This window comes from Rhipicephalus microplus, chromosome 9 (genome assembly GCF_043290135.1).
Source record: "Rhipicephalus microplus isolate Deutch F79 chromosome 9, USDA_Rmic, whole genome shotgun sequence".
Taxonomy (NCBI): domain Eukaryota; kingdom Metazoa; phylum Arthropoda; class Arachnida; order Ixodida; family Ixodidae; genus Rhipicephalus; species Rhipicephalus microplus.
Genome location: NC_134708.1, coordinates 6,144,858 through 6,216,946, shown reverse-complemented (window position 1 = coordinate 6,216,946; position 72,089 = coordinate 6,144,858). Strand labels below are relative to the sequence as shown.

At 45.6% G+C, this 72,089-nt stretch overlaps 1 protein-coding gene across 1 annotated transcript; it reads left to right on the top strand.

Moving 5' to 3' along the window:
- The first annotated feature begins 18,195 nt into the window (after positions 1–18,195).
- Positions 18,196–67,513, top strand: LOC119164829 (uncharacterized). The gene is made up of 5 exons (XM_075874287.1): positions 18,196–18,247; positions 47,999–48,215; positions 55,248–55,393; positions 64,575–64,710; positions 66,871–67,513. The coding sequence occupies exons 1-5, from the start codon at positions 18,196–18,198 to the stop codon at positions 67,109–67,111; spliced, it is 792 nt and encodes a 263-aa protein (XP_075730402.1). The 3' UTR covers positions 67,112–67,513.
- The last annotated feature ends 4,576 nt before the right edge of the window (positions 67,514–72,089 follow it).

Here is a 72,089-nt window from a genome sequence, read left to right as displayed (position 1 = left end):
GTACACATACATAAATCGAATCGACGGGAAGAATGGGTGAAAAAAAATCTAAATACAAAGAAATGGACACGAAGAGAGACATTTGAAAAAAAAACAGACACAAAAATTAAAGAAAATCATACAACAAGACAGAAATAGAACAAACGACGCAAACAAAAACAAGAAAACGGGAAGAAAAAAAGACAGAGAAATAGGAGGAAAAGATAAGTAAAGATATAGAAAGAATGGTAAAGAGGAACAAATAGAGAGACAAATAGAAATAAAGAGAGACAAAATATATATAGAAAGAACAAAAAGGTAGAAAAAAAGTAAAGAGAAGAAGAAAGAAATACAAAAACAAAGAGAAAAAAAAGCAAGCTGCCCAGTTGCGAACTTTTTCAGGCGTGGAGTGGCTTAAACTTTGTAGTGCATGTTGAACTTAGGAAAAGGTGTCCTAGCAATTACACATTTCTTCGATGTACTGCCTATTATGAACTCTCCACAATACAATGCGCGGTAAGGTGCTGTATGATATCGAAGACTTAACATAGAAGTTACCTACTCATTGACGGTGAGGCCGAACGTCCACATGAGGGAATCAGACATGACACAAACGTATTGCGCTTGTACCGGACAAATCACTAGATGTATACCAAATGATGGCCACTTCGTCTTCTTAACCACAAACCTTTCGTCGCTTTTGTTTCTGTGTTTTCGTACATAACACATAGCACCCCATTTCCTTAGAGTGAATTCTATTCGATTAATAGCGCTTACTTGCACGGGTTACTGCACGCAACAAACGCAAAGTGGACTTAGAAGCAGAACAAGTTACTAACCGTGCATCAAATTCTGGCTTGAGCTCAAGGTAGGCAGTCCGTCTATAGCACGTAATAAAAAAAAAAACGGGTAAGATATGACAGGATGCACTCGCAAAGATGCGAACAACAGATTACACTTTGCTGAACAAAATCGCCATAAAAATATGCAGTAAAAAATGAGTAGGGAAGCCATTCCTGCATACTCTCTGTACGCGGAATAGAAACACAAGAAAGTGTGCTTTGGGCGATGTGTGTGGTAGCAACGTGGCAGCTGTTCGTTCAAAGTCGCTTCCTACGGAAATAGAACCGCGGCCGCGGGAAGGGAGAGAGTGGGAGGGGTGTACATCCACTTCGCCCGACGCGTGCTCAAGTGCAAGCGAAAGCCTTTATGCAAATACGAACCGTGTCAGACATGCTGATCCGTTCACTTCACGAATGCCATCCTGCGTCTTGTCAAGTGGCTTGTACAACGAGCTTCGTCGATCTGTTTTATTTCTGGCTCCCTCTCGATCCTCCAGCACGCTGCGGTTCTGCAGCTCAGCTCCGCCTTTCGAAAGGATGTAACAGAAGAAAGCGGAACAAATGGTGTGTCGCATTCCCGCAGACGTCGTGGTCTACAGAATGGCTTCATATTAGCTTGCACACACTGCCACTCATGTTTTTTGTTTTTTTGTTTTTTTATCGCCAGGCAAAGTCCGACTGCCACTTCTGAGCTGCCATCTCCGCTCTCGCCGAGCTGATGTCGTTGCTGTGTTTGCGTGCAACAGCGATACCACTAGCTGCCCAACGCTACTTCTCTTTTCAATTTAGTCAATATGCTACAGTTCACTATGTTGTATGCGGTTTTGCCCGTGTTAATATTATCATCAAGGCGTTCGAAGAACAACAGGCAGAAGACGTCTCTTTTGCGCGCACTCAATATGCTGCAGCTGGCCATGCTGTGTATGGTTCCGCCTGCGTTACACCAAGCGACGACGACAGCATATCATATGACAGCCCAGCGGGCCCCTTGAGGTGCTCCACACTCAAAATATGTCGCATTTTTATTCGTGAGTACTGTATACGTTCCAGAAGAGCAGACAAAATTTGCGTGTGCTCAGCTCACTCTGCTTCACCCAGACGAGTTTAGTCTGGTATCTCTACAATACACAGCCCTGTGGTTCCCTGAGTTCATAATTTTTGTTACGAAGGCTTCGCCCCGAAACATCAAACGAATATCGTCTGCGCCAATGACGTCTTTAAATGTGGTGTTGGGAACGCCTTATTCGATTGCAGGTATAAGGCGTATCTTTTCTTTTTTTTCCAATAAAAAAATGAAAGAGTTATTCGCATTTATTAGCGATGGCTATCTACACTTGGTTGCTAGAGTTACGCTGCAGGTGTTTGCAATTATTGTGTAGTCCAGTAAAATGACATGCTTTTAGTCAACGTTTTCTTGGCATGCATCGAAAGCCAATAATTTACGTTATAAAAATATTCTGTTGAAATTCTCATAATATAGTAATCTAAAATCTGAAAGCTCGTCAATAAGTTTAGAAATTTGAAGGATTCTTCCCTCGCAGCGGACCTTGTCAAAGTTTTCGTGCGCGAAAGTTTTGGTAACCTACGGACACCGAGGTATTAGCGCCGGTACAATTAAAATTATCATACACCTACTCTTCGTTTTTGCTTCTAAGGGTTTTACGTTTAATAAATGTGTCGCGTCCAAGGCGGGTGGAAGTATGCGGTGTTCGACATATAAGCCCTGATCGAAACAACTTCGGGGTTAATGGACGCTAAGATGAAGTTACAAGCTGTTGTGTTTAGGACAGAGACTGCACTGAGAATTAAGGGCCCAGTGACTAGTCCTTTTCACTCGTATACCTTATCTTCACATGTATATATATAGACAGAAACAAACGCAAATTTGATTTGGCTGATTAAATTTCCGGCTTGCATCAAAACGAGACCAACCGTGCAGTCGAAGCAGTCCGGCCTCAACAAGATTACGTCGGAAACGATCGCCAGTTTCCCAGAAGGGGAAAACTGATCCTTGTGTAACAACGGAAGGGACACACGGGTGGCAGTTTCAAACGACAGAGGCCTTGCCATCTCGTTGTTTGTACTCGATTATTCAGAGGTGTGTGCAGGGCGTGCGCACAGATCAGAGATTCTGGGCAACCTAGGCGTAACTCGTAATTGAATTACCCGCCGTGATGAGATTTGGTAGCCCGAACTGCTCACAGGCTACCGGTGTCAGAATAAGCGACGCTTGAGTGTGAGTACGGGTCGAGGCCTAACATCAGGCGCGCACAGCATCGTTTCTGCACAGTTACTAAGCGTTACGACATAACCTTTGCAATAGGAAAGCACCGTGTGACTGAGACAATGAACGAAGAACACGCAATTGCACACATGGGCAGTGACTTACAACTTTACTTATTCTCCACCAAGATAGCCTTTGTCCCCTTAAGGCAGGAATTATGATGCAGTGTCTACGAATGAGTCAAATTCACGTAATTAACGCTTTTCCATGACACTCAAATATTACTCTACAAAAAAGAAAATGAGTTTAAGCGTTGTTTTGTTTAAGTTTCAGTCATTAGTTGTAGTTAACATCTAATTAAATATTTAGTTCTGCTCTCTGTCACGTTCCATTTTGACATGAAGAGAATGAAGTCATAGGTTCCAAATGTGTGCACAAGTAGTTCTTAGTTCTATCGGGAAAAGAAAAGTACTACTTTTGGCTTAAGTCATAAAGCGCGGCACTTCAAACGACCTGTCGAAAATCGCAGCACCTTCATCAACGTGTTCGATTACAGTAATACGCAGCACGCTGAAGTTGACACATAGTCACTATACAGCAAATATTCATTTCATCCAGCGAGCAAATTATCTTCGTCTCTCTTCGCCACGTGTTGCCACAACTGTATATAGCATAAAAAGCTGCGTACACAAATGTAGCCATGCAGTATACCGCTGAAGGCGACATATGCTGAAGCTTGAACGCTGACGCTTCAGTATTGGTGGTGGTATGTGTTTTATCGAGCAATGCCTTTGTTTACATTGGACGGTTTTCTGCTCTCCAACGTACCAAGTACTTTAAACCGTTAAACACTTTTTTAACACCAATAAACCAACAACAAGGTCTATTTTTGTTTTATTTCTTTTTATTTTCAAGAGCTTCCCCACCTGTAGCCATTACTCCGACATATCAAAACTTAGTCCAGACGCCACGATCGCAGTGAGTTTTGTCACACGCTCTGGAAGTGCCCCTATTTACAAGAGAAACATCAAGATTTTATTATTTTTTTTTCAATGGCTTCAATTTTACGCTCAAGAGCCTGGTCCTCCTACAACAATTCTAGGCTGTCCAGAAGGCCCATGACGCGGCGGTGAGACTAAAGGCCTTCCCGTCCCTACGTTGCAGCCACCCGTGATCCTTCCCCTACAAAACGGGGTTGGAATCCTTCAGGACCACAATGAAGGTTTTCATTCATTCATTCATACATCAAGAACCATTTGACTGAAATAACAAAATGCCAGAACACAAAAATGCACGCTTTTCAATGGCTGTTTTCAAATGACATGGCCAAAAGAATTACCACAATGCACACTGTTGTATGTTCAATGAACACACAGACGCAAAAGGAAAGGAAGAAAGCATAATACTCGAAAAAACATGACACCATCAAGGTGCTCGATCTATTAACACTGAAAGTATAAGCGCTGAAAACTGACGAGCACGGAGGAAAGACCAGACGCAGGAGCGGCGCAAACGTACTTTTATGAACGAAGGAAAAAAGAAGTTGACTCATAAATAAGGGATGCTTCGAAACAGTTTGCATGCTCCTGAATTTTTATTTCTGGTAGGCCCCTTTTGACACGCGCAGCTGTGACTTTTACACATTGTTATTCGACAGTCGTTACTGCATGTTTGTTTTCGATATAAATTTCACTCTGTTTCAAATTCGACATTTCACCAATATTCGTCAGTAGCGCCTGTCTCGTCTTTTTTGTCAGTGTTTTTTCGTGCGCAAGAAAACTATGGTATGACGCACCAACAGCGTTCCAAAACGCTTTGTTACTAAGCGATGCTTCGCATGCCCTAAACCATGACAATATTTATTTAATGTCGGTGGGTGTGACGAAAATCAACAGTTGTTAGTGTCGCCTTCCCTGTGTCTACTTTTCTTCTAGTGCACGTCAGTTTTTAGCACTTATTCTGTTTCCTTCAGTGTTCATGAATAGCCAAGTAGGCCGAAAGCCTGTTCTGCTAAAGATACTCGATCTCGGCGTCATTCAACAAAACTAAACGGCGTGTGGCGTGCTCTTTGCCCATTGTCTCAGTCGCTATGTTTCTTCCTATTGCTGTGAACCAACTCACCCGGGTAAAGTTCTCACTGTAACCGTTACTCTTCTCGGGGTAGCTTTCGCAAATAAACGCAAGGCTGCAGGAAGAAGTCCGGAAAGGAAACGTGATCGATTGTGGCTGCTGTCGGCTTAGGCCGTGTTGCGACAATCGGCCACCAACTGTGCAAACATTGCTTGCCGTCTTCCTAACGGCGATAGAAAGCTTTTACGTGGTACTTGATATATATAGCATCAGAGATCTTCCACGTTCAGTGTGAAATAAAAGAAATCGGAAGGATAAAATAAAGTCAAGGAGATTAACCTGTAGGGAAGGACATTTGCGTAAAGAGCAGACACTGCCGTGGGGCCCCGCGGCCGAGCTAATGTCCAGTTGTCAGCGCGACGAGCGGCTGGTCGGACCGATAATGTTCTCATAGATGTGGGGCGATCATCGGCATAAAGAAAAAAGAAATGAATGAAATAAGAAAGGTAGGGATTTCAACCAACACCTTCATGCCCCACAGGCGAGCGCTTTTACTATTAGGCTTTACAACCACGCTTGATCAAGGGGATTGCGTGCATGTTTGAAGCATATGAATGCATTGTACCCACGATGCAAAAAAAAAAAAAAAAGAAGAGGAGGTTAGAACACCTTCTATGCAGGCTATACTGAATTTTGTGGTAGTGCCTTAAATGCCCCCTGCAGGACCCGATGAAGAGCCGACATGGAGGATTACACATATAAGTAAGAATTTTTTGTTGTTGTGGAAATTCAGTGCCAAGCTCGCGCTCTATAGTCCTCCGGAGGCGGCTGTTAGAGGTGCTGATTAGGAAGTGGAAGTGCTCATAGCTACGCCCCCTGGCGGGCGTTCAGACCCTTCATTGCTTGGCCGTGAAAAGGCTTGAGTGGCCGCTCTTTACTACACTATATTTCTCTAAAGTTAACCAGGTTTCAGGAAACTAAAGTTAACCAGGTCCCAGGGTAAAGTTAACCATGTTTCAGGGTTAATTGGTTATATGTCACTTTGATAACACCATCATAAAATTTAAGAAAGCGTGGACCGGCAAGCAAAGATGCACAGAACACATCAGTCCATATGTCGTGTCCTTTTTGTTTGTTTGTTGTGTGCCCGAGGGACAACGTGAATTGTGTGGCGAGAAACGTGATCCTCGGCGTGACAGAGAGAAAGGTGCAATCAGGTCATTGCCGCCGCGTCTGTGCATGTCGTAGTTAGTTGTGCGAGCAGTCAAGGCTGATCCGTTCATCCCTTCATTCGATGAGAGAGACGGTGCCTTCAACACACGAACTAAACGAGGCCCGTCGTACTTGTTCCTCGTCTTGCACTTTACCTTCACGCTGAAGACGACGAGCGAGCGTTCATTAAATCGCTACCTCGTCCTTGTTGCGTGCATCAACAAGCGAAATCAAATTACGTCCTTATGATCGTGTCTTCTTCTACCTTAATTATTTTTTTTTGTCGGCAATAATAATAATAATCGCTGGTATTTATAGTCCCGAAGCATGCCTTATCATTATGAGAGCGGCCGTATTGGAAGGCTCCTGAAATTTACTACCTAGGATCTTTCACGTGCACCTAAACATAAGAGTATACGGGCTTCGAACATTTTCATCTCCATCTAAAATGCGGCAGCCGCGGCCTAGATTCGATTTCGCAACCTGCGGGTCAGCAGTCGAGCACTATAACCCCTTGAACACAGTAGTGTTTCGTGATCGTTCAATTCGTACAACAAGGATCTAATATTTAACGCCATGTGAGATTCATGAAAGCAAAAAATCCGCATAGCTACAACTAGACAGCTATGGTAGCTTCGTACAGTGCAAGTGTATGGCGCATTTGCGGGCCAACATTTCATTTTGTCATACCAATAAAAAAAATCACTGCCCGATCTTTCTGTACAAATGGTTAACCAACGAAAGCTGAAACGTGCGGTCCCGGTGTTTAGCAGTGGGTTCAACCCGACGCTGCACTGAAGTCTCACAATTATTAGCAACATGTTCGTCGTTATTGACGAGGTTAGACGCCCGTTTGGCTTCCGTTTACCACCATGTTTGTTTCACATTCCACACACATTGTGTCTCGCGTGATGGCGGTCATGAAGATGCGTAATCAGCGGTTAAATCTGTGTCGCAATACGTTAATCACAATGGTTGTTCTCGAACCACAGGCGGTCATAGACGTCGCAGCCGAAGCCAAAGTGCCGCTAGAAAAACTGTCGCCGAAAGCGGGCGCTCGCCCCGGCGAACGCGCTTCCGTAATCATCACGTTGACGCTGTTGTGGCCGAGAGACAATACACGCAAAGAGACAATCCAGAAACAAACTAAAGGGCTCACGCAACACTTCATGCACCTCCATGCTACAACAAGACAAATTCACAACCATTAAATGCAAAAGACTCAGAGGCCTCATCAAACACGAAAATTGATCATTGGCGTCGTCGTTCCGCGCCGTCGGAAACACGAATGGCGAAAAACATCATCACCACGTGATCACGTTACCATGTGGGCGTCACCCTGAAGTCACAGATTGACAGAGTTCGTAACATCATCATGGTGTCACATATAATGACATCATGTGATGACATGTGTTTACATGACATCGTCGCTTAGCAAAAAGGTTGGCTGACGTCAGAACGAAGTAATAGAAAGAAGAGAGAGGTTTATTGCGGCAGAAAAGTTGAGAGGTCAACCTCAATCAATTTTCTGGCCTGCCACTCAGCGTTAGGAAAGGGGAGGGTGTGGAAAAAAGAAAGTGTGGAGAGAAGGTGATGATAATGAAGACGAAGGTGACGTTGAAGCAAAACTGTGAATGCTCGACAAACATTTACAGTCATTTGTCGAGTTCTGCAAGAACTTGTTCAGACCTTCGAAAATATTGCGCTGATGCCGACCTGTTGGCTGCATCAGATATTTTACTCAAATTAGTGGCTCCATAAATTTCATTTAGAAGGTGGCCCTAGAATTCCTTTGCTTGATATATCGCGGGCAGGTGCTCCAGAGTTGTTAGTGTCGAAAGATACCGGAAGCCGAGGTAATAGGTAATGCATTCTAAAATACCTCAAGAACACATGGACACAGTGAGAAGATGACACTGCCATAGCACCCGTGTCGTCTTTTCGTGGTGTCCATGAGTTCTTGCGTTATTTTTGCATTGGACTGCGCATGCAAGTTGCGTAATTCAACGACTGCGCTGATGTGATTAAACCATGGGAGTGACTCGCCGTTTGTGGTGTTAAGCACGGATCTCCCGTTACATCGACAAAAGCACTCTCTCCTTTTCACTCAGAAACTTTTATTCCCCTTACCCCCTTCCCCGGTGCAAGGTAGCCTCAGCCATGGTCAACTTCCCTGCCATCCATATTCTCTCGGTCTTTTACAATGCAGAAAACTTGCAAAAGATCTGATTCTATATAAAGGCGGTGAAAGATCACCTTAGATGCAGAAAACTTTAGGCGGGTGGGGGGGGGGGGGGGGAAGAAGGTACTGCGTCGGCTGAGAAGAAAAAAAAAAAAAGATGGCTTTTGCTTTCGAGTATGCGAACGCATAGAGAACTATGTGACTTCCGCAATCTTGCGTAAACGTGGCAGACTCTGAGAAGCAATGCGCTCTGCCGAGAGGAAGACGTCGTAAGACCTCCGCGGCCGAGTTGCCAGATGCTACCAAGCTAACACGCAAATAATGCACCTCTAAAGAAGCCCATAAATGTGGCGTGGTTTTCGCGTAGAGGACCCCCCTTCCCCCACCCCCAAGCCAACATTTATATAACTTTTCCGTTTTAAAAATTTTAAAAATATAACCCATAAATTGTCACTCGAATACAAAAGGCAGTAGAAAAAATCTATTTCATTAGTTCGTACAGCGAAAATATGCGCAACAATGAAGCAGATATTTGTTAACATAGGGTGCAGGGTCGCTCGTTGAATGCGCGTTTTCTAGCGCACGATTAACGTTACTTGTTGATCCTGTCGACCATCTTTGACTTCAAGACTCAACCACTCAAAGTGGATTCTTGTGAATCTGCTCAACTGCACAACAAACGCGCGGTTGGTGAACTGTACGCATAACAGTATTTGCTGGGAAAATGCAGATAAGCCTTAAAACGCGACAAGCTACTGAAAAATTGTACGATCGACTCGACTGGAAAAGGAGTCTAAATCCGCCTATTGTTAGTCCAGCCACAGTAGTCTAGTGGCTAAGGTACTCGGCTGCTGACCCGCACGTCGCGCGTTCAAATCCCGGCTGCGGCGGCTGCATTTCCGATGGAGGCGGAAATGTTGTAGGCCCGTGTGCTCAGATTTGGGTGCACGTTAAAGAACGCCAGGTGGTCGAAATTTCCGGAGCCCTCCACTACGGCGTCTCTCATAATCATATCGTGGTTTTGAGACGTCAAACCCCACAAATAAATAAATAAACAAACAAATCAATCAATCAATCAATCTGCTTATTCTAAGCTGAACTGGCAACTCAGCTCAGCGGGCACGGCTAAGTGTGGAACTAGGCGAATGAATCCTTCGGCACTGAACGCAACTCCGGGCGCACGAATATGCAGGGGAGAGAAACGACTGCACGATCCGAGACGTGACATGACGTCGATGCAGGTCTCGCACGAGCACTAGAGCGACGTACGGCTCCCGGCATTGCCAGGCGGCCTTTTCGTGTGGAGCAGCTGACTGCCCGTGACCTCAGCTCGTAAACGAGACGTGTGTTGTTCTGCGATTGCTGACGTCGGCGGGCGACGCTCCACTGGCGCTGAAACCTCAATCTCGAACTGTGTTGTTTGAGTGCACCTTTGTCCATCCATCCATCCATCCATCCATCCATCCATCCATCCATCCATCCATCCATCCATCCATCCATCCATCCATCCATCCATCCATCCCCCCCCCCCCCCCCCACACACACGCGCGCGCGCGCGCGCTAGACAGACAGACAGATAGATAGATGGATGGATCTTGGGAGCGCAGGTTTGTTGGCGAAATAGCGCATGCCTCGCGAGTGTTCTAGCTTCAATTATTTTAAGCACATATAGATCTGAATGAGGAAACGTATATAGTCTGCTCTATGATTAACGAAGCATCAAGCACGCAAATTTCAAGTGAAGGCAGATAAAGCCGAATAAACGGAAGTTTCAAACAAAAATTTTGGCAAAAAGGGCTTGGAAATGCGTTGAAAATCACTCATTACCTCCCCCCCCCCCCTTTTTTTTTGTCTAATTCACTTCAACTTAGTTCCCGAGTGCTTAGAATGACGGATACCAAGAATGATGTGTTCGTACAGATGAGCCTACAGCGATACCATACAAAAAAACGTGGGAGGAATCACTCGTGCATAGTCGCTGCGATTCCAAGGAAAGTGAATAGAGTTCGTTCATTACGTACAAGTAAGCGCTGGGAAACAGTCGAAGGAACGGTGCATTGCCGTGACCCAGATCTCTCTGATCCCCGTGGACAAGGCAGCCGGTGCTACGAGTGTTCCCCGATGGCTCTAAAGGGATCTCCTGGGGTTTTCTTAAGATTTCGGATTCGCGTTGTCGATCCCACTTGAATCTGTGATATTTGGCGTTGTTCCGTACACATGTAGGCGCACTTGCACGTGAATACTTCATGTGATAGCACATGAGCGCCATTCGTATAGTGACAAACATGGCTTCAAACTTATGCATCACCGTACGTATAGTTCCGGATTTGTTAAATTCGTGAGCTCTGCTCCACGTTCCACTTATTTAATAATTCACTCATTTATTTGTATTCATTTACCAATACTGCTGTCTCGATCGACGAGACACAGCAGGGGTGCGTACATGTGTTCCTAAATCAAACAACAACCATACAATGATTATTACTAGTATCAGACTGTGTAGTTCGGTAATTCTTCTGATGATTGTTTATGCGGATTTTCCCGCAAGGAACTATCTTGGCTGTTCTAAATGTTGAGAACGCTTAAAAAAGAATGCTTAGAACAGTTCACTAGCAGCTGCAAATAAACCATATCGCTTATTGCATTAATTTGTATGGACTCGAGCTGATTTATGATAAGTGCAGTCCGATGCTCACGTTGCCTGGTAGGATGTTGAACGACATCAACAACGCAAAAGGACTTCTTTTTGGGCGAGTCGGTGCTTACATTACATATAGGTACTCTTACCTGTGGAGTGAAACACGTTTCGTGAAAAGATGTGTGCGTGGGGAAGGGGGGAGGGGTAGAAAGCGATGACTACCAACTGTTTAATGACGCTCCGAGAAACGAACAACAACAAAAAAAAACAAGACCATTTCTGCGCATGCGTGAAGAGCCAATGAATGAAATGCAACATTTATCGTGTTATCGAGAAAGCGCGCATTTCAGAGGAATACAAAGTTATGGATGTGTCAGCGGCACAGTCAAACCCCTTCTTTTTAAACAACTTTCTAGCGGTTTGATTGTAGCGTTTCCTGAGAATCATCACGTGCGCAAAGGGTGGTTGGTACAAAGGCGTTGTAATGTGCCGGAAGACGCGCATACGTTATCAGCATACTCCAGAGATGCAGTAAAAAATTTTTTTTTGATAGTTGGGGAGGAGGGGGGCACCTATTTCATGTAAAGTTAGCACCGAACAGGCAAATATGTTCATTTTGCACTATGTATGCATGGGGAAAAATTATGTGGGGGAGGGGGGGAGGGGGAGAGGCAGGCCTGGTGTGGCACCGCTTGGCTACGCCATTGGTGCCCGCGTATATCACAGTGGCATTCAAGGCCGAACTATTGGAATAACGACATTTAAAAACTTAGCAACCAAAAATGATAAGTGTATGTATATATGAAAGAGCAAACTGTACACTTCAGGGCTTGTTTTTTTCTTGTTTGACACAATGTTATTGAGATCTAACCGACAGTAATAGAAGGAAAGTATAAGGACAGTGATTAGACCTAATTGTAATGTAAATGGGAAGAAAAAAAAATGAATGAAAAGATAACTTGTCGTAGGCAGAAACCGAACCTGCAACTTTCAAATAAAGCGTTCGATGCTCTACCAACTTAGCTACCACGGCAGCCAAAGAAAAAAAAAGGAACATGAATAAAAGAAAAAAGGAAAGAAAGAGAAATACTGAGGAGGGACAAAGAAGGCTGCCCAGCCCTGCACTTCCTTCAGGCTTGGCACCACTAGGGCGAAGATAGCTTGATTTTTTCACTGGACAAATGCAAGGTTGCAAGCCTCCAAGTGTAACAAAAAAAAAAAAAAGGCACAGAAAGGAAGAATATTTCATACCTTGACTAAAACGGAAAACCACACGTTTCGAATTTCTTTGTCTACTATGGGATCAGAAACTAGCGACTAACCCCTCACCCTATATTCCATCGTCAACACCAAGAATTACTCGCTATACGATCACACTAATTCAATGACACCATATATCACGCGAACAGATTTATTCGAGTTTTCTTTTTTCTTCTTGCACTGTAACAGATTGGAATGATTCTTTGTGGCCTTCCTTCACATTTTGATGGTTTCAAACTTTGCTTTTTTGTATTTTGTCCTCGCCCTTGCTCGGACCTGTATAAGGTTTGTAGTATTGAATTAACAAACAAACAAACAAACAAACAAACAAATGAATAAAATGGAAATTATGTTCACTTTGGTGGCCGTGGCGTGCGATGCAAGCATATCGAAACGTGTTGCACCAAAAACAAAGCTATAGTGACTATAGTGAATATAGCTTTGCTAAGGATGAAAGATGAGCGTAAAAAAGATTTATAATACAGGCACTATACGGCATCGAAGATGTTTCAGTGACCTAGCAAAGCCATTTGCAGTGACGGATCGACTGCAGCTTTAGCACTTTTTTGGAACTACTTTGAGGAATGGCAGACTACATTTTTGGCCGAAGCAGACGCATCTGATGACAAACTGTAGAAATGTAAAATGAGCTTAGAGATAAAGAAATATTTCTGTTACTTACCTAAAGTACCAATATAATGTAAATTTTATACGAGCAAATGGTTCCGGCTGGTGATAGCCGAAACGGGGACACTTGACGCCCAAGCCATGCCTTCCACTTGCTTTGGCAGACATCCGCCGTATAAATCAAGCAATAAAATTTTGCACTGAACGCCTCTTCGTTTTTGTTCGGCTATTTAGTTGCGTCGATGAGAATGATTACGTTGTTTTGAGCGAACGTTAGAAGGGTGCTCGTATATATGCTTGGATTTGTGTGAGGAGGGGCAGGGGCAAACCTCTCCTTCCTCACACACACAGCGTATCTAAACTCCTAATATAACATCGAGAAAGAGAGATTTATGTGAACTTCAATGAAACGTACAGAGCTTGACGCATCAGCGAGGTCTTCGCCGACTGAAGTGATGACGGCAACCGGAAGAAATATATCCGCGAATTCTTGGTCTTTCCAGTAGCTGCTATCGCTTTTCCATTGCGAGTGGGAGTTTTCGGGTTTTTAGTTGTACTTATTTTTGTGCCGGCTCTTGATATGTCACGGTATCCGTATGGGACTGTTTCCTCTCCGTTACCATGGTAACTTGTCTCCGAGCCCCCGATAGATCCCATTATATCACCGTATCCTGCACAAATAGTCTACATATTCCACGTACTTTTTACGTACATGTTCATATTGGTGTCACTCAAATCAATCATGTTTCTTTAGTTGGGATGATATCTTGAGCTATGTGTTCTAATGGAAACAGAGGAGATAAAGAGATGGTGATTATATATGAACCATCATGACATCTCATTTTCAGTCATAATTTTTGTTATATGAGTTATTCCTTGCATGTTCAAACAGAAATGCGTCAAATCTCAGCGCATTTGGTCAAGAACTCGATTTACAACGATGTTTTTTATAAACATGCAAGTGGTGTGAAAGTCGGACAACACTGGTGCGCTCGCGAATCGTGACGTAACATGCCGCTTGCTTTGTGATCATCAGTATTACAGCCAGCGATATTGTTTTTGGTCAGCTGAGCGTACAAGGAGCTATTTGAGCTTTCTTCGACTTCTCATTGAAAAGTGAACGATTTGCGGCGGCTGAAACTTGGGTAAAGAGACTATATGGATCCACTCCACGAAGTATACATGACGTTACACACGCCATTGCGAAACAGCTGTCGCTGGAAGTGGACGGTAACTGCAGACGGCGACTTCTGAAATACAGTTTTACATTCTACTCTTTATGTATTTAAAGGTACAATAGACCCTCTATACTTATGTTTATCGCTAAAAACAGCAATTCGGCGGGTGGCCATGTCATGGGTTCTTTAACAGTAATTTGTATACTCGAAAAAAAAAAACTGTTTTGATAACATCTGTCTGCCTTCCAGACCTTATGCGTTCATTCAGTATATAGCGGGGGATTTAAACAATCAACCCGCAAACCTCTCGTTAGCAGCCCGAAACAGCACATGACTGCCTTCGTCCCATATTTTTTCGTCAAGCCGGCGACTTCAACTTAGACATTATGAACTTTCTGACTTAGCTTCACTCACTCGTCACTTCGTAGATATGTCTGGATTATTCATTCATTATTTATTGTATTTAGCATATTATGTCGTTTCTTCTCTCTCTTTCTCTAGTTTCAGTTCCCAATTCTCTTTTACAGATAACCGTCGTGACTGCGCCTCCTGCAGGGCAAATGCCTCTTCCATGATCCATCAATAAACCCGGTCTTGTGTTTTCTGCTTCCATGTTACACTTGCAAACGTTTGAATCTCATCGGCACATCTAACTTTCTGTCTACCCTTCACGTGTTTGCCTTCGCGGAATCCAGTCAGTTACCCTTAATGACCAGTGGTTATCTCGCCGACGTGCTACGTGTCTCGCCCATGTCCATTACTTCTTCATGATTTCAACTATACCCTTAACCCCCATTTGTCCACTGACCCACTATGATCTCTTCCTGTCTCTTAAGGTTATGCCTATAATTTTCTATTACAGTGCTCGCTGCATCATCTTCAATTCAAGCTGAACGCTCTTTGTAAGACTCCAGGTTTTTGCTCCACAGGTAGGAAGTACCGGTAAATGCAGCTGTTATATACCTTACTCTTTAGGAATAGCGGTAAACTACATTTGTCATTTGAGAATGCTTGCCAAATGTTCTACACCCCATCCTTATTTTTTCCAGCTATTTCTCTAACATGGTTCTATCCCGCGGTTACTACTTGTCCTTAGTACACAACGTTACAATTTCCAGATTCCCTCCACCCGGTGTTGCAAAGTGCTGTTTTCTGCCAAGACTGTTGCACATTACTTTGTGAATAAATTTTCAGACCTACTCTTCTGCTTTCCACGCCCAATTCAGTAATCATGAGCTGTAATTGATACCCTGAGTTACTCATCAATGCAATGTAGTCGGCGAATCACTGGTTACTTCATTAACTCTTATCTCTAACTTTTCCCAATCTAGGGCCCGGACATACCCGTAAACACGTGGTGAATGGCATTGGAAAGATCGTGTCTCCCTACCTTACACCTTTGGAGTTCCATCGCTTCCTTTATAGAGGCACTGTGGTGGCTGTGGGTCCGATATTTCTTCCAGTATGTTTATACAGGCATAGTAGATGCCCTGATCTCACAGTGCCTGGATGACCGCTGATATCTCCACCGAATCAAATGTCTTCTCGTAATATATGAAGGCATATGAATAGAGGTTGGTTGTATTCTCCTGCGTACGCCGAGTAGCAAGTTGGCGATCAGCATGCGCCGGTTAAATTGTCTGCTCTTCAATTAAGGGTTCTCTTTCACTATCCGCGGCCCGCTAGCTGATACGAGTTATAGACTCCTGCAGTTATAAAGCAAGACTCACGTTACACGTGACGCTGCGGGTTTCCAGAGGAAATTCTGCGCGCTCCCATAGCTTATATGAAAGGTGGTGATCCGCCTTTTCCGCGTGCCACCGAGAATGTTGATTGGTTGGTTGGTTGGTTCCTCAACACCTTGGCGCAACCCAGGGGGATAGGCCATGAATGGGACGGTGCCTTGCTTTTTAAATTAATTCACTTCTTGAAAGAGAGGGTTGGATTAATTAGGTAATATAGGTAATAATAAAAAGGTGTTACATTTCTAAATAAAAACCCTTGAAAAGAAAACATAATAAACACACAACAAAGAAAAAAATATATACATAAAACAACTGAAGTTACTTATTTTTAGCATTCCATTCTTTTAGATCCTCGTAAGAAATTTGTAACAGCGGTAAAAACGCTCCTGTGGCTGAACCCAAATGTGACTGCGCCAAGTGAAAGAACCACCGGAAGTGTCAAGTTTCAGCCCAACTTTCGTACGGGTTCTTCTAGTAGATTTCCCCTTTGACCCACGGTGAAGTAGATGTATGTCGATGGAGCCGCAGCTGCTCGCTTTACGCTCGCAGTTTCTTCATTCCAAGCAATCTTGAGAGCACGAAATACGGTAGCGCTTGAGCACAGTCGAGTACTTTTAGCTAATATTTTGTGAATTATGCATAAACGATGAAGAAACAGAGATCAAATAGCCCGAACATAACCACGAAAAGTCTTCGTCTTCAGCGTAACAAAGTGCACTTGGCCCTAATGTAAAAAGAGTGAATCTTAAGTAATTAAGCAGACTGCAAAAAAATACTCCAAGACGCGCCACTGCATCCTAATTTTACTTTTAATGTGAGAACAATCTGAGTATTCTATTTTTTATTTTTCTAACCATCATCATGCCCGCGGCAGCGAAAATTTTCGAGGCCCGAGTAGTTAGGGGGCCGTTAGAGAATCCCAGGTGGCCTAAATTTTTGGAGCCCTATACTACGGCGTTTCTCTTAATTACATCATTGTCATATGATGTTAAACCCTGACAGTTATTATTATAGTCTCGTTGAAGCAGAGGTGAAGCCAGAAATATTTCTCGGGAAGATTGGGGGAGGGGTTATGGGAGTATACCTTTTATGCATCGTTATGCATGTGTGCGTGTATAAAATATATACACATGCGAAACGAAAATAGCGAGGGGTCCTTCTAAGGTAATTAAGAAACAAATATTTAAGCAACCTCTAGGAAGATATCGAGGCGAGATAAGAAAGTCCAGAAGTGTTATTCATGAGTATGCTCTGTTGGCTGTGGCACCCTAAACAAGACCTGAAAAAAAGATAAGACAGGGGAGAGATGGCATGCGCACTCCCCTCAATGAGAGGCAATGTAAAGCTTACATGAATTATAGAGAGGTCAGCTAGTTGGTATACATATTCATTCTAAAAAAGACGGCACACAGGAAGGACACCACAGAAGGCGTTTGTGGTGTCTTCACTTCCTTCTTCTGTCCGTGTTCGCATGCCCTGTATTTTTTACGCAATGATGATTTGTAAGTTATGCTGACTGTGGAGGGGGCGGGGGCGTCTTGATTTTAAAACGCACCTTAGTACACCACGTTCCAACGCCCAGATGTACCGACACCATCAGTCTCATTCCTCGAGAAGCAACCTCAGATGGGCGCCTCAGATGGACTTTGTGAGTATCGTCGCACGCTTATCGCATTCAAAGTGAGAAGCACCTCCGGCGCTGGGCTTGTCGGCGTCTCCTGTAGTAGTGCTGTGTCATGCAGCCACGGTTCGTCATAAAAACGAATATATGCGGCACAAACATTTGGTAAATTTGAATACTCGCCAGCGGTCGGCTACAAATGAGGAAGGGAACAGTTAGCTCGACAAATAGCCAACGACGTTGGTGGAGCTGGAACACCCTTCCCTACATGAAGAAGGGAAAACATACGTTCCTTCAGTGCTTCGGCTGCAGCTACTTTTGATGCTGTTTGCATTTACCTTCATGAAGCTAAACGAATTGAGCTTTTACTTGATCATTATTATTTCAGGAATAATTCGCCATAAAAAGAATTTTTCTTTAACCAAGATAATTTCCGTAGAAGATAACGACTGTATTGTCTGATCTGAATGAGTGAAAAATGATTTGCACCACTTCCGTTCTACGTACATCTTTTTTTTTTTTTGGGGGGGGGGGGAGTTATAGGTAATAAATACGACAAAAGTATATCGAAACTACGTAATCAATTTGCGGTCAATCCTCCTCAGCGGGTATGAGCCATGATTGTGTACTCATCATCACCATCATCAAAGGAAGAAGCACCTCCTCAGTGTAAGTTCGTTTTTTTTCTTCTTTTTGCTATTTTTAGAATCTGGTTTGTCAAATAATTTTGCCCCTTTTCACTTTCTTTTTTCTTTTTAACGTACGTTATTATTCATCTCGTTCTTATCAGATTTCTATCTCATCAAAATAGCCTTTCATTTAAATTTTCGTTATAAGGCACAGTGTGGCCAATCCCCCTTGTGGCTATAAGCCGAAGTCTTTTACGTGACAAAACAAAACAAAGTTTCATTCTGACGCAGTTTTCCGACGAGTTTATTGGAGTGGGAACACCCTTCCCTATATGTCTCTCTCCTCCCCCCTCCCATCTTGTTTTTTTTTTCCTTGAAGCCCGAGACGGGTGGCCGAGACAATTTAAGGATCCACCTAATTGCAGACACACCTTATCACTCCCGTTCTCCACCCTCGCAATACTTCCATGCCGAGGTTGAATGTGTCTTCGGCCGAGCATCGTGCTCGTTAGCAGCTAAGTGAAACGGCGAATTGCTTCTCTATGACGAGACACTGTTACAAAGAACTGAGCTCGTTAGCGCACACGGGCCGTCGATGTCTCGAGAGCTCGCATTCTTGAAAATTTAAAGGTACGATTTTTGTCACAATTTACGTCGCGAGTGCAGCGCTCAGGGAGCAATTTATTTCCGGGTGCCATTCCGTGAGGCGTGCGCTTAGTAAGGATCGTTCAAAACATCCTGTTACCGTCGGAGAGCTTACATACGATGACCACTAATACCCGTCCCACACGCTGAGGTGCTTTTTGTTTAGGACATTAACCGAAATGCTTTCACGCCGGACAATACATTATGTTGGCGAGATCCACGTGGGCTAAAGTAAACATCCGAATTTCTTACTAAAAATTAAAAAAAAACAGCGATTCTGTCTTGCTGTTGTTAAACTACACTGCCTGTTATTGCGTAATAATAATATCTGGGGGTTAAGGTCCCAAAACCACCATATGATTATGAGAGACGCAGTATAGAGGACTTTAGAAATTTCGATCATCTGGTGTTCTTTAACGTGCACCTAAATCTAAGTACATGGGCCTCAAACTCATGTGTGCTCATGCGTTTATGAAATATTCTTTTTTGTTTGTATACCTTGGCCTGTCATTTACTTCGCCTTCTGCTTGTATTGTTACTTGCTTTATAATATTTGTCTTTTCATTTTATTGTATTTCGTTTTTACCCTGTCATTGCCGACGTAAGGTGGACGGTGCTTATATAGTCAAGCTGCAATAACTGTAGCTTTTGCCGTCTCCCCATTTTTCGCCATTGTATCTGTTTTGGTGAAAATAAAATAAATAAAATAGAATAGAAATAGAAAGCATTTTCGCCGCCATCAGAAATGCGGTCGCCACGGCCGGCATTCGTTGCCGTGACGACGTGCGGGTCAGCGGACCAGCTACGTAGCCACTAGACCGTGGTGGAATGTATGTCATTGTGTTCTTAAGAACTTGTGTTTTGAGCTGTCTTCTTGCTCGCATACAGTTGTTTCTCTCACATATTCTCACACATACCAGTCCTTCCTGTGATGCCTTCGATACACTGAAGACACAAACAAACAAACAAACAAACAAACAAACAAACAAACAAACAAACAAACAAACAAACAAACAAACAAACAAACAAACAAACAAACAAACAAACAAACAAACAAACAAACAACAAACAAACAAAGAAACAAATAAACAAACAAAGAAACAAATAAATAAATAAATAAATAAATAAATGTGCAACTTAGTGTGGAGGTTCTGAACAACACAAAATATGAAGAAGCGCAATGGTACCTCGTCATAATGTTAGTTCATAAAGAAAATGGTTTTTCATAGCAGTGTCTCTATCTGACCACGCGCGCTATCTTTTCTTAGTGCTTAGCGAGTTTCAGCGTAAGCAAATAGTTACCGATTCTATCTCGCTGCTCACGCAGATCACAGATGGAAGAATAATGTGATTGGTTGAATTGGTTGGTAATACATTAGTCTTGTATCAGAAAGCATGAAGAACGAAAGAAGAAAGACAAATAGTTTCTTCTGTACTGTTGGCAGCAAGGCCGTATAAGGGAAACCCAGCGGTTCAAGACATCTAACTTTCCAGGCTAAAGCCTGTTTCATTTACATTACGATAACCAAGTTCTCACTGACTTTTTCGGGCTGGTTGTGTGGCTAAATTGTTCAAATCGGCTCTCTTTGGCCGGAACTTCATTGGTAAAACTTAGTGGTCATTGTTCCCAATCAGCGCAGTAAGAGTCATCCTAACTGACGTCGTTCTATCAAGTTAACCTGGTGTTCTTTACCATGTTGCCGATGAAAGAGCGCCGCACATGGTTTGTTGCAGACAAGGAGAGTTTCGTTTTTAGGGCTCCAAACGTAATGCCGGGCCTGATAGAATTTTCGTTTGTGGAAAGTCACCGGGACAATGGGAGCTCCCATAAGCGTGCGCAGGGTTCCCTTCTAGAGCTTGATGGGGAGGAGGGGGTATCGAAGGTTCGTCGGCGCACCCCACCCCACGTATTAAGTTAGTGTACGGGGAAAACTTTGCGACCCCCTCCCCCTTCTTTTAGATTGACAAAAGAAGGGGGGAGAGAAGCCTACGTGTGCCTCTTCTCTGCACACCCCTATGGGACGTATTCCGTGCTTCGAATCACACATCGCAATACTGAGCAATACTTAGCTACACTGGTGTAGTCATGGGGAAAGGGGGGGAGGGTTGGAACCCTGTCTTCACAATGAAATTTTGCATGCATTTCATTTTTACATGCATTTATACAGACGCACGCTCGAACGTGTCTAAGGTACGCGTGACACCCCCCCCCCCCCCCCCCAGAATTTCCGGCTGCTCCTGTGCGTTATTAGACCTTGCATTTCATATTGTATATTATATGCAGTGCGCTGAACAATAGCGTTGTTGATGTTCTTGAAGACCTCTGGACTCAACCAAACTTAATAAATAATTGTCTTGTGTACATATGTGCTTTTGTGACTGTTCGTATTATTTTTCGTATATGTAACCTGTGTGCAAATCATAGTCATCACCCGCCAACTGAAGAAGTCAGTTATAGAATAAATGCTCGAGGCTAACATATCTGCGAATTTCATCAAAGATAGTTATGCGCGTAGAGCAAAGCTACCACAGAAGACAAGAAAAAAAAGCAGTACAAACGCCCTCGGTACATAATCTGGGAAAGTGGATACGAGTCTACCGTTAATGCTTACTTGTATAAAACCCTGCGCCATTTCAATATAGTCCTACTCGCTTCACGCCTGACGTTATCTTGACTCAACGAGAGAGACGTTCCACGTGACAATGTGAAGGTTTAGTATGGCGATGCGTCATTATCGCTGGGGATAGAAGTTTCCGGCTTTATTAAATGAGAACAAACTATGACGCACATTTACGAAAGCCTCTGTGGTCGAAATTGACTCCGTACAACTGCAGTGAAGAGTCAGGGAAGCAGCAAATGAAGAAAACGCGATCTGCTATTTTAGAGGGCATTACAAACGAGGTTGAAAGAGTTCGTGGAGTATGAAGTTGGAGATACACAACGTATGCCCAGATATGTAGGTTGTGAAATCAAATTGTACTTGATGGCCTGTTTCCCGATAGGCCGACACTACTTGACGATTATATTATGTTGTTACGCAGAAAGAGACAGAGACAAAACTATATACAGCTAGCTACATTTAGTGTAGGTATTCGATTCAATTCAACTTAGTTTATTTCTACATCAGAGGAGTCATTACAAATGTCACAAAATCGGTGCTGTGGGGCGTAAGAAAAAAGCCATTAAGGCTTCCCGAAGGCTCTCACGCCTTTTGGTAATAACAGAAACACCAGCAAAAAATCATTCGTCATTATGAAGTATCACACAAGATGTCCTCCAGGGTCATATCAGTTTGCATTGAAAAAACACGGAGAAAAAGTCTAAAAAAAGAACCAGTGTAAAGGATTTATTGCAGAGAGAGTAGAAGAAAGATGCAAGAAAGGCAGCGAGGTTAACTAGACTGCGCCCACTTGGCTGCCCTACGCGTGGGGAGAGGGAATAAGCAGTAAGTAGCTCATTATTTGGCGACCATATAGGTAGTAAGTGCGTAACGGATCTTCCGGTCATCAGCGGCTCGCTCACTGTATATAGCATGACGTTCAGGATGTTAAATGCGGTAAATCAGAAAAAAAAATAATCGTGATTCTTTCGGGAAGGATGAAATCGCTTCTTTAAGACCGAATTATACGTGTCAGGCATCGGTTGCAAATTAAGGGCTTCGAAAATGGGTTTGAAATGTTTATTGCATGAAACGCCGGAAATTATACGTACTGTGATGACGTTTATTCGAGCCGAGAAGTCGCAGCGAGGTCGCAACGGAAAGTGGGCGTACGGCAAGTCTGGCAGAGGCGGCACAAACTCTCGCGCAAGCAGAGCACGGGCTTTTTGTTGTCTTCCGAAGGCGCATACGCGTTGGTGCGTATGCTCCACTACAATACCCCCGGGATGAAGGGTAGCCATCCTGGCGACTCAGGGAGTAGGCACAATGATGGGGTCGTAGTAGGGCTTGAGACGGTCGACGTGTACGGTCTCGCGTCCTCGACGGCGCAAATCTGGTGATTGTGTTAACGGCTCGATGATGTAATTCACCGGGGAGGTCGCGTCAATGATACGGTACGGACCATGGTACCGGGCCAGAAGTTTGGAAGATAGGCCAGGAACGTGCGGGTGCACCCAAAGCCACACAAGGGAGCCAGCACGAAATGTAGGAGCTATGCGGTGAGCGTCGTCGTGTCGAGTCTTTTGTAGACCTTGAGCCTCACTTGTCAGAGACTGAGCCAACTGACGGCAGTCTTCAGCGTATCTGGCGACTTCCGAAAGCGGGGAGCACTCAGATGCATCAGGGCGGTACGGTAGTATAGTGTCGAGGGGGTGGGAAGGTTCGCGGCCGTACAATAGAAAGAACGGAGAAAAACCGGTAGTCGCTTGCGTCGCGGTGTTATAAGCGAAGGTAACAAAGGGCAATACAGCGTCCCAGTTAGTGTGGTCGGAGGAGGTGTACATCCTCAGCATGTCGCCAAGTGTGCGGTTGAACCGCTCAGTAAGACCATTTGTCTGTGGATGGTATGCGGTAGATTTCCGGTGGATAATGTTGCATTCAGCGAGGATAGCTTGGATGACCTCCGACAGGAACACTCGACCCCTATCACTGAGTAACTCCCGCGGAGCACCATGGCGTAGAATGAAGCTGCGGAGAATGAAGAGTGCAACTTCGTGGGCGGTCGCTGCCGGTAGAGCTGCAGTCTCAGCGTAGCGTGTCAGATGATCGACTCCGACAATAATCCACCGGTTTCCAGAGCTACTATATGGGAGTGGGCCATAGAGGTCTATACCCACGCGGTCGAATGGGCGAGCCGGGCACGGCAGCGGCTGTAACATGCCGGTAAGGTGCCGCGGAGGTGTTTTGTTCTGTTGGCAAGTGGTGCAAGACTGAATGTATTTCTGCACAAAACGATACATTCCTCGGCCCCACCCCGTACATTCACGCTAACGGACTGGGATGCCTTCCGCACCCTCCGCAAAAACAACACAAAGGAATACAACACATTCATCGAACTACTCACCTCACTTCAGGAAGACATAGCCAAAACAACGAAAACAATACAAACAGAACTCGAGGTCCCGAGAATGGACCCACATCTGGCACATATGCTCGAGGCAAAAGCGTCAATACTCGCGCGCTGGAAAACACAACGACTAAACAGACGCTTACGAAAACGTCTATCAATACTGAACCAAGACATTGCCAAATATTGCACGGAGCTCACACGACTCCAATGGCATGAACTCTGCTCGGCGGTCGACGGCCGCATGCGAACTGGGGGTAAATGGAACCTCCTAAAATACATGCTGGACGACTGCGAAACAAAAAACAACCAGAGTCATGCCATAGACCGGCTCCTACACTCGCACAAAAAGATGGGAGGAACAAACTCATCCTTTCTTGAAGAAATCTCCAAACGTCACCTCCCCTTAAACACAGCACAACCCACCGACTACCCAGAAATAGAATGCGAAACGATACCCGAACTCGACGAACCCTTCACGGAGTCAGAAATTCGGGAGGCATTACACAACCTCAACAGCAGATCAGCCCCCGGTCCTGACAAGGTAACCAACCGCCTGTTGCGAAATTTAGACGACCAAGCCATCACACTACTCACAAAAGACATTAATTACATGTGGGAAACTGGCCAGGTACCTGAACAATGGCGCACGGCCACGGTAATCCTTCTCTCAAAGCCAGGTAAACCACTCAACTTCGACAATCTACGCCCGATTTCCCTAACCTCATGCATAGGAAAAGCAGCTGAACATGTCATCCTAAATCGTGTATCGCGCTACATAGAGGATCACGAACTCTTCCCGTTCAACATGGTCGGGTTCCGTCCGCACCTTTCAACACAAGACGTCATGCTATTACTAAAGAAACAGATCTTCGACTCAAAAACGAGAGATGTTCGTGGCATTCTCGCCCTAGACCTCACTAAAGCATTCGACAGCGTCTCACACCGCTTTATACTGGAATCCATTGCCAGCCTTGGTCTCGGTAAAAGATTCCAGGCGTACATTCGTTCTTTTCTGCAAAATCGAAAAGCTCAGCTGCATTTATCGCAACTTACATCCGACACTTACACATTAGGTTCCAACGGGACACCACAAGGGGCAGTCATTTCTCCACTCCTTTTTAACATAGTAATGAAGGGACTATCTGACAAACTCCGCGAGATCCCAAACATAAACCATGCTATATACGCAGATGACATCACCATCTGGTGCCCGGGAGGCTCATTGGCGGAGTTGGAGCAAGCCCTTCAAACTGCTCTCAATACCACAGAAGCCTACTTAAAAAACACTGGACTTCGTTTGTCGCCCACAAAATCAGAGTTGCTACTGTACCGGCAATCTCGCCAAGGCGTTCGTAACTTAACACCCTTAGGTGATCTACCCATAGCGCTACACGCCAAAGATGGGCAGCGAATACCCCGCGTGGACTCCATACGCATTCTCGGCCTCCTCGTCGAGGCCACTGGCTGTCATGCAAGAACAATTAAACATATCACAGCTAAAACCGAGAACATGCTCCGACTCATTCAGCGAGTCTCGGGTCGTAGACGAGGCCTTGGAGAGGCCAACCTTCTGCGCATATACCACGCGTTCCTAATGAGTCACATCAATTACGTCGCCTCTGCCCACAACTGGACGAAGGTAGAAAAGACGAAACTAAACACACTCATGCGCAAAAGCATTAAACAAGTCCTTGGTTTGCCTCAAAACACGAGCACTTCCCGTCTCGACCAACTAGGCATGCACAACGGCATCGATGAAGTGATCGAGGCCCAGACCACGGCCCAAGTGATCCGCCTCTCCTCCTCCAAGGCAGGCCGCCGACTTCTAAGCGAGGCCGGCATGTCCCCACACCCCTGCCTTGAACGCGCAGTAACCCTCCCCAGAGTTGTCCGAGCTACTTACATGGTAACCCCATTTCCGCGAAATGTCCACCCACAACACAACGAAGGCAGACGGCTGGCCCGCGCTCGCGCGATCCTAAACCGTACCGCCGCGAATCGCAACTCTACCGCATTCGTCGACGCAGCGCAATACGGTAACTCCTCCTCTTTCGCACTCGCGGTAGTAGATGGCGACGGAGCCCTACGCTCAGCCGCCTCGGTTAGGCTATCAACAAGCGCCATAGCCGAACAAGTTGCTATAGCTTTAGCGATGACCGACCCCTCACTCACTAATGTCTTCACAGACTCTCGCGCCGCCATTCGGGCTTACGAAACCGGCAACATCGCTCCAGAAGCAGCCCGCATTTTACAAACACGGAAATATACGGGCTCGCACTACCTCTCTTGGTTCCCTGCCCACATGGGCAAAGACGTTCACCCACAACAACCCAACCTCAACGAAATGGCTCATGATCGAGCACGAGAACTGACCCACCGTGACGATCAATCAGCCACCGAAGAGCTGGGCCCAGACGTGCAGTTTAATGACCCACTACTCACCTTCCATGAAATTACCTCCCACTACCGACACAACAGAAGCCGATACCCTTTACCCCATTCAAAACTCGAACGCGCGCAAGAAGTAGCCTTTAGAATGTTACAAACGAGATCGTACCCATCACGGGGCCGACTCAGCCATTATAATTCAGACATAAATTCACAGTGCCCAGATTGCACAGAAGTGTACTGTTCACTCGCGCACATGCTCTGGCAATGTCCCGCGTTACCTCAGGGACCTCTCACCAGTGAGTCCGACTGGGAGGAGGCACTCAGGAGCCCCAATCTCCGAAACCAACTTAAGGCAGTCCAGAGGGCCCAAGAACTGGCGGAACGCCACCACGTTCCCGCCCCGACTCGGGCGTCGCCTACGGTAGCGGCTGCTAGGATGTCCCACGTGGGCACCCTGGTGGCTTAAACTCCTCAGGACCATATATTAAAGTTCTTGACTGACTGACTTCCTCGCCAGTAATAGCGTTGGCGCAGCCGTTCGTAGGTTTTCAGGACACCTGCGTGAGCACTTTGGGGATCTGCATGGAAATTCATGCAGATGTCAGAGCGCATATGAGTTGGGACAGCAAGGAGCCACTTCCGACCACCAGGCGTGTAGTTGCGGCGGTACAGAATGTTGTCACGTAAGGAAAAGTGGGCTGCTTGCCGGCATACCGCTCTCGTGGAAGGGACAGAAGATGGATCGGTAAGGTAGTCGACTAACAAGGCAAGGTATGGGTCTTTACGCTGCTCCGAAAGCATGTCAGTGCTGTCGAGTGGTGACAAGGTGGTAAAAGGGGGTGACAGAGAAGCCACATCTGGTGTTAATGGCGATCGGGAAAGTGCATCGGCGTCCGCATGCTTGCGACCGGAACGATATACGACACGGATGTCGTATTCCTGCAATCGAAGTGCCCAACGGCCCAGACGTCCGGACGGGTCTTTCAAGGTGGACAGCCAACATAGAGCGTGGTGGTCTGTGACCACATCGAAAGGACGGCCGTAAAGGTACGGGCGAAACTTCGTAAGCGCCCAGATTATGGCCAAACACTCCTTCTCTGTCACGGAGTAATTCAATTCAGCCTTCTTAAGAGCGCGACTTGCATAAGCGACTACGTATTCGGTTTGGGTACCTTTCCGTTGTGCCAAAACTGCGCCAAGACCAACGCCGCTTGCATCAGTGTGAACTTCTGTGGCAGCAGTGGGGTCGTAGTGGCGAAGAATAGGTGGCGAGGTCAGCAGGCGGCGCAGCTGGTGAAATGCGTCGTCACATGCAGGTGACCATGCAGATATACCTTTGCTGTTGGAAAGCAGACTAGTCAGAGGTGCAATGATGGACGCGAAGTTGCGCACGAAGCGACGAAAGTAAGAGCAAAGACCAACGAAACTTCTTAGGGCTTTCAGTGATGTGGGCATGGGGAAGTCAGCGACAGCTCGAAGCTTATCGGGGTCCGGAAGAACACCGTCTCTTGTGATGACATGTCCCAAGATGGTTAGTTTGCGGGCTGCGAAGTGGCACTTCTTGGTGTTAAGTTGTAGGCCTGCAGAAGCTAGACACGCCAGAACCTCGTGGAGACGACGAAGATGTGTCGGGAAATCAGCTGAAAAGACTACGATGTCATCTAGGTAACACAAGCAAGTTTTCCACTTGTGGGCCCGCAATATGGTATCTATCATGCGTTCAAACGTCGCAGGCGCGTTGCAGAGCCCAAATGGCATGACTTTGAACTCATACAGGCCATCTGGCGTTACAAAGGCTGTTTTAGGGCGATCACATTCAGCCATTGGCACCTGCCAATACCCAGAACGCAGATCCAAGGATGTGAAGTACTCGGCGCCTTGTAAACAGTCAAGAGCATCGTCTATTCGTGGTAGCGGGTAGACGTCTTTCTTTGTAATCTTGTTTAAGCGGCGATAGTCCACGCAAAATCGAACGGTGCCATCTTTTTTCTTTACCAGAACCACGGGTGACGACCAAGCGCTTTGAGAAGGCTGTATGACTCCACGTTTAAGCATGTCATCTACTTGCTCCGTAATGACGCGGCGCTCTTCGGCAGAAACGCGGTAAGGACGCTGTCGCAGAGGCGAATGTGAGCCGGTGTCAATAGTATGAGTGACAGTCGTGGTGCGGCCCAAAGCAGGTTTCTGAAAGTCGAAAGAAGAGCGAAACTTGTTAAGGAGAGCAACAAGTTGGCTGCGATGCGAGGGGGGAAGGTCTGCGTCAATAGCATCGTCGAAGGCTGGTGAGCTTGATGGCTCAGACGCCTGAGTGATTGCGGCAATCTGACATGGCGTTTCATCGGGAAGAATAATATCATTGATATGGTCGACAGGTTGCACATATCCTAACGTTTCACCACGAAGCAAGCCAATGGGGTAGTTGCAGTGGTTGGTAACCAGCATTACGGTTAAACCAGACGCAATCGTAAGAACGGCAAATGGGAGCACGATGCCCTTGCGTTCAGTAAAAACAGGGGATGGCGTAAATACCACCGTGGCGTCAGGTTGCGCCACACATGAAAGGCTAATAGGGACTGAAGCTTCCGGAGGCAAGGTGATGTCGTCGTCAGCGATGAGTTTGCAGAGCAGTGGTGAATGGTCGGGCGATGGAAACTCACAATTTGGCACTAGGGACACTTCCGCACGGCAACAATCGATGATAGCTTCATGACCTGATAAGAAATCCCAACCCAGGATGAGGTCATGAGAGCAAGATGGTAGTACGAAAAATTGGACGATGTACAGAACGTCTTGGATGACGACGCGCGCCGTACACACAGACGAGGGCTGAATGCGTTGCGCGCTAGCCGTGGACAGCACGATGCCACAGAGAGATGTGGTCACTTTCTTCAGTTTGCGACAAAATTTTGCGTTCATCACAGAAACGGCGGCCCCAGTATCAATTAACGCTTGTGTGGCGACTCCCTCAACATTGACATCAACAACATTTCGCGGCGAAAATGGAGGCCTTGATAATTGCGCAGAAGTTGCAGTTCTTGCCTCTGGAACTGCACTGATTAGTTTCCCTCCTCAGGAGGTGGTCTACGACGCATAGGAGATGGTGATCGGCGACGAGGAGATGGGAAACGAGAAGTTGATGGGCGACGATCCGAGTCAGAGTGCCTCTGTTCGTATGCAGACGAGGTGGCCTGCTGCGACGCATAGGTAGGAGTTCCAAAGGAGGCGTACGCAGGTGTGGGACGGCGGCGGCAGTAGCGTGCAATGTGGCCAGCGATGCCACACGCGAAGCAGATAGGACGGTTGTCATGGGTGCGCCACTCATTAGATTGACGGAAAAAGCGAGGTGAGGGCCTGTAAACCGGTGGCGCTGCCGGAGGAGTTGGAGCCGATAAGGCGACTGGATGCGGTGGGGGCCGCGCGACCACAGCTGCGTAGCTGAGAGGTGAAGGCGGCGCAGTTGGTGCGTAGCCAGCAGTTGAGAGATCAGATGGCACCGAAGTGCACGGGTAAGAGGCCGGAACTGTAGGGAGTGCATTGCAAATTTCAGTGCGTATGGCCTGCTGCATATTCGAAGGGAGGCTTGTCGTGGGCGCGTCACTATGCGGCAGCAGGGAAAGCTGTCGGGCGACTTCCTCCCTGATGAAGTCTTTAATCTGGTTCGACAGAGTTCCTTGGTGAACGTTGCCATTGGCGAGTGCGACGGCCGAGATGGAATCTGGTGATGGAACACTCTGTCGGGCGATGGAACGCTGACGACGCAATTCATCGAAGCTCTGGCACAGGCTTACGAGGACCGCCACCGTGGTCGGGCTCTTCGCCAGCAACATCTGGAATGCGCCATCCTCGATGCCTTTGAGAATATGTCGAATTTTCTCGTCTTCAGGCATGGATGAGTTAACACGCCTGCAGAGGTCGAGCACATCCTCAATATAGCTAGTAAAGGTCTCACCAGGTTGCTGGGCTCGGTGGCGCAGACGCTGGTCAGCGCGGAGCTTGCGGACCTCTGGTCGGCCGAACGCTTCGGTCACGAGGGTCTTGAAGGTGGACCAGCTGGCGATGGCGGTTTCGCGGTTGGTGAACCATAGCTTGGCGACGTCAGCCAAGTAAAAGATGACATAGGCAAGCTTGGAGTCGTTGTCCCATTTGTTGCTGGCACTCACGCGTTCGTACAAGGAGAGCCAGTCTTCGACGTCTTGCTCACCACTGCCGCTGAAGATTGGTGGGTCCCGCTGACGGGTAGCACCGGGGCAGGTCGACGGGGCAGCCGATGGTGCTGGCTGGGCTGGGACGGGTGGTTGGCGACTGCGTCAGTCATGTTTCGCGGTAGTCTTTCAGGCAACTTGCGAGAGCGGAGCTCCAGGTCTTCTTGGGGATCTCAGCACCCTCCACCAAATGTGATGACGTTTATTCGAGCCGAGAAGTCGCAGCGAGGTCGCAACGGAAAGTGGGCGTACGGCAAGTCTGGCAGAGGCGGCACAAACTCTCGCGCAAGCAGAGCACGGGCTTTTTGTTGTCTTCCGAAGGCGCATACGCGTTGGTGCGTATGCTCCACTACAGTACAAATTTTATATGTATTCTATATATTCGGCCTAAGTTACTTTCGGTTGTGATGCACCGTACTAGATAGCAATAACTTAGCGTGGACAAAAAATTCACTGTCTATTACACTTCTGTCTAATGTGAACTCTATAAGCACCACTTTGTGTTGCGGCAAGGCCAACTGCGTTTGAAGTTATGGCTTTCTGTATGGCCCCAAGTGCGCCACAAATCCTAATTTTTCTGACGGTTCTCGTCTTTCTGCAGATATGCGACGTACCCGCCACATCCCTGTAAGATATTATGCACACTTTGTAGTTGCTGCGTGTGGTAGATTACGATGAAGAATTATGGCTGAGCACATTGCAGTGGGTGGGAAGCAGCAAAGCGTGCACACACACACACACGCGCCCCGCCGTGGTGGTCTAGTGGCTCAGGTACTCGGCTGCTGACCCGCAGGTCGCGGGATCGAATCTCGGCTGCATTTCTGATGGAGGAGGAAATGTTGTAGGCCCATGTGCTCAGATTTGGGTGCACGTCAAAGAACCCCAGGTGGTCGAAATTTCCGGAGCCCTCCACTACGGCATCTTTCATAATCATAAGGTGGTTTTGGGACTTTATACTTCACATATCAATCAATCATCAACACACACACACACACACACACGTTGTGCAGTCAGCATTCTTCAATGACTGGTTGTTATGTTGCTATTCTGCCAGGCTATCATCAGTTAGCGCAATTTTCTGACCAACATGGCTCCTGTATATGGTCTTTTTGCAAATTATTTGTCCAAACACAACAACACTACTGTGTCTTTGGTAGAATACGCGAATGGCACGAAAAATGTCAATGTTCAGTGCCGCCCCCCCCCCTCCCCCCGATCATTGGTATTTTTTATTTTTTATTTTTCATGTCTATCAAGTACGCCACTAACGGCAACGGCAACACCACTCAACACAGGAAATGCCGCCTGAGAGCTGCGCTTTAAAAAAATTGTAGTTGTAAAAAAATTGTAGAGTTCGATTAGAGTGAAAAAAAAAAACGTAAACACGATGGATACCTGCAAAAAAAAGGGGAAGTTTAGTATAGACAAACACAGCATGATCAACCTGAATTTAAAGGTGTGGAACCTGAAAGTTAGTGGCACGTGCCAATCATAAAAAACAAGAGCCCGCGTAGGTGGTCACTTAATCATCCCCCACACGGATGGCTCGGTTAGCTCGTTATCGCACGGTAATAACACTCCTAGCTGCAGCATGAGCCCCATCGACAGACTGCTGTTTATACTGATATAAAATTAAAGCTAAAATGTGATTTCGCTATTTGATTTATTATCCTACAGCTAATTAGATCAATCTAAGCTTCAGGTTGACGTATATGGTGCTAGTCAAAGTTCCAGTGTTGTTGTTGTTTTTTACATATATACCAGACGAAAAAGTGCTCAATTTAAATTTGTAGTTAGTAGCATAAGTGTTTTTTGTTTTTTTTGCCTGCGTGTGACGTAAACATTGCATGCGTGAGTTATAAAGACGTATTAGTGTGCTCGCTACACTTTATTAACGGTGTTCATTCTTTAAATCAACTCCGGCTTATGTAGCCAGCATGTATACATAGTGTCCAGCGAGCCGACTGACTCTAAGACAATGATTTAAAAGCCACTTGGCCAACTACGACACTATGTTTTTATGTACCTGTCCTCTTAAAAAAAAGTAACCCAAGATTAAGGCTCATCTGAATTGTAATAGAAAGCGTATGTACGACACGCGCGATGCATCTATCTTTGATTTCTGTCTTTTGAGGCTAATACAACAATATATAGTCAAGAGAACGTCTGCGTCGGTGTGTTTAACTGCGACAGGGCCATTACCGTGTAGCCTTTTCTTTTCTTTTTTGTTTTGTTTGGCCTCATGGGCTCCCCGTATAACTTATATTTCAGATCTCTAGCCTCCTTACTCTCCCCCCCCCCCCTCCCCGTCCTTCTCATCTTTCTTCCCCATTCTCTTAGTGTGGGGTAGCAAACCGGATGTTACGATTGTGGTTAACCTCCTCGCCTTTCTCTCAATTTATTCTCTCGCACTATTTTAGCATGATTTCTCTTGTTCATTCTTCTTTCAATCTCCCATATTCATTTCCTTTGTGTAGGGCAGTATACCGGCTATATTAATTAAACTCGTTAAAACCCGAGCCCTGTTTTTCGCCCCGCCGCGGGTCTAGCGGCTAAGGTACACGGCTGCTGACCCGCAGGTCGTGGGTTCAAATCCCGGCTGCGGCGGCTGCATTTCCGATGGAGGCGGAAATGTTGTAGGCCCGTGTGCTCAGATTTGGGTGCACGTTAAAGAACCCCAGGTGGTCGAAATTTCCGGAGCCCTCCACTACGGCGTCTCTCATAATCATATAGTGGTTTTGGGACGTTAAACCCCACATATCAATCAATCAACCGAGCCCTGTTTTTCATTTTTCTCCCTTAATTCAATATTTATGTTTTTACCTGTTAATACTGAATAAAAATTAATATAACAATATCTGGTGTTTCACATCCATAAACCACGATATGACTATAAGAGGTGCCCCAGTGAAGGGCTTCGGAAATTTCGACCATCCGGTGTTTCTTCACGTGCAATGACATCGAACCGTACACAGGCCGCTACCATTTTGCCTCCACCAAAATGTGGCCGCCGCGGCTGGGAACGGAAACGCAACCTTCGAGTCCGCAGCCCAACGCCGTAATCACAGTTCCACCGAATAAATTGCGCCGCACATGTATTGGCTCACTCTTGGAAGAGAACACCTTAACGCTGGTGTCATAGTGAAAATTCATCCAAACAGATCCTTTAATAGATCATTCAAGTTTGCGATCCAGCACCTCCCCCAGATGTCATGGGGTCATAACGCTGACGAAGGCAGAGACGGCTCGTCCGAAATTGAACCGTTTATTTGTCCAAACTTGTGGCCGTTCAACGGAAAGCCAGATTACAGCGATGCCCAGTGACACTCATAGCGTGGCGAACGGAGCGTCGGCCGTCGATCAACTGACAAGCGGTGACGCACGTCAGCTTTGATACATGTGCCGGCGAATATTCCAGCGTTATCACTAGCGGCCGCGTAAGTTCCAGAACAATCTGTAATGCTCGCGTTGTGCGCGTAATCTTGACAAAACGCTCTGCTACAATGATGAAGCTTCTAGAACACTGAGTCGATTGATTTGTGGGGTTTAACGTCCCAAAAGCACTATATGATTATGAGAGACGCCGTAGTGGAGGGTTCCGGAAATTTTGACCACCTGGGGTTCTTTAACGTGCGCCCAAATTAGAACACTGAGTCGTGGTATGCGCTGACAGTCGCTGACAGTCTTCGTGGGCATAAACCTAATACAGCAAGCGTGAGAAGACACGCTCTGGCATTATATCAGACTATACTGCTTGTTAACTGCAATATTAGCAATGAAATAAGTAACCAGCAGTTTATTAGTGAACTTGCCGTTAGCTCGTCTGGTTAACCTACCTACCTTTTCGTTTCTTGCTTGCTCTCCGTCTCATTTGACAACTACATGATTTAACTTTTAAACAACTTCCATCACACCATGTACTTCATTTTGAAGCGATTATTTTTTCAGTACTTTTATCCCTCGAGAACCTTACCTTTATGCTTTTTTTAACCTCATTCGGAACATTTCAGGCATCGTCGTTATACAGAGGAGTAGTGTTTCCTGTTTGACGACAAGAGGTGACGTCCAAATTCACCAGCGCCTTTTTAATATTTGTTTCGAAGGTTAGAATTGCGTAGTATTACCTAAAACCTTTTCGGGCTTGAGTCCGTACATCTCGATCTAAGGAAACTGTTATATTTGAAGAAAAGTGAGCAAGGTCTTTTGTTCCAAGTTTTATTGCTATATATTGATAAAGAAAGATACCAATTTCTTTTTGAGCACTGCCTTTTTGTTGGTCATTGCGCCATTCACCTGAATGAAGCTTCAGCCAAAGAGAACAAATCTTGATTTTCCTTCGAGTTCTGCCTTAGCAGCACGTCTATTGCATTGCAGTTTGTCCCCGTCCATCACACAAAGTTCTGTCGGCATAAGAAAAAAAAAACCAAAAAATATGAAATGAACAAATGAACAAACTGTGCCCTGTCATTTAAACAAAGGGCACATGTCAGGAGAAAGACGATAATACGTTAACATAAAAAAAATGCTTTTCGAATCGTGCTCTCGAATTCTAGATCTTCTTTATTTTATTTATTTTATCTATGCGCGATCGATGAAGAGGTCGCTCTTCAGTGTCCTTATATCGATCACTCTGGGGTCTTGTTTAAAGAAAGATAAGAAACTCGAGGGTTTTTTTTTCGTAATTTTTTTACGCAAACATGTTTTTTCTTCGCGGCACAATGTATTTCTTTTATAAAGGTCAAGAAAGACGGGCCGTCGCCTCTCCGGTTCAAATCGTTGTTTCTTCGAGGGGCCCAGTATCGTAAATCTCACATATTACTCTTTCTTGTGAACGTTAAAAGAAGTTGAAACAAATGTACTGTTCCTCACCATGTTACGGCAAAATGTAAGCAGATACCCAGTGCATTAGAATGAGCCGAAAAGAACAAGTGCATTTCACGCCATAGCAACAAACCTATCATCGATTAGGAAAAAAAAAAAAAACACACTCTGGACCTTGTTGAAAGTGAAACGAAACAGCGCACGTATTAGCTGGCTAGTTCTGGTGATTATATTTCGAAACCTGCGGTCTCCTTTTTCAGAGCTAGGATAAACTTAAAAAGAACCCGAAAAAATTGTCGGAAGGTATGTTCCCTTATGCGATATTTCTAATAATTGTTCTTTCTTTTTTTACTTGTCGCTTTTGAGTTCACGAGCGTGTGTTTGTTTTCGTATGGCCACCAAAACCTGCTGGTTTCTTACAATAAAGTTTATTCCTCCTCCTCCTCCTCCTCCTCCTCAACTGGATCCAGCCGGTAAACAGCAGTGACACACGGTCCGGTACGTTGCATAGAACTGGTAAAACATACGATAGTAAAACAAGTACACTCTTACTGTGTACAGTCTTTTTTTTCTTTTATTTCTTTTTCCTAATCTCATTATAGGCAATACATCAGCATTAGTAGTAATAGAAAAAAGTCATAAGAACAGTGACTGGAATTATTCACTTAAGCCGCTGTCACCGAATTCTCGCTGTTTACATCACACAATGTCGTCGTTTAAAAAAAAAAACTACTTTTGCAGTCTTCCATGTTAAGTACACCTTAAAGCTGTGCCATAGGGAACGCTGTAATAAACAGCCAACAAGTAATGTAGGTATGTGGTAAACGTTCTATAGATTACTTTAACATATCCTTATATATGTAACGAAGAAAAAAAGTACAAATAAGGACTCATTTTTAGATAGACCCAACATTAATGACAACTAACAAAAGTTATGATGCCAAGAAAAAAATAGCAGTGGAAGAAAAAAAGTGGAAGAAAAGATAACTTGCCACCGGCAGGTACCGAGCCTGCGACCTTCGAATAACGCGTCCGATGCTCTGCCAATTGTGGCGGTCGTCCCTCCGTCCACTTTGTAAGTGGGATGGGGGACTGTCATTCTGCGCCACAAGTAGCCATCAGAGCAAGTGTGAAACACTCGCCGTAATGGTTACTGGCGGCGCATGTAATGAGTGTTCTATTGCCATATCAGTGGCCTGAATGCACAGATATTTCCATCATAAATACGCGCTCTTGCTGACGTACAATATTGAGAGTTTGCACGCTGACACAAGTGCCGCAGCTGAAAGAGAGATGAAAAAAAAAAGCGAACAGTGTTAGCTAAACCTAGGTAGAGAGTTAACCAACAGCCAACCAAGTGCACGTGCTCACAACCGAACGCAATATGCTGTCAATTTTTTTTTTCTAAGAGGAGGCACCAAGTGGTCTACAGTGACATAGAGACAACCTCGAACACTGCGTGAAACAATGACGTATTTGACATTGCTTATCAAGAGCATCTTCTCAGAGGAAAACCCTTCTAAAGGGAGATACACTGCAACGCTGAAAGCCGTTATTGAGCTGTGAACACGAAGCAAAGCAAGGGCGGCGAGTCCATTATAACGGCATTCCAGATAAATCTATTAGCGGCTGTAAGACCCGTGTTCTTGTTACGCTCTAGCAGCGCTCTCGCTTTTCGTACGGCTCTCATCTCTCTCGCTTTTTATATAGACTTTTTTGTTTTTGTTTTTCTCGCGCTTTGTATACCTAGAATCGAGGAAGGAAAACAAGAGCGAGAGAAAAGGTAGAGTTGTAAACCAGCTTAGAATAACCTTCATGCATTGGGGAAAGTGAAGGAGGAGATTGAAAGTCGCAAGAGCAAAGAAAGGTAGAGAGAAACAACCGAGCACTAAACAACTCGCAAGATCCCTTATGCCTTCAAGCTCTTAAAAACTTGAAAGTGAAAGCAGTTTTCTTCTTTTTCTTCTTAATCGATCTATTGAGCCTGCCTCAGCCCACCCCGAAAGGCTTCTGCGTGTAAAGTGACGTAGCATTGCTTCCGGGATTGCAACTTTCTGCACCTTATACCTTGTTTTACACTGCCCTTCAGGATTGGTCCACCTTCTCCCGAGTAATGATGTCATACGAAGGCGTCCTCACGTGACGTCACAAAATTTCTGCAATTGCTTAAGCATGATGACGTCATATAATAGCGTGGTGTCATCCTGTGATAAGGATTTTTTGCGTCACTTGAGGTGACGCCAACGCCTCAGGACGTCGATACCACTGACGGTCAATTTTCGTAATTGGTGAGGTATGTACGGCTTTGACCTAATAAAGATCATGCCCTCAGACCATGTACCGAAAATAAAAAGATTCGGGAAAAGTTTTACCCCCCCCCCCCTCCCACCTTTGGCTACGCCCATACCTTGGACCTACCGTATTTCTTCTTGACTTTGCGATATTTAGAATCCGTCAACGTTACCGTTTCCTTTCTCAAAGCGCGCGCACGCAGTCACAGTACTGTTGCTGTTTTTGTGAACATCAAACGGCAGCAGTTTACACAATACCGGAATTGGACATCATTTCAAATTTCTCATATCTTTGTGGTTCAAAGGACTGCGAAGGCGCACAAGTAAAAACTGCCGCGCAAACTGAGAACGTCAGGCAACTAACTATTACACCTTTCTGTGTCTTCTAGTGCTACGATATTTATTTGCTTGCCTCTCCTTCGCCCTAGAAGATCCCTTTTTGATATGCTAAGGCGTCTTTCTAGATTAATGTTGATCCATTGTGTCTAGACAGCAATGCCATGAATATTTCAATAGATCAGCTCGTAGTATTACCAGTGTCTTCATTGTATAACTGAAAAATAAAAAAAAGCTAAAAGAAGCTGCACTTGCTTCAATCGTTTTTATACTAACAGGGCTAGAGACTGTAGACGTAGGCCTCAGAATGAAAACAGCTGCACAATAAAAAAAGCTCGTTCTTTAGCTGGTTTCATTTTAAAAATAAGTTGAGGTACATTTCTGCAGTGCGGGCGATTAATATATCAATCTACAAGACTGAAACATATCAGAGAAAATGGCCGTCTTGAAAGACCTTGTCTCTCCCACCTCCTTCCCCAAAACAAAACAAAAAGCAAGGGGCACACTACTTCTGCGAAAAACATCAGTGTATGTAAAAAAAGAAAAAAATATATATGAAACTTAATATCCCGGCTAAAAGAACTGCTTAAGTTGGAGGTCTTTGTTTTGAGCACCTGCGATTCTGTAACGTCCATTTGAATACGTATGTTTTTCTGGCGTTTGACTCTTATTGAAAGGCCCTCCCTGCCAAACAAGCAATATCGGATACGTCAAATGTAGATACTGGGTCTTATTGCTGGTGGAAGCTACTGACAATGGGACATTGTCCTAGCAGATGCTTTCATTGCGATTGCAATTGTATGTTATGTATAGTCTCGATGGGTTTTTAACGCGATAGCGTTCTTTAGCTCGTGTCACAGAGATTTCGCCGTCGGTGTTGGCCCCGTTGCCTGTAAGCGAAAAATCGTCAGTGAGCGAAAAATCTAGAAAGAAGTAAATAAAATAAACAATAAAATTTTCGGTCTACTGGGGATTGAACCCGGGCTGATCACGTGGCAAGCAGGTGCCCTACCACAAAGCCACAATATTACTTGCAGCTGTTTAGATGATTGATTGATTTATTGATATGTCGAGCTTAACGTCCCAAAACCACCATATGATTATGAGAGATGCCGTAGTGGAGGGCTCCGAAAATTTCGACCACCTGGGGTTCTTTAACGTGCGCCCGAATTTGAGCCACGGGCCTACAGTATCTCCGCCTCCATCGGAAATGCAGCCGCCGCAGCCGGGATTCGATCCCGCGACCTGCGGGTCAGCAGCCAAGTACCTTAGCCACTAGACCATCGCGGCGGGGCATTGCAGCTGTTTCGAAAAAAAAAAAACACTACATAAATGTCATGTAGTGGAAGAAGTCTCCTTAACGCCTTTTGTTCGACAGGTGTCACGACGAAAACGCGCCCATTCGGTGATTTGTAGGCGTATTAGGAAGCCCATCCAACTACGTCGAAAAAATTGGCAGATCCCACGTACCTGAGAATGAACGTTATGCGAAGCATGTGGAGAAAAGGTGATCATGTTTAAATTTTTTTTATTGAGTGACACGTCATGAAATGACGCTAAATTTATGTACAGATGTCACACTCACAGACATGGTTTAAGAGTTGCAGGTGTTTATATAACCAGTTGTTAGCACTTGTGCAACGATGCCAACTGGAACATGCGTATTATCAACATCAGAAGCTGAGCCCCGTCGTGGTGGTCTAGTGGCTAAGGTACTCGGCTGCTGACCCGAAAGTCGCGGGATCGAATCCCGGCTTCGGCGGCTGCGTTTTCTGTGTAGGCGGAAATGCTGCAGGCCCGTTTGCTCAGATTTGGACGCACGTTAACGAACCCCAGGTGGTCAAAATTTCCGAAGCCCTCCACTACAACGTCTTTCATAATCATATGGTGGTTTTGGGACGTTAAACCCCACATATCAATCAACACTAGAAGCTTATATGAAGCGTTCATGCTCGCGAGAATGCTGGCCCTGGACACTGCTACATAAATGAACTTCAGCGCATGGCAACTAACCACATATAATGTTAAGACGACGTGACGGCTCTATAAAAGAAGTACACAGGTAGCGTTTATAAAACTGTGTAGGGAGCACTGCAAGCACTATTTACGTTTCACGAAGATTAGTGTCTATTTCAAGAGAAGTAACACGAAGAAAGTAACAGCAACGTGAAGAAACTGTGTGAAAAGTGTCCCTGGAGCGTCCCTATAGTCACTCACAACAGCGTTTCGTAGAGCTGTCAAAGGTACATTCACCTCACGGCAGAACACCAGCCTATTCGAAAGCAAAAAACAACTGCTGCATAATAAGTGGGCTGCGAAAGCACTTCAAAAAGTTATGTTGTTTTGCAAGATATGCGAAGTTCCTCACCCGAGCCACGGCGTTCAATTCAAGGGCAAACTTCAGCGAACGGCTTGTATACTTCCTGAGGTTCGTCCAGCGCGTGAAGCATTCTTGAGGCTGCACCTGACGCTAGCCAGAGCTAGCTTGCAAGAGGCAGCTCAATGTCAAAAATAGACCCCAGTAATTCTCAATGTCAACAAAAGGGTGGCCAAACCATTGTTTTTCTCGTTTATTTTGTTTATTTCTTTCTAAGATGCACGCACACGTATGCACTCACATGCACCCCATCTCCTTCTTGCTGCCCTGATATGCGAGTTCTTATATCGTTAAAAGCCAGTCACTACTTCTGGATTGGCTTTTAACATTCTAGGACCATTAAACAAAATGTTAAATGCTGTTTTTAAATCGTAACGGACGTGTAATTTATTACGGGCACTATATCAAATCATCTAGGACGTGTACACATAGATAAAATATTTCATTACTCAAACCAGTGGTAAGTGGCCACGTGTCGACCTATGCCTGAAACATCACAAAAATACCTTAAGCAAAATGTAGTTTAGTTATGTCGTTAATTATTGCGTAAGATTGTGTATCTGAATTATCAGAAGCCAAACACGATGTTCCAGAGTTGCCCTGCAAGCCATGACGTACTTTATGCTTCTATGTCTTTGCGCTATGTAGTGGTTGATCAATAGCCTGTATTTCAATGATCCAAAGGTGGACATAACGTTCTCGAATTTTAGCGCTATTGCTGTTTTTGAGGCGGTGCACTGTAGTATTGCTAAAATATATGGCAAGGAGTTGTACGAATTTCCTTATTTATTGCGAAATGGGTTCAGCTGGAATCCTGCGCTGACGTGCTATGCAGTTGAGGTGAGGCTAAGGCAAAGTTCTTACAACTTTGTGGTTTTTCAGTTCGAAAACTTGTTTCTCGGTTCAAAAAAAAAATTATTACTAATTTTTTTATTCTCACTTTTCTTATTTTCTTATCTTATTTTCTTATTTCACCACTAAATTGCGAAAATAAAGCCACATTATGGGCCAAAATGCGATTTTTTTATAACTTTGTCACAATATTGTGGCAATGTTTCTGTGTAATTCGCTACCAGAGTATTTTAACATTTATTATACAAACTTATGAATCTCACGGAGTAAATATGTTGCTCACGACAAAATCTGTGTGTTTTCTACAAAACGCTTAGCATGCAGAACTTTGCAATATATCGCGAATGCCAAAATAATGAAAAAACATAAATGATAGCTCTAATAAAGTAACTAAAATCAGCGCCTTGAATTAGGAAGAAAAATACCTTTTTTTGTTATTGCTCCAACTTCCAGTTTTATGACGTAAGTTATTTAGCGCGACAGAGTTTCACGTCCATACCCAACGTTTGGAGCGCCCTCTTAGCAACGGAATATATTTATTTTTTCCCGAAATAGACGACCCCAATAACTACCGCGCGCTCAATCACATACAGTGCACACACACACACACACACACACACACACACACACACACACACACACACACACACACACTACATATATATATATATATATATATATATATATATATATATATATATATATATATATATATATATATATATATATATATATATATATATATATATATATATATATATATATATATATATATATATATGTATATATATATCCTAACTGACGAATGCATGTGTCAGTGGTGACGCTTTATGAAAAGATTACATGAAGTACATGCCTAGGCGTACCAAAATTTATAAGCAACAAAAAAAAAGTGTAAATATTTTTCTTTGCGCATGCATCGGCCGGACACTGTATGTATCTATATGTTTCACTTTTGTTCAAAAAGCTTAGTTGAAAGTCCGCAGCGCTTGCTCCTGTCTTCTTTGTCTCGGTGCATCGTCTTGTTTTTTGCGCTGCTTAACCATAGATCCACATAAACTGGCCCAGCTAGCTACACTTTTGTGTGACGTTATTTGGATGAGACACCACCATGGTTTTACTCTGCTCCCCAACACCCCCTCCCCCCTTCCATAGAAACACACATTGGAGAAGGCGGTGAGTGCTAAAGTAGTATAGGGTTGTGCAAGCGGGGTTGGAACACATACGGGCTTTTACAAGAACGTTTCGCAAAGTGCCAGTGCGCTCTTTTGCGTCGATGCTGTGGATTCTCGAACTGCTCCTGCAACGCAGCCCCCGTCGGCCACGATCTTCTTGGGAGGTATTTCGCGATAATGGCTGCTTCACCTTTTCTAGGGCCGTGCCTCGAGCAGTGTCCAGATATCACGAGACGCTTCGATTGAAGTTGCGACAGGATTCAAGTGAAGGAGATCAAAGGAAAGCAGAAGCAAGCAGAGGCATTGCTTTTTGCTGAGTGGTGACCGTCAACCTCCGAACCACCTTTTCCCTTTCTTCGTTTCTTTTTCTTCTTCAGTACTCGCTGTCGCTTCCACGCCGTCTCTATCCGGCCAAGGACTCGGCTATGTGGGTGGCAGTCGGGGAACCATGCCATGGCGAACACCTATCATCATGATGTTTATTTGGTTAGAAAACCACGCATCGGACGCAAAAAAAAAAGAAGCGCAAAAATAATGATTACCGGGCTGTACCGATACAAAATACAATGCAGCGAGACTGGGAATAGCGTTTTACTTCGACACAATAACACCGTCCTTTTAGCTTTTTTTTTTGTGAACAGATGATATTTCATCGCACTGTCGACGTGAAAAGAAAAGCTATTATTGGCTGCTTCTGCTTACTATCTGATGCGTTTTACGCGATACTATAAGCAGCACCATGCTACGAGTATAGGATATATTGCTTCGTCGGCAAATGGAAGTAGCAATGATTGGAACATTAAGAAATCTTATCTTCCGAGGGCCCTTGAATTGAATTACATGTAATATCGCGCGGTTACGCTGAAATTTGCTATCTTGGATTCAGATTGGTGTTGTGGGTGGCCAAGTATGAATTGGACCACACGAGCATCGATGAAAACTTCGGCTTTAATTTCGGCTGTTCTTCAGTGACATGTTCTATGTACAATGAAAAAAGGTTCTGATTAGTTTCTGAAATACGTCCTGGTTCCAATAATGCTCCAATTTGGCCTTTCGCGTTACACAGTATCAGCATATGCAATGACAAACTTTCAAACAGATGAGCTGGTTCATTTATAGAAGACACTTATCATTTCGATCAGGGAACTAGAGATTAATAATAGAAGAAAGGCAGGGAGATTCACCAGGGATGAACTTGGTATGCTACCTTGCTCTGGAGAACAAACAGGGGTAGGAGGAAAAAAAAGTTATCAAATTTTGCTATTTTCGATAGCGCAAGCTGCTCAGCAGCAGAAAATGCCCCTTTCCTATGATTATTCCTCGATGTTCTTGAAGCTGTGTGAGGACCAGGGCTCGTATTCATCACGAAGGCAAGTTGTCTTTTCGTCCACTTCACTTTTTGCGCATCTATATCGCAATCACTGCAGTACACTCTAACGAGTAGATTTAACATCCCCTATACTATATAGTGCTTCTAGGCACTGTGCCCATATACATGGCTTAGCTTCATTATCTGCTGGTTTTCCATAACGCAGTATCTTGCACTGGAATTTTTCGTCGAAAAGACTTTCAGCCCATCAAAGCAATAGGCATATTTTTTAATGAAGCAAAGCAAAAGCACTTGAGAAGGAGAAGCTCCAATTCTGTGAGTTCAATTCTCCCATTTTCCTGCTATTAAGGACGTTATATCAGAACATTCATATTACATCAGAACATTTGTTTGTGCGGAAAACACATGCATAGCTCTCCCGCACCACACCAAGCGCTTGGCGGCGTAGCCTTTCTTTGTTCTTTCGTGTTTTTTTTTTTTGCTATAAACATTTTGTACAAGCTGACTGAAGCTTTTTAATGGGACTTCGAAGGAAACATTTATTCGATGTTGATTGTTGTATTAGCGCTCCAGAAACCTCGTAGCCCTCGTTTCGCTCCGTAGAAATTCTCTATTAAAAAAAGAAATTCACGTTTTAGGGATATACATTCTATCCAGCAAGTGCATGCGCTCTGACAGGCGTATACAGTTTTGAGCGCCATCGACACAAAGACGTCCCGAGAAGGCTTTGTGCCGACGCAGCTAAGGCAGGTGTGTCGGAATAGGTGTGAGGTAGCATGAAGAATGAACCTCATCGAAAGCGAGCCTCTAAGCCCGGTCTGCAGTGAAAGCCGAAGAGACATGCCCAGTACTTTATTGGGACAGAAAACCATCGAATCAATCGAAACCTCCCACAACTGAGGAAGTTTTGATGTAGCCAGGCCTGTCCTTTTGTCGTTTTGCTGTACATCAGCGAGCGCTACGGTGCACCGGAGCCAGGTTTTCCAGCTCGAGCTGGTGAAAACGAGCTTGGCCTCCTTCAAGGTGCTTGAAAAAATCCTCGAATGGAAGCTTTTGAAATGCCTTGCCAGCACAAGGGAAGCCAACTTTTGTCATCGAGAGATCTCGGAAACAGGCTTTTTTTATGGTGCTTACTTAGAAATCCAATGGCTTTGCTCGGTTAGTGTTAAACGCTATGTTAAGTACGAAATAATAGATTACTCTTCCCGATAAAAGTGGCACCAGAAGAATCAATTGCGTGAGTTGGTGTGCTTCCATCTTGAACGAATAACAGCGCCACAAAAACGACGACGAAAAGAGGGAAGTAGACTACAGCGCTATTGTTGTTCTTGTGGCGCTATTATTCGTTCAAGATAAAAGTGGCACATGAAGACGAGTATTGGTGACTTTATCTCCAATAAGTTTCCCAATATGTCGTAGCTTACTTAGGAAGGCAAGCAACACAAAGGCAGGCTGGAACAGTATGTGACCGGTAAAAGTTGCAATATTAAACTTGGTGGGCTTGCGTTGAAAACGTTTCCTTTCCGTTGCCGAACTCCAACAGCTAATCTGGCCCTTAGTGATACGGCTGGTGCTGTCACCGTATTATAGAAGGCATGGCTTCACTCTTGAGCAACGACTGCCACCACATGTAGCATTCTTTTTCAACCTTCTTGGTGTTCTACACAAGGATGACGTCCGCAAGTTTTTCTTGCGTGGATTGGAGTGGAATGCGCAAGAAAAAATTTATTCTGGTTTGAAATATTCTCCTCCTCTGTGATGGGTGGTCTATTTGCGATAAATTCTACTGAGACCTTGCTACTAACGTTACCATTATACTGAGGCCCTTTGGTTGTGAAAATTATATGCTACACATTCCGCTTAATTTCTCAATAGGGAAAATGTTGTTGCGCATTATATTGACGTTTCAACGAGTTCGCGTTGAAGAGCTCGTTTCGTAGAAATGCCTGGGCTAGCGTCGGCTATGGCGTCGCTGGTTGTGAGCGAAAAATTGGCGTTTATGTGAGCGCGAATTCGAGGTAGATGCATGCTAATAAAAAAAAAATATTGAAAATATTCGGTTCACTTGACACCAAGGGTTCGGACCTATGACCTTTCGTTGTAAGAATAGCAGAATGCGAACGTTGGAAGCAGCGCTCTGCGGCGCATTGTTGGAAGTATCGCTGTCTCTGTGTGTATACACAGTCCATTTTCGTTGCGCGGCGCTACACTTTAAATAAGATCCCAACCTCGGTGCATTTAGCCACTCGGCCATCACCAAGACATTGTATATAGGCCACAAACGGCGAGCTATTTGCATGCACCCTTTACCATTGGTCGTACACGTATCTATGAGGTGCTTCAGCATTGCAGAGGCTTAGCTATCGCCCATGAAACAGCGCTAAGGGAGCACAGTATTGATTGCCGTGTCTTGTGTGCCGCATGCATGGATATAGAGGAAGTGGAGGGCACCCGCATTTTGTGCTTCCTTGCGGCAAGGCTTATAGGTGCCGACCGAGAGGCGCAGACAGGCCAGCGACTGGGATACGAACTCGGTCCGATTACGCTATTAGAGGTTTTTAGCAAGTTATACGGAAACACGTTACGGAAAGACGTAAACACGGAACCGGCTGACGAGTGCGCATGCGCGACCATTGCACGCGCATACGGAAAGAAACGGTGTCGTATTTCCGCAATGATTTTCCGTAGCTTGCTGAAAACCTCTTTCAACGTGATAGTTCGTTTCGCAGAAAATCCCGCTTCGGCGTTGGCGTCAATGTCAGTGTCGTTGGTTGTGAGCGAATAAATCATCATATTGTCCGTGACCCAAATCTGGAGAAAGATGTAAATAAAATAAGTGGAAAATTCCGGGTCAGAGTGAGGATCTAACCCAGGTAATATGCGTGGCAAGCAGGTGTTCTACCACACAACCTCGCCTACGTTTGGAAATACAGGAAAAAAAACGTGGTTGATCCTTCTATTTAGAAACGGGTGTAACACAAAAGCGAAACGTGCCCTCGGAGAGGTAGTTGAACATTAATTGTGCATTGCTCCGCCACAAGGGCGAAGGAATGAATGCTGTAGTAGCAAATTGCAAAGTCAGGCAAAGAACAGCAAGCAGCTCGTAACTTGCAGCGCGCACTTCAAGCCGAAAGCACGAACGAACTGAGCATACACAGAACGAGGATGGGCAAACAACAGTTACAGCTAGACACCTAAAGCACGTGGCTCAAACAGAAAGAAAGAAGCATGAAATGAACGCACAGCTATACAAAGGACAAGTGCGAACAATGGTCACTATTCACACTTCTTCGTGCGTGAGTAGCGCGCTCTTCCCGTAAACGCGTAAATTTGCACAGCAAGTTCGAAAACGTTTCACGCACACAATCGCTCGTGGTTTGAGTGACGCATTGATGTCGACTGGGCGATCGGAGACGTTGACTTCATAGTTGTTTGTTGAGACCTGATTTAGACCAATCGACGAGCTGCGTCACGTCTCCGATCGTCGAGTTGACGTTGCTTCTCGTGGGAGGAGGTTGGTCACGCGTAGGAATGGTGCGCGAGCCTGTTTAGGGGGTGTGTGAAAAACACTGGCCTTTCAAAGCATGCTACCCCTTGCACTGAAAATCAGGGGCGTGGCCACGGGATAGCACATTGGGCAGGTGCCCCCCACCCCCATAATTATTTTTTTTCTGTGGCACAAAGACTGAGAAACGACCATTTTAAGGGGGGTGCCCTTCCCGAAATTAAAGTGGTGTCCTTCTTCCCCCGAAAAAAATTTCGAGCTACGCGCCTGCACTGCATGCAACCATATGTGAAAGCGTCACCAACACAGCCCGCGTTCAAATTATATTGTAGTAATCTACAATTTAATCTTTCCGAGTAACATCACATAATAAAGAGTTTGCGCTATGTGCTTAAGCTACACACTAGGCATAAGAAGTCGCTATCACGTTCAACTCTTAAAGGCGACGCTTAAGGATCCTCCAATTTTGTGTTCTAACACTTGAAAGTGAAAAGCTCATATCAATTGGGGTGTTAGGTCCCAAAACCATACGATATAATTATGAGAGACGCCGAAGTGGAAGGCTCCGGAAATTCCGACCACCCGGGGTTCCTTAACGTGCGCACTGACATTGCACAGCACGCCGGCTTCTACCATTGCACCTGCCATGGCCGGGATTGAACCTGGGAACATCGGCTCAGCAGCCCAGCACCGTATACCCACCGTTCCACCGAAGCACACCGAAAGCGAAGCTCGGACGTCCTCTTAGTTATAGACATTCTGAAGGATTCAGTGTTCACTGTGGCATACACTCCTCTTTATTAGCCATTTATAGTCTCTTTAAAGTTGATCAATTTTACCCGTAATAATGTTGCAGGTGCGGTACTACTGTGCAGCTGCGGATGGAACATCTGCTGGGCCGCCACGGTGCAACGATCCAGTCGGGCAGCTAACGGCTCCAACAGTGATGACGTCAGCAATGGCTCGTGCCACAACGAGGTGGTCACCGAGTGCGTGCGCAAGCTTGACCTGTTGTCACGCAACAAGAGCCTCGCGTTCGCCACCACCGAGGCCGAACTGAAGCGGATATGCGAGTGAGTTTTCCACGATGGAGTTCACGTCGTCTCAATGTGGCTATTCGAGTTACGGTGGTTTACTTGAACTGGTACAGCAGGATGCGGGAGCAAAGAAACTGCCGACTATAGGCCTGCATTCCACACTTAGCGGGCAGGAAGTCCGATCTACAACTGCATATCCTTGCGAAAGGGCATTTTTAACGAGCCGTAACTTCAAGAGAAACTGCATCATGCAAAATGTTTTTATTTATTGTAAAAGCTGATTTGCAGAAAAATAAATAGGGAAAGTTTAAGAAATATAAAAAATGTTTTTTTTTCATCTTCGTCAAAAGTTTCTCTTACATGATCTTTTCTTGAAGTTGACGCGATTATATCTTTTCATTGAGAAGTGTTATTAACATAAGCTTTGGCAGTTTTTTAAATAAGCCTGCTGCAAAAGTAATGCGGAATTTTCACTGCTTTGTCGTAAGTCCTTTTTGAAATAAAGGTGTGCAAAGTAGACAAAAAAAAACGTTTTTTTGTGCCAATTTTGAGATTTCTATAAAAATATCTGAACTACTCAAAGAAGCAATAAATACCTGAACGTAAGCACAATTACGCCTATATTTAGCTTAACAAATTCTAAACACGCACCTTTAATATATTATGTGTATTTCATCGCCAACTTTGAAGAGAAAGAACAGCAGAACTGGTAAGCGTAGCACTTCACCATTTCGTCATTATTCATTTATTGTGCTTCGAAAAAAGCTTTTTTTTTACAGCAAAACCACTTGCGGATCTCTTCTTTACACGCATCTGGTAACACTATATAAAATTTTAAAAAGAAATTCAAAAGGGCGACCAGCCATGCTTTGTTTGATCTTACGTGGAATCGCCCTTTTAGTATGTTTTTAATACAGAAAGAAGATATAGTTACCTGTTATTGCGTGGTTTCAAGCTCACTACTGCCATTAATACTCCTTGCCGCCGAAACAGTCATTGATATTAACGGGAGACATTCCTGGCGAGAATAATTATTCGATGAAATTTCTTAATATTCTTATCCCACGATGTATAGATTCTTCTTTGCAACTATTTAGTAGGAGGTGAGGGCCGAGATAGCGCAAGGCTTGCTCTGAAGTGAAGCTGTTACTGCGGTCTATTGGGGCCACCTGGGTTTGTTGTGTGAAAACATGAACATGCCTGTTATTTCTTATTTTTTAAGGTTGTCACACCGGTCCCGTTAATTAGGGAGGCAATCGCCGGGCTAATTCCAAGAGCCGATGTATCGGCCCCCCGAACCGCACCACGAAAGCGTGGACAATTTAGAAGTGGTCCTTTTTGGCGCGCCAGCGGACGCCGGCTGTGGCCCAAAGAACAAGTCAGAGCCGAGAGTTGATAAACAAACAAATTATATTCTCAATAATGGCAGATCGAAAATAATACACAAAAATGCACACTCCACAATAGTTGCATACAATATGTCACCAATCAAACCAATCAATCAACGTACTACACAATACAATCAGCCACACGTGAAACAACGGACACGGACAACAATACGCACTACAATGCAGTCGCATGCATTGAACAACCAAGACACCTAAAGACTAAAGAGATAGAAAACCTATTCAGTCCAAAGTTCTTGGAACCAAAGTCGAGATGATACTCTTCCGAGAATCACTCACTCAAAGTCCAGCGTTGTTGTCGTTCCGCAGCTCTCGAAGTTTCTCTTCCAGGAAACCTCCCGTCTTCAATTGGCCACTCTTGCAACTTCAACTTCTTCGCTGGAACACGTCGGCTTCACACACGCAGCTGTTGCCCCGCGTCTTCGCTCGATAGCGGTAAACACACACTCTTGCCGGTAGCTCGAGTCGTCACCCCTCAGGTGGAAATCCTCTTCACCTCCGGCCTCGTCCCTACGGACCAAAACTTCGCCGACCACACGGCGGAATCCCTACGCGCTCTGGCGCTCACTTCCGTCTCCTCCTGATTTCTCGTCTCGGCTGCTCGATTAAATACGTTCCGCGCCACCTTCCAGAAAGTTCTACTCATTTCGTCGGCGCGATGCGCAACGAAGGCTGGGGAGAGGCGCGAAACGGTTATACTGCCCTCCGCGTCGGATGACTCATCTCGGCGTGACCACGCCTCCTTCGTTCTAGAAAAATCGCGGGCTTGCTCGGCCGCCGTTGTGGGGTGAGGAGGTTCGTCGAGGAAGCCACGCTTCTGCGGGGAGAGCGCGCGCCCGGGGAGCCTTGGCCGTTTGTTTTCTTTTTCTTTCCCTTTTTTTTTCTTTTGACTTCGCGGCGTTTCTTCCGCGCGTTACCGCAAGAATTTGTGGCACGCCTATTTTTAGCGCTCGTTCTGTGACACTGCCCCCCACTTTAAGAATATTATCTCATAATATTCAAAACCACACAGACGAGCGCGAACAGTCACCACACACTCTCACAGACTGTAACATAGTCCGTCGCTCATGACACTTCACATTCATAATAGATCACTTAATACAATTGTACATTGTAGTTCAATTCCACAACACATGAAATATAGCCACAGGTACACGACTACAACACTTCATCACTCATTCCAAACAATACAAACGTACAAAGTTCTCTCATTACAAAAATTATACAACACTATACATCACATCACAGCACAGACACTTCGACACTTGTGACACAGGATAACACAATATTAACACAACATATGGCACTCAGCACTGCCCAACACATTCTGATTCGACCTCAGCACTTATCCTGAGTATTTCGAGCAGCGCTTGCGCCCCCTTTTGCGGTGCTCGCTCGATCTCTTCTTGTGTTTCCACGTTCGGCGAGCCCTTTCCAACGACGATATCTGAGGCGTCGTCTCAGCCATCGCTGTCTCTTCCGACACCGTTAACGCGTCATTACATTCGACGGGTCCTGTCTGTTTATTTACCCGCTTGATCATGCCTCTACATTTTGCCCGGCTGGCCAACTCCGTCTCCTTTACACTGTCGGTCGGTTGAGGTCGTGCCGACGTAAGTCCGGTTGCTCGGCCCGCGAACTTCTTCGACACGATCGTCTTTTCCTTCGCTGTCTCTTGCGCCGCAGCTTCACCTTGGGCTCTAGTGAGATCCGTCACGGGGTGCTCGTTCACTGTGTCTCGCGGCCGCTGTGTTGGCGAGGGCTCTATCTTCGGGTCTTCTCCCAAACATTCTGGATCACTTGGCCCTCGCGCCCCGTCGATGTTCCCGATGACAAGGTCATACAGGGGGGTCGTCATGCATAAAGCAGTAACCTTCCCGCTGAAGTACGGGGTTTCGACCTCAATTTCTGCTTCGGGAAGCATCCGAACCGTACGATCAATTAGGCAAACCGGTTTCGTTCTGCCTGTCAACTCACTTTCCCGTACCAAATCTCTCCGCACGATAACCGTGGAGCTGCCGGTATCTCTTAACACCGTAATCTTTTTGCCCGCAACTTTTCCAGGCAGCGTTGGCATTCCTTTCGTAACACCGGTTGGCTGTTTTGACATTACAGCACCCACAATAGGAATTTTCTCCCCATTCTTCAACTCTACGAATCCATCAGTGACGGCATTATTATCAGATTTCGGTGCTGCTTGCACACAGGATACCTGGTGAATTTGACTCACTCCATTCCGACATGCATCTGCTTTGTGCCCAGTCTGACCACACTTGAAACATTTTACAACCGTAGGGCTCGTAAAGATCGTTCGACAGTTTTTCGCGCGATGACCCACTCGGTTGCACAGAAAACATCGCGGAATGCTCTCTGGTGCACGCTTCTTTTCTTCGGGAGCCAATTTCTTCGAATCATCGGGACAATCTTTCTTGACCTTGGCCAAATTAGTTCCACCTTGCGCTTCCAGGAATTGATCAGCCAATTCAAGCATTCCTTCAAGTGACTCAGCCTTCCTCTCTTTCAAATACAGCGACAGGCTTGGGTGGCAACTAGTAAGAAATTGTTCTCTAATTAGGAGCTCTCTAAGTTCATCGTACTACTGCGCTGTCCCTGAAAGTTCAATCCATCTGTCGAAATAATGGCAAAGTCGGGCGGCATACTGCGTAGCTGTCTCACCGTCAGCTGGCTTTCCTGTCCGAAATCTGTCCCGGAATCCTTCCACAGTGAATCTAAATCGCTTCAACAAAGCAGCTTTCACCTTGGCATAGTTGGCTGCATCGGTCGGCGTCAGCCTGCCGTACACACTGAGCGCTTCACCACTCAAGCAAGTACTCAAAGCAGTTGCCCATTGATGTTCCGGCCAATTCTGGCTCTTCGCAATCGTCTCAAATCTGTGGAGGTACGCGTCTAGGTCGTCCTTCCTTTCATCAAACGCTACGAGCAGCTTGCTTGGGTTCAAGCGGAAGCCGTGATCTTCCCGTTCGCTGCTTTCCACTCTAGCTTGGACGGGAGTTACACTTCGCTGTTGCAAACGGAGTCGCTCGAGTTCTATCTCGTGCTGTCGCTGCCGTTCCCTTTCCTCTCTTTCTTCTTTCGCCCTCTCAGCTGCCAGTCTTTCTCTCTCCAGCTCCAACTTGAATTGCTGCTCTCTTTCTTCTTTCAGCTGTCGCTCCTTTGCCTCTCTTTCTTCTCTCGCCCTTTCGGCTGCCAACTTTTCTCTCTCCAGCTCCAACTTCAATTGCTGCTCTCTTTCTTCTTTCGCCCTTTCAGCTGCAAGCTTTTCTCTCTCTAACTCCAACTTCAATTGTTGCTCTCTTTCTTCCTTCGCCTTTTCAGCTGCCAACCTCTCTCGTTCCAACTCAGCTGCCTTTTCTTCCTTAGCTCTCTCAGCTGCCAACCTCTCTCTCTCCACCGCCTCTTTCTCCTTCTGGCTTACCCACTTCCGTAGTTCGGCGCCAGAAAGACCCATCTTCTCACCAAGCGCAACTAACTTTTCGAGATCCATTGTGTCTCGCAACTCGCAAATAAAACCTTGCCGCGTGCAAAAAGTATCTGCCTAAATCAGTCTATCGGAACACTCCCCTGCACTCGTTAACGAGAACACTGAACAACACACAAAATCGGTCCGATAGCAGTATCAACAACTCGAGGCTCTTTCTCACTTCTTTGGACACACTGTGCACCAAAAGGTCCTGTTTCGCGGACGCCAGATTAATTGTCACACCGGTCCCGTTAATTAGGGAGGCAATCGCCGGGCTAATTCCAAGAGCCGATGTATCGGCCCCCCGAACCGCACCACGAAAGCGTGGACAATTTAGAAGTGGTCCTTTTTGGCGCGCCAGCGGACGCCGGCTGTGGCCCAAAGAACAAGTCAGAGCCGAGAGTTGATAAACAAACAAATTATATTCTCAATAATGGCAGATCGAAAACAATACACAAAAATGCACACTCCACAATAGTTGCATACAATATGTCACCAATCAAACCAATCAATCAACGTACTACACAATACAATCAGCCACACGTGAAACAACGGACACGGACAACAATACGCACTACAATGCAGTCGCATGCATTGAACAACCAAGACACCTAAAGACTAAAGAGATAGAAAACCTATTCAGTCCAAAGTTCTTGGAACCAAAGTCGAGATGATACTCTTCCGAGAATCACTCACTCAAAGTCCAGCGTTGTTGTCGTTCCGCAGCTCTCGAAGTTTCTCTTCCAGGAAACCTCCCGTCTTCAATTGGCCATTCTTCCAACTTCAACTTCTTCGCCGGAACACGTCGGCTTCACACACGCAGCTGTTGCCCCGCGTCTTCGCTCGATAGCGGTAAACACACACTCTTGCCGGTAGCTCGAGTCGTCACCCCTCAGGTGGAAATCCTCTTCACCTCCGGCCTCGTCCCTACGGACCAAAACTTCGCCGACCACACGGCGGAATCCCTACGCGCTCTGGCGCTCACTTCCGTCTCCTCCTGATTTCTGGTCTCGGCTGCTCGATTAAATACGTTCCGCGCCACCTTCCAGAAAGTTCTCCTCATTTCGTCGGCGCGATGCGCAACGAAGGCTGGGGAGAGGCGCGAAACGGTTATACTGCCCTCCGCGTCGGATGACTCATCTCGGCGTGACCACGCCTCCTTCGTTCTAGAAAAATCGCGGGCTTGCTCGGCCGCCGTTGTGGGGTGAGGAGGTTCGTCGAGGAAGCCACGCTTCTGCGGGGAGAGCGCGCGCCCGGGGAGCCTTGGCCGTTTGTTTTCTTTTTCTTTCCCTTTTTTTTTCTTTTGACTTCGCGGCGTTTCTTCCGCGCGTTACCGCAAGAATTTGCGGCACGCCTATTTTTAGCGCTCGTTCTGTGACAAAGGTGATAAATGACAGAACGAACCAAGACGGATCAGAAAGACGAAAAGAGACATGCCTGTGCGTGGAATAACAACACCATTATTTTTTTTTCTGAGATCTTCTAGCTTAGAAGTAAAGTATCGAAGGCGCAACAAACGTTTTATTGAAAATACTCTCATTTATTAATATTTTGGCAGGTCAGCACAGAAATGAAAGTGTGAACAAGCAAGGAAACCAAAATAGTGTCCACTGTGCAGCTTTCAGCGATGTTCTGGCACAGTGTTTATAAATCAAGAAGCCCTGAAGCCCTTCTAAGCACTTCATATGAGGTAGGATGAAAAAAAGAAACGGAAGGACATGGGGGTTACTAATTTAGCTGCATGTAAAAAAGTGCCAGTAGAGAGAGAAAGAATAAAATGAGAAAAAAGGGTCAGCCAGAATTGTAGCATCAGGATTGCTACCCAGCACTGAGGGGAAGAGGAAAAAGATGGTAAGGTAGAAGAAAGTGAACAAGAGGAAAGTGTGGAGCGGGGGTGCTACAGCTTATTCAGGAGGCTCCTGCGACGCACGAAGTTGAATAAGACCTTGATTGATTTTCGGTGCGAAGGGGGGCCTATACTGGAATTCTGAGCTTCACATTGCAGGGTTTTGCTACAACACAGTTCGTAGCACGTAAGAATCCCGCGCTGAATCTCGTATGAGAGAGAAAAAAGTAAAGATTAAGGAAATACATGAAGCTTAGAGGAAGTTTGCCGCCTGTTAATCAGCTGTACTAAGGAAGGTAAAAGGGGCCGGAGAACAAACTGTCTTTGCATCGCAGCCACCTCACGGACGCCATGGAATGCGTGAACGGGTTCACGCAGCGCTGCTTCAACGAGCGACAGCGCGAGATCTACAGACGGCTCACCAGCGGAGCTGCTCAACTCATCGAAGACTTCTGTCAGGAAGGGTCTCGGTTCAGATTGGGTGAGTGCGGTGCGCCCTTCCACCATCTCGACGCGACACGTCACTCGCTTTATGCCGAATGCAAATTCTTTTGCTGAAAAGCACCGTTCGAAGGTTTGGATGTTGCGAGGATGACAAACATTGTAGCAAGCAATAGGTATTGCTGGAACGAGCTACATATGCTGCGCGGGGGGAAACACGTGGCGAAAAATACGTGGATGAAGGAGACACGGTGGCTTGAGGGGCGCTGTACTGAAACTTTATTGCGACGATTAAAACCAGTCGTTTTTACAATGCAAAACACCACACCACCTTTCCAATCAAAACTGAAAAGTCAAAAAGTGACAAGTAAGCATTCAAATTGTCGCTGAAATCTGACACGCGTACTTATGTAACACCATGCACGAGCAGTTTGTACGCTATAGTAAAAGACCTACAGTTGAAATCAGATACAGTCAGGCCTCAGCAAAGATTAACAAGCAAGGGGAAAAAATCAACAAGCTAATTTCTAGACGCAAGTACTTTTACCGCTTGATGAATTAGCAGTGAGTGAGTTCACGTATAAACACACTTGTTATTATTCAAGAAGCGTTAGCCGCAACAATCTGGTTCAGGCAGGAACCCGGCAAGCACGAGCCACACGGACGTCAATGTCTTCTTTCACGCTGCCACATGGCGCCACTATGCTCCGGTACAGCTTGTTCGTTTTTTTTTTCGTGCTGCTTGTTAAGGCCTGTCTGTATTTGCTATCATCTGTTTGATTTTTACTACAGTGAAGATATTGCGCGTGCGCGATGTTAATCAAGCGCTTGTGCCGGCTTTTAGTGCAGTGTTTTATAACTTTTTTCTTGACGCAACAGTTTTGATTGGAGAGGCGGCGCGGTGTTGTGCACCACTGCAAGAACGAGTCACTTTAAATTTTCAGATGAGAATGGCCATGTGGATGTCATAGTGCTTTAGCAGCAATTATTATTAATAGTGGCGTTGCTATTTCTGAGCTATATAGAAACAGAAAAAATACCCAGGAAGAAGCAGATAACGATTGTCTGAAAAATACGCTACGTCCATGTGTTTATAGTGAAAAACACATATATACAGGGAAAAAAGACGAAAATCGAAGAAGAGGGGAGCATTGAAAAGTTAAAAGTCCAAAACGACACGTAACCCCACGCACTGAATGAGCGTTGTAAATGTATAGTATACATCGACACCAGAACTTTCTTGTGCAGTATAATGCAAGCGTGCGCTTTATGTTTTTTTTCCTGCACGATAATGAACATAGTTCCTTTGGTCAGTCCCCAATCTATGTTTGAGTCGAGCTTTATGACAACGCTGCTGCCGCGGAAACAGCATAATGAGCTTGCTCGTATACCATGAGTGTCGTACATCATATCTTGGTTAAATTATTTTTTTATTTACATAGTCCTCAAAGCGCATAAAGACGTTACAGAGGGAGTGGATAATACAAAAAATGCAGTGAAAACAGAACGCAGAAATAAAACAAAAAAATAATGAGAATACATAGATATCATACATATTGCCACCTACTTCTAGTAGTGGGTCGTATGCCAAGGTGAAGGCTCACACCACGAAGAAGAAAGAAGTGCGCGTGGACCCCCGCTCTAGAAAACAAGCCCAACCGACGCGCTTGGTTAGAGCCCTGTTGCTCGGACATCAATAGACCTTGTCGACATCCCCTGGAGCGACGTGACAATTGGTGGAGGTGCGGGGTAGCCCCTCACGGATGTTTCAGACCCCTCCTGGAAGCAGCACCACAAGCCCAGTGCGAGTCCACACTCCCGTTCATCGGACAAGCCGCAGGATCAGGGGATTGCCACCCGAAGCTGACCCTACAGTTCACACCAGTATGATGAGCACGTCCGTTCAAACCCCTTTAACAGGAACGGGAAACCCCCCGGTGACTCGGTACACCCTCGAAAGTCCACAGGTTCCGACACCGTTTCATGCCACCGAGCTCGAAGACGTCGAGGAATTGGTTGGTCGACTTCGAACGCGTGGCTGCTTTGAACGACTGGAACGACGCGGCCAAACTACGGCGTGTGTACTTCTATTTGGAGGATGGAGCACGTACCTGGTACATGAATCACGAGGAACAGATGACATCGTGGCCCGAATTCCGCCGCCGGCTGTTGGACACTTACAGAAGTGCTGATCGCCACGAACGAGCGGAGCGAGCGATCCAGGCCCGCATCCAGATGCCCAACGAAACTGTCATGACCTATGTGGAAGATATAACGCGCCTGTTCCGACGGGCTGATCCAGGTATGACAGAAGAAAATAAGTTGCGTCACCTGATGCGGGGAGTTAAGGAGCAGCTTTTCGCTGGCCTTGTACGGAGCCCTCCGAGCACGGTCGCCGAGTTTTGGTCTGAAGCCGTCACGATGGAAAAGATGCTTCAGCATCGATCCACCCTGTATGACCGGCAAGTGAGCACGTCCACTGCTCAAGTTCTCACGACTTTTGGGAACAACACCGAGTGTCTGCGCGACCTTATCCGCTCTATAGTACGCGAGGAGCTGCAAAAGGCTGCCACACCACCACTACCTACGGTGAGTTCTATTGCAAGTATCGTCAAGGACGAGCTGCATCATGCCCTGCGTGACCCTGTGAGTCTGGATAACGCCACACCGGCCCCGGCTGACTACCACCGTGCGACTTATGCGGAAGCCTTGAAGCGCCCAGCTTCCTCTTCCCCGCTGTTTGCTCAGGCACCTCCTACAGTTTCACTTCAGTCGGCGCAGCCTCTACGGTACTACGAGAACACACACGCGCGCCCCCACCCCTCGTTTACGCCAACCCTGTGCATCTTGCGGAACAACCAGCGCACTACCTTGACGACAGACGTGCTTCGCCTCGGAAATCTGATGTTTGGCGCACTCCTGATCGCCGGCCTTTGTGCTTCCACTGCGGTGAAGCGGACCATTAGTACCGCCAGTGCCCATACCGGCGCCTCGGGCTGCGCGGCTTTTCAGTATATTCAGCGCCTCCTCGGTATGGCCAGTGACCCCGGGACATTGAGGATTACCTGGCTCAACAGCGCATGTCACCACCTTCTGGACGACAGCCGCGCTCACCGTCGCCGAGGCGCTTTTCATCTTCGCCACAGCGCCATGCTGGCGCACGGTCCCCCAGTCTCCGCCGGGAAAACTAACGCAAGCGACCCTTGGAGGCGAGGTCGCTGGCAGTCTACGTGCTGAAGACCTCCGATCAACGCTAACAGTAAAGGGTGTGGATTCGACTGAGCGATATGTGCGGCTTTCTCTGGATATACCGGTGCTGATAGACGGCTATGCAGTAGGTGCTTTAGTTGATACCGGGGCTGACTATTCTATACTAAGCGGGAAAATGACCAGACTACTAAAGAAGGTAATCACGCCCTGGCATGGCTCTGTGATTCGAACGGCTGGTGGCCACACCGTCTCTCCGCTTGGAACCTGCACGAGTAGAGTTCGGGTCTGCGGCTATACTTTTGTAGCAAGTTTCCTTGTGCTCCGTGAATGTTCTCGCGACGTTATTCTTAGTGTTGACTTCCTGCAGGAGTATGGAGCTGTCATTGACCTTCAAGAGAATCGCATCACTTTCTCAGCCTACCGAGCAATCGACAAGCAGGACGACCAACAACGTGCCGACATTCTTCGTGTTTCTGCTGAAAGTATAACGCTTCCTCCAAGAGCCAGTGTTATTGTCGACGTCACATGCTGTGGATCGCAAAATGGTGAAGCGATTGCAGAAAGTAATTTTGAACACCTGCTCACTCAAGGTGTTTGTGTGGCTAGGAGTATCATACAGCTACGTGATGGCCGATCTCAACTGCTCGTTACAAACTTCAGCAACGAACACCGACACCTTTTCCGTGGCACTTCGTTAGCGTTTGCAGATGAATTAGGTACCGTTCCCATCTGCTTCTCGTCGGACGCAGTGGAGGCCGCCGATACGTCTTTAAGCAATATCGATATTAATTCTAACCTCACACCAGAAAACCAGACAGCACTGCGAAAACTCTTGCTTGAATTCAAGTCATGCTTCGCTGCTTCCTCTAAGGTGCGCCAGACTTCGATCACTAGGCACAGAATCATCACTTACGACCACGCCCGCCCAGTACACCAACAGCCTTACCGTGTGTCAGCGAAGGAACGAGAAGCCATTCGTACGCAAGTTCGAGAAATGCTTGACGACGACATCATCGAGCCTTCCAAAAGTGCGTGGTCCTCTCCGGTCGTCCTAGTCAAGAAGAAAGACGGAACGCTACGTTTTTGCGTCGATTACCGGAAGCTGAACAGCGTGACTAAAAAGGACGTGTACGCGCTGCCACGCATCGACGACTCGTTAGACAGATTACGCCGCGCCCACTATTTTTCCTCTTTGGATTTAAAAAGCGGGTACTGGCAGATCGAGGTTGACGAGCGAGATCGCGAGAAAACGGCCTTTGTTACCTCTGATGGCCTGTATGAATTTCGAGTCCTTCCTTTTGGTTTGTGCTCAGCGCCCGCAACCTTCCAGCGAATGATGGACACGGTGCTTACTGGTCTGAAATGGCAAACTTGTCTCGTATACCTTGATGATGTTGTCGTTTTTTCTGAAACCTTCCAGCAACATCTTCATCGCCTCAGGAGTGTGCTACAGGCTATTCAATCAGCAGATCTTACACTCAAACCGCAGAAGTGTCACTTTGGTTATGAAGAGCTCAAATTCCTTGGCCATGTAGTCAATGCGAAAGGAGTCCGACCCGACCCCGACAAACTTGCCGCTGTAGCCGCGTTTCCGCATCCTACAGACAAAAAGACTGTTCGGCGCTTTCTGGGCTTGTGCGCCTACTATCGACGATTTATTAGAGGGTTTTCGAAGATAGCGGAACCCTTGACTCGCCTTACACGCGACGACACACCGTTTGTATGGGCTACCGAACAACAGGCTGCTTTCGCCGAGCTACGACAGCGGATGCAGTCAGCCCCTGTTCTTGCGCATTTTGACGATGATGCTGACACAGAGGTGCACACTGACGCCAGTAACATCGGCCTCGGCGCAGTGCTCGTCCAGCATCAGCACGGCAAAGAACGAGTCATTGCCTATGCCAGCCGCTCACTGTCCCGTACCGAGGTGAATTACACGACCACAGAGAAAGAGTGTCTCGCAGTTGTGTGGGCGATCACCAAGTTTCGCCCGTACCTCTATGGTCGTCCATTTAAAGTGGTGACGGACCACCATGCCCTCTGCTGGTTGGTAAACATTCGTGATCCTTCTGGACGACTGGCCCGATGGAGCTTGCGTCTACAGGAATTTGATGTTACCATCGTATATAAGTCTGGACGGAAGCATGAAGACGCTGATACGCTGTCGCGTGCACCCATACCTTTAGTCAATCAAGAAGAAGACGACGATGACGGCTTCCTGGGCGCCCTTAGCTCATCTGACTTGAGCAGACGCCAGCGAGAGGATGAAGAGATTCGACCGCTCATCGACTATCTGGAGGGTCATAGCGCCGTTATACCTCGCCATCTATTTCGTGTCATGACGTCTTTCTGCCTCCGAGGTAATGTCCTGTACAAAAAAAAAAAAAACGCGCGTTCTACGAGCCGCGCTTACCTCCTCGTCGTTCCGAAGGACATGCGGGACGAAGTCCTCTCCGCGTGCCATGATGAGCCCACATCTGGTCATCTAGGTTACTCGCGAACGCTCGCCAGAGTAAGTGAGGCCTACTACTGGCCCGGACTTTCAGCAAGCGTGAAGCAGTACGTTAAAAGCTGTCGTGAATGCCAGCGTCGAAAGTCGCCACCAAGCAAGCCGGCTGGATTACTTCAGCCAATTGATCCACCCCACAAGCCATTTGACCAAGTCGGCATGGACATTCTCGGCCCATTTCCTTTATCGTCCGACGGCAACAAATGGGTCATTGTTGCAACTGACTATTTGACCCGCTATGCTGAGACACAGGCGATACCACGAGCCACGGCTTCTGAGGTAGCACAGTTCTTCATGTGCCACATTGTTCTGCGCCATGGTGCTCCATCTACAGTGATAACCGACAGAGGAACAGCGTTCACTGCACAGCTTATTGATGAAGTTTTTCGGCTAAGTAACACTAGGCATCGAACGACGACTGCTTTCCATCCGCAGAGCAACGGCTTAACCGAGCGACTAAATAAGACAGTCACAAACATGATCTCCATGTACATCGACGTCCAACACAAAACATGGGATTGCATTTTGCCTTATGTGACGTTCGCTTATAACACCGCCGTTCAAGAAACAACCCGATTTACACCATTTCGCCTTCTCTACGGCCGCGAAGTTCAGACGATGCTGGATGCGATGCTTCCTTATGAAGGCGCTGATCGATTAACAACTGACGCAGAAGAATTTGCAGAGCGTGCCGAGGAAACTCGCCAGCTCGCCCGGCTACACATTGGTCAGCAGCAACAGGTTGATGCACGACGTTACAATATGCGTCACAATGACGTATCTTACAGTCCGGGAGACCAAGTTTGGGTTTGAACCCCTGTTCGACGCCGTGGCCTCTCCGAAAAGTTGCTCAGCAGATACTTCGGTCCGTATAAAGTAATACGCCGCGTGAGCGACGTAAACTACGAAGTGGTTCCGGACGCTACGTCGTCACGATGGGCACAACGAAGACAACCGACCTCTGACATAGTTCACGTGGTGCGCATGAAGCCCTATTTTGCGCGTTCCTAAAAGACCACTTTTCCTGTGTTTTTTTTATTTGTGCTCTGACAATTGCCTCATCATTGGTGAACTTATCGCGTCTAACATTTGATTATTGGTACCCTTTTTCATTGTTTAACCTACTTTGTTTTGGTTTTTTTTTTCAATAACTTTACAGCATCGGGACGATGCTCTTTCTTTTTTTTGTTGAGGAGGAATATTGCCACATACTTCTAGTAGTGAGTCGCATGCCAAGGTGAAGGCTCACACCACGAAGAAGAAAGAAGTGCGCGTGGACCCCCGCTCTAGAAAACAAGCTCAACCGACGCGCTTGGTTAGAGCCCTGTTGCTCGGACATCAATAGACCTTGTCGACATCCCCTGGAGCGACGTGACAATATCATGTGAGACATCATAGGTGAAATCAAGAAGCGGACATGGGCCGGGCATGTTGTGTATAGGCAGGATCACCGCTGGTCATTAAGAGGGTACATGTTCAAACAACAACAAGAAAATACAGGCTTAAGACATAATATGTTAGTGCAGTCCTGAAAGATGACGTGTCCCCGATGCATGTGACGGCGCGGGGGGGGGGGGGGGGGGAGGGCGGTCAAGTTCGGCACTGATTTTTGGCCGAAAGGAGACTGAAAAAAACATTAGTGCGTCAGAGAGAAACAAAACCTTTCTACTGACGATCAAGAGGTGATAATATGTATGAAACTCTTGAGACGAGTTCCTGTTTGGTGAATTGTTTTGGTTGATAACTTACTAAAACAAACAAACAAACAAACAAACAAACAAACAAACAAACAAAACAGATCGAATATTTTTTTTTGAACTTACAAGCGCGTTAGTCCAAGGTACGATTTGATTAACACATGTTAGTGAGAATAGCTTGAGCTAAAGAAGTGTAAATTTAAACGGCTTGTTTGTTTCTTTATTGCACACAATCATAATGTGAACAAACACACAATAATGCCAAGGAAAGTATAGGAGATGCTATTAATAGTAACTGTAATGTAAACGGGGAGAATGAAAAGTTGACGGAAATATATCTTGGCGCTGGCATTGACAGGACCTGCGACCTTCGAATAACGTGTTCGATGCTCTATGAAATGAGCTACAGTGAAATTCATCCAAGCATGTACTGCATAAAGGGCACAGAGGCATGTTTTTGACCAAGCAGCCCCACGTCCCATTTTAATGGCAATTGACCTGATGATATTATTAAAAGTGACCTTCAAAGTGAGCAATACTCGGGTAATAATAGAATATAAATGTGCTTTAATAACTGTATTAACGAATAGTGATATGTAGAAGTAAACATATTATAGTTCAATTAGCTTGACTTTGTCACTGTTTTTCACAATATTGAAACTGACCACAGCAGCTTAGGGCATTGTATGTTTAATAGTAAGCCTGGAATCCGACATGGCGCCTGTTGTGGGAACCGTCGCAATTACGAAGTGAATTTCACCATGGCGCTACTGAGAAATAACACAATATGTGGTAAAACCCGTGTATGAAATATTTTTGGCACAAAAGATGCTATTTCAAATGTTTTGTGTGTACTGCTGCAAGCAAGCTTTGAATTTATCAGTCGAATGGTTTCTAGTGAAGGCGTTAGGTGATCAATGACAAAAAAGAGCTCTTCTATTTATTCCTAACTTATACCACGAACACGTATCTTCGTATTTTTCATCAAAACGCATACTTTGCATTCATGAGATCTATAACCAGAGCCTCTCGGACCTCATATTTTTAGAGTACAGAAATGACCCTGAGCGATTTCTCGATACCTACACTAACAATCCTCGAAACTACAACTTTAGACATGCCACTTTTTTTTTAAACCAAGAACTAGAACAACCTATGGTTAGCAACATTTAAAATGGCAAATCCTTAGTCTACTTAACAGTCATCCCCAAATACTAATTCTCATAATGCATGCTTCTTCCATGTTTTCTTTCAGAAAGAAGTTGAAGATGTACTTCTTAGATTACATACGATATGTGTGCACTTAGTTATGCCATTGTCTTGTATTTGTATGCATGGAGTGTTTTGTATATACCCACTTTTCTGATTATTCAAGTACATATGCTGCCATATGCAACACTGGTGTCCGCACCAGTATTTTTCTCTTGATCGCCTATGTTTAATTGCTTTGCAATGATACGTGTATGTAATCTAACCAATTTTTCGGAGCTTTGTTGTAATCATTTTGTATAAGCTCTCTCCAAGTTCTTCGCAATGTGATTCTGTTCTTATGCTTCCTTTTTCTTTTTTTTTTCCAAAGCAGTCGCTCTGTGTGAAGAATGTACGGTGTAGTGCTAGAGGTCTAGTCAGGCGACCCACAATGTCGCCTTTCGTCTCCTGCACTACGGCAATCATGAATTGTCAAACAAATAAATAAAGAAAAATACAGGGAATGCCATTTGATTTTCCCATGTGGCACCACGTAAATTTGTACTAAGTCTGAAGTGCCCATGTGGCACGGGTATCATTTCCTATTTGTCGTGCAGCCTACCTGAAGCATTCCAAGTGCTACAAGCAGTTACAAGACGACTACAATTACTGCGCGGCTATCTACATGGCACAACGAGCCGGTCTTCAAGGACAGATGCTGAGCACACAGGAGAAGATACGACTTTCTTGCTGGCAAGTTCACGTCGACGTCATCGTTAATGTTCGCTCCACTGCTTGTTTCCATCATAGACATGCGCAAAAAGGAACCATGCATCTGCCCCCCCCCCCTTTCCTAATTGTTGAAGGGAGACGCTGTGTCTGCCCATACGTTTAATAAGTTATGGACGCGCAGCTCTTTAACGGTAATGGTGGCAGAAGGCCCTCGGTGTTGGATTACGGGAAATGTTTACTTCCTATCAATACTTGAGAAAAATTCTGTTTTTCTCATTCAAATATAAAAATATAAACGAAGGCCTTTTTTGCCACCATTGTTTTACAATGAATACTTCTTTTCACTTGGTTGTTACAATATACAAAAGTTCAGAAACAAAAAAAAAATTATATATTTATATATGCAGTTGTACATTGGCAAGTTGAAAAAACCTTAGTAGGGAAAAGTAAACGCGAAGTCGTGGGCGTCCTTTCGATATGATCCCCTCAATATTAATGATAGATCTTGGTGTCCCCAAAAAAGCGTTGTAGCAATTTCACCGCTTTGCAATTTATCTTAAATGGCCACGGGCCTAGCATATTTGACAGCGAAAATCTAGCGCGTGGCATTTCTGTTCGATTCACCATGCGTGTGTGTATTTAGTACAGTCGAGCAATACATAATACACATCCTCGAGACCGCACGGACAATGTTGACAAAGGTGCACGCTGAATCCGAAGTAAGAAGCGCTTTTTGTACACTGAAGGTGGGCTGTTGTGAGAAGCACTTCATCGCTTTGTTTTTTATTCCTTTTTCATTCATTGTAAAGCATGTTGTCCCTTGGGCTCGACCAATCCGGGGAAGAGAGGGGGGTGCGCTGAGATGAATGTTCGCCCCCCTCTCCCTTTTTCTTTACGCCGAACCCTGCGCATGCCTATACTTTCCATCAAAGTGGTACCGAGACCAATTTTCGAAGCTAAGTTTTTTCAAAGCTCTGTAAAAGCTCATAACACATATTTCATTTTGGTCTAAACATGAATACTCTCACAGTGCACCTACTGACGTTGACACCACCATGACGTCAGGCTCTCAGTTCATGGGACTTCACGAACCAGTATGGCTAGTTGTGTTTTAAGTTTGAAAGCTGCTGTAGTTGGTGATTGATCATTATACCGTACGGTGAAGTAGCGCACTTCTAACGGGGATGAAGGGGACACGATGTGACGAGTGTCGTGTCATGTTTGTCACATTAGTCGCCGTACAAAGTTAGCCACTTCACCTTCTGGCGTGATGGTTAGTTTCAGTGAAGTCAGGAGCCAAAACACTCAACATTTACGCTTGTGCGTTATCCGAAACACTCAAAATGGCCACCTGCAGTACGTCATTGATTAAGCCACGCAGCGAGCGGTGGTGGAAATGTCATCGTATCTTGCGAGAGCCCGTGAGCACGGTGTTGTCACATTATGGTGTGGTAGAAACCTTGATTAATGTGTGCGGTTCTAACGTCCCACAATATGACTATGAGAGACGCCGTAGTGGAGGGTTCCACAAATGTTGACCGCGTAGGGTTCTTCAACGTGCACCCAAATCTAAGCACACGCGCCTACAGCATTTTCATCTCCATCGAAAATGCAGCCGCCGCAGCCGCGATTTGATCCCGCGATCTGCGGGTCAGCCGCTGAGTATACCTTGGCCACTAGAGCACCACGGCGGGGCTGCAGTAAAAACCTAAACTAGCTTTAATACTGTAGTTACGTTTTCAGGGTTTCCTTGCGCTTGCCAGTATATTTTTCAACGCTCTTGAGGGCAGAAGAGTGAGAATTGAACATTTTCGTGTCAGTACCCTTGTAAGAACTGAGTGATGTATAATTTAGGCTATAGCATTTATCCTCCGCCTGCTTTTTGGTTCTGTCATCTTGCTGCTCATATAATATCGTTGTAATAAATCTAGTTTAAGTGTCTACAGTTTGATCAGAACGCGTATTTATTGAGCACTGTAAACGTTAAACGTTTAGTGGGCCTTTATTATTGAGACAGAATCGTCTATTAAACAAACACCGATGTCCAACACTAAACATTCGAAGTTTCCGACTTTGTAATAACAATTTTCGGAAACATTCATTTTTTTTCACTATCTCTCTGGCAAAAACGATTTGTTTTCCCCTTTAACAATTACCTGGCTTCAATATTTATTTATGCAGCCAAATGGACGGGTACAAGAACTGTGCCAAAGCGGCGGTGCTCCGTCGTTGCAACGCGGAGGCGGCCGAGCTCGCCGAAGACATCATCATCAAGGCTGGTGGGTACCTTGTGTCGACGCACTGTGCCGGGTACCGGGTCGACGAGCCCACTTGCAGCAGTTGCTCTACAAGGCTCGTCCAAGCTCTGAGCGCAACGTTGGCGGCTCTCGCATGCTGCCTTGTTGTCTCCAGGAAACCTTGAGCAACGTCTTGGGACGACCTTGAGGCCAAAGAAAAGTGAACTAGGTGGCTGGTCCGCAGTGATGTGGTTGTCGACCGTCACGAAAGTGTTCACTTGATGTCGTGGGGTGACGACGTCCTGCCATTAACGTTACCCTCTGCAGCTTCTTCTTCAGAAGACAGTTGTCATCACACTTCGGCGTGTAGCAGGGGAAGGATGGACATTCCAGCATTTTCAACGCAGAGGTCGGGCAAACGAATTGAAGGCTGTCAGCGAGGACCAGCCAAAAAGTGTGACTATACCATGTTTCCGGAAGTAATGCCCAACATTGCCATGCTCCTCAAGTCATCAGCTTTCTTCGCACCTAATGACACAAACTGCGAACAGACAGCTGCGAGCAACATACGTTCACGTTTGTAGCGTGTTGTCAAGTACTTGTCAATGCACCTGCATCGAAAGTAGATTTGATATTGTTATACAAGACGGAGAAGACACCACGCGGAGTTAGTGTGCAATTCTGTGTGACGTGTAGCACTGTTCAATATGCTCTACACTACGATGGCGTGTGCGGTGATTTGCCGACAGTTACAGACTTCCTGACCTTCATGCCCGCTCGATGAAATTGCTATTACCCGGACGTGCGCAACGAAAGCAAGGCATAAAGTGTGGCTCGTCCGATCGCCATGACTTGGTCCCGAAGTTGAAGCCAAGAGTAACAAGGGTCCATGAATGTGGTCATCGCCCCTCTGATAACAGTGACCCCGAGTGTTCATTTCAACGAAAGAAATGTGCGGTGAAAAGAAAGGAAAAGGGCATGGTCATCCAGTTGTGTTCACTGTATCTTTCGTAAAAAAATAAGAAAGAGTGACTGTTATCGCAGTCTATGTTTTTGGGACACTTAAATATTTAGCACTTAAATCAGATGTTTAAGAGAACCCTATTTTTTGTTGTAGTCCCCCAGCATTCGCTCACAAAATAGCCATACACAAAAAATTACAAAAAAGATAAGAAGAAGAAAGAAAGCTGTATAGGAATTAACATGCTTTCGAAGAACACAAAATGATTCACGTGGAAGGTCTCGGAATACTTTGTGGTACCTTATAACTCGACATTAGGCTAACATCGGGAACCGAAAGATTGCTTTTTATTTTCGTCCATTGCAGTTAGACTGGCAATATACACAACGTGGAAACATTACTGAATGTTTCCCGCTAGTCCATGCAGTCACAAACCCAAATGTACGTTGAAAGGGACCGGCCATCCACGCCGAAAACACCAGCTTCATTGAGTTTTGTCTGTTTTATTCCGGCAGAAAAAGAAGTGAGGCAGCTTCGCACTAGTGGTGCCAAGCCTGAAGGAAGTGAGGAGATGGGACACTTCCTTTATTTTTCTTCAATTTTCCTCTTCGTTCCTCCTCCTATTCTTTCTTCTTTCTAGTTATTTCCGTCTTTTCTTTCTTTTTTTAATTTTTTTTCTATTTTTTTCTTTTCTTTCTTTCTTTCTTTTTTTTTTCTTTCTTTCTTTCTTTCTTTCTTTCTTTCTTTCTATTTCTCGCTTGCTTACTCTTTTTTTTTCAATCATGATGCAGCTTTTGCCTGCATTACGCCAAGCGACTACCCCATACGACAGACTTAACCTCTAAAGTGTTCCGCGCTTAAAACAAGATATGTGTGGCCATTCATAATGTCATCGAAAAAAAGAAGTATGCTGTGAATAAAATAAATTTTTGTTTAGTTTTTCTACTGCAAGACTGTAGCATTTTTTGTTAGGGGCAAAATATTGTTCTAGCCTTGTGTCGTCTTTTTGCTCTTAATCACTAGAGCATTCTATGGCTTTTCTCTGTCTCTTCCTTTCCTTCGCATCGTTCTAAGCTTTCCCCCCTTTAAAACATGTAGGGTAGCAAGCTGGACATATTTATTGCGGTTAACCTGCGTGCCTTCATTTATCTCTCCATCAGGTAAGCCTTTCCGGTATTTTTCTTGCGGCAACCTAAATAATATTAAATAATATCCGGGGCTTTACATCCCAAAACCACGATATGATTGTGAGAGACGCTGTATAGTGGAGGGCTGTGGAAATTTCGACCACCTGGTTTTTCTTTAACGTGCACTGACATGGCACACTATGTGGGCATTTAACATTTCGCCTCCATCAAAATGTGACCGCCGGGACCGAACCCACGACCTTTGAATCAGCAGCCAAGCCCGATAACCACTGGTCCACGTGCGGCGAACTTTTAATGCACGTTAGCTCATTGTTCGATATCGTGTAACAGTCCTGCGAACAACTCTGGAGGGGCCTCCCCCATTAACAAAAATTAACTGGAGTTGTAGCCCTGTGGGTTTAACCTACAGGTAAGAGAATCAAGGTAGTTTCGCACTAAGGCTGCCAAGCCTGAAAGAACCTGCCAGGTAGACAGTCCTCTTTGTTTCTCTTTGGTTTTATTTTACATTCCCCCTCTCCACTCTCGGAGAACACGGACACAGTAACACCACGGAGCAACGAATACGTGCTAATTTCTTAATAGCTTTCGAAATGGTAACCTCGCCAGCCTAGTCTAATCCATAACTATTTGTAGTAACATGCTGACCCACCAAGGGGCTCTAGTGCAACCACTGACCTTCCAGCAGCTGATGGCTGCTACAGGTCACGGGATCGAATCCCCGCCGCGGCGGCCGCATCGTCTAAGGAGGCGGAAACGCTGGAGGTTTTTGTGCTTAGGTTTACGTACACGTTAAAGATGCAGAATTGATCGAAATTTCCCGAGTCCTCCATTAAGGAATCTCTCATATTCACATGATGGTACTGATACATTAAACAGCAATTATAACTAGTAACAGACCAGATAACCGTATGCAGTGCTAATAAAACATAAAGATAGCCGACACAAAGCCACGTAACACATATAGTGTACCGCAAATTCCTGGCATTGTGTACACAAAATGAACAAACTTAAAATAAGTGAATTCAAAATTCGTCGCATTAATTGGTTCAAGATTTATCAAATTCTGGAGTGCACTTACACTTTTGGTAGTGTAAAATGATGTAAAGTTGATAGGCATTATTGAGAATGTAAGTGCATGCCAAAATTTGATGAAGGCGCATTTCTGCACCGGCATACGAGTAAAGAAACGTGTTTGCCCCGCCGCGGTGGTCTAGTGGCTAAAGTACTCGGCTGCTGACCCGCAGGTGGTGGGATCGAATCCCGGCTGCGGCGGCTGCATTTCCGATGGAGGCGGAAATGCAGCCTCCGGAGCCCTTCACCACGGCGTCTCTCATATTCCGGAGCCTCCACCACGGCATCTCTCATATTCATATGGTGGTTTTGGGACGTTAAACCCCCCAAATAAATCGAAGAAACGTATTTAATGATCGAGCGGGGCATATCTACAATAATGGTAGCACATGTTCTAGTCGACCTTCGATCGCCTTCCATGAAGAAAAAATCAGTTCTTAACGGTTATCGTTCACATAGAGCCCCCTCACTTGCAGGATTCATAGGTTCGCCTGTCGTGGGGGCATGCGCAGATAAGTTTTTGGGGCTTCTTTCCTTCTTCGCCGTGGTGCACCTTTGCAGTTGTTAGCCGGCGTCTGTGGTCTCGTGACCTATTTGTGGTGGGAACCGTGTTTGCACGCGCAGTCGGTTTAGAATAATTAGTTACCCACTAGCTCAGTTATTTGTTGTTCACAACACCATCTCCCGCCTCGCCGCGGTGGTCTAGTGGCTAAGGTACTCGGCTGCTGAGCCGCAGGTCGCGGGTTCAAATCCCGGCAGTGGCGGCTGAATTTCCGATGGAGGCGGAAATGTTGTAGGCCCGTGTGCTCAGATTTGGGTGCACGTTAAAGAACCCCAGGTGGTCGAAATTTCCGGAGCCCTCCACTACGGCGTCTCTCATAATCATATGGTGGTTTTGGGACGTTATATATATATATATATATATATATATATATATATATATATATATATATATATATATATATATATATATATATATATATATATATATATATATATATATATATATATATATATATAGACAGCGCCATCTCCCAATCAACGGCGAAACTAATTATGCGAACTACGTGTAATCTTCCGGACGCCATTTGGCGAAGACGAATTTACAGCAGTGATAGAATCCCATCCTGGCTTTCTCATTTTCTCTGTGTCTTTATTTTTTCAATTTCTCTTCCTGTGTTTCTCTGTTTTTCCATTCACTTTTTTATGTGATTCTTTGTATACCTTTATGTTTCTGTCTTTCTATCTTTATTTTTTTATATTTATCGTTTTTTTCTCTGTGCATCGTTTTCTCGTCCATAGGAGTTAGTTAATCCCACGCCGGACAAACAAGCCCTCGTGTTCTGTGAACAAAGCAGGAGAGGAAGAAGAGGACGGAAAGAGCACGTGCCGGTTCATGACGATGATAGTTTTCTGTTCGCTCTGCACAGGCTAACAACCGGCTTGAGCAGTTCCTCCGGTCCGCCACATTGGATTAGGGATTACGGTGCTTGGCTGCCAACCCGGTGGTCGTCGGAATGGGGTCATGTTATTCACTGGCATTTAAGTCTTCTAATGAGGCATAGGGCATTGGTTTTGTTCGCAGATCTCACGCAAAGCGCTTATCTGCAGTGTGACTATCCTATTTATATTTTCATAGCAGAATCAAAACAATCGCGGCGTGCCTCAAAAGGCATTCTGTTGACTATGTGTCAGTGCGTCAAGATTGCGACTGATAACAGTTATGCTCACAGTGCTCTCGAGGCAGCATTACGTTGACGCAGATGCGAATAAGGATTTCGCGTTAAAAAGTGAAAAGTGACAATTATTTGTACCCAGCTGAAAAAGAAACAGGACATACATTAAGGGAAGGCAGCTTCTCGAGCGCTGTGGCGCTGTCGAACACCGCTGACGTATCGCGAAGAGGCCCCGCGCTCGCGTGGTCCTTAAAGTTTTGTGGTTGACTGTACAGCAACATCGCAAAGAAACGTTCACGGAAGTGAC

What these genes read in the sequence shown, in the direction of transcription:
- LOC119164829 (XM_075874287.1), top strand. Translation starts at nt 18,196, where the DNA reads ATGATTGTGTACTCATCATCACCATCATCAAAGGAAGAAGCACCTCCT. An exon ending in AGGGTCTCGGTTCAGATTGG is followed by an intron (nt 55,394 to 64,574) that starts GTGAGTGCGGTG and finishes TTTGTCGTGCAG; the next exon opens with CCTACCTGAAGCATTCCAAG. An exon ending in AAGATACGACTTTCTTGCTG is followed by an intron (nt 64,711 to 66,870) that starts GCAAGTTCACGT and finishes TTATTTATGCAG; the next exon opens with CCAAATGGACGGGTACAAGA.